Source organism: Urocitellus parryii, chromosome X (assembly GCF_045843805.1).
Source record: "Urocitellus parryii isolate mUroPar1 chromosome X, mUroPar1.hap1, whole genome shotgun sequence".
Classification (NCBI taxonomy): domain Eukaryota; kingdom Metazoa; phylum Chordata; class Mammalia; order Rodentia; family Sciuridae; genus Urocitellus; species Urocitellus parryii.
Window position 1 is genome coordinate 113,519,666 of NC_135547.1, and position 60,948 is coordinate 113,580,613.

Sequence of the window (60,948 nt, forward strand, 5' to 3'; positions counted from 1 at the left end):
GCTGAGGCTGGCCTCAAATTTGTGATCCTCCTACTTCAGCCTCCCAACTAGCTGGAATTACAGGTGTAGGTCACAGAACCCAATAGTTATACATATTTTACAATTGAAAATAGAAAAGATTTGCCTTGGGGCTGGGTTTGTGGCTCAGCAATAAAGCGCTTGCCTCACATGTGTGAGGTACTGGGTTCGATACTCAACACCACATAAAAATAAATAAAATAAAGATATTGTGTCTATATATAACTAAAAAATATAAAATAATAATAATAATAAAAGATTTGCCCTAACTGTTGAGAGAACCAATATACCTTTCTTTCTTTTTTAATATTTATTTTTTAGTTTTAGGTGGACACAATATCTTTATTTAATTTTTATGTTGTGCTGAGGCTCAAACCCAGTGCCTCATGCATGCTAGGTGAACATTCTACTACTGAGCCACAATCCCAGCCCCAAGACCTTTCTTTCTTATTTCTTATTGCTAACCTGTAATTTTCCATCATATACAGTACCACGAATTATTTATCCATTCACTTATTGAAGGACATCTTGGTTGTTGCTAGTTTGTTTTTTTTTTTTTTTTTTTTTTTTTTTTTTAGTACCAAGGATTGAACTCAGGGGCACTCGACCACTGAGCCACATCCCCAGCCCTATTTTGTGTTTTATTTAGAGACAGGGTCTCACTGAGTTGCTTAGTGCCTCACCCTTGCTGAGGCTGGCTTTGAACTCTTGATCCTCCTATTTCAGCCTCTGGAGCCACTGGGATTACAGGAACGCATCACCGTGGCCAGCCTTATTGCTAGTTTTTGATGAATAAGGCTGCTACAAACATTTGCATACAAGTTTTTGTGAGCACATAAATTTTCAATTCACTTGGCTACTAAAGAAAACTCATACGCATTCATAGCTTTTAGAATATAGAGACATCCCTAGGTGCAGAGGTACACACCTGTCATTCCAGCTACTCAGGAGGATCACAAGTTCAAGGCTGGGGCCAGCCTTGGCCGATTTATGAGGCCCTGACTCAAAATAAAAAAATTTAAAAGGCTGGGAACAGCCGGGTGTGATGGCACATGCCTGTAATCCCAGCAGCTCGGGAGGCTGAGGCAGGAGGATTGAGAGTTCAAAGCCAGCCTCAGCAAAGGTGAGGCCCTAAGCAACTCAGTGAGATCCAGTCTTTAAATAAAATACAAAATAGGGCTGGGAATGTGGCTCAGTGGCTGAGTGCCCCTGAGTTCAATCCCTAGTACAAAAAAAAAAAAAGATACTCAGTGATGCCTCCGCTAGTGAGTTTTGCCTGAACAAAGGTGGGGAAAAACGTCACTCAAACAAAAAATTGGCAAAAATTTTCCCTAAAGGATAAAAACTACAGAGGAAAAATTAAGAATTGCACCCTTCAGTGAGAAATCATGTACAAGTCACATAATGTCTAAAGGCTTGCAAAATCAATTGTGAAGTTTATAATGATTATTTTGGGGGGTCTGGGATTTCCCTCTACTTACAAGTTAGCCTTTATGGATCTATTTATTTCATGGATTGTAGCAGCATAGCAAGCCAGCCTGAGTTATCATTGTATTTTCCTCATTTCCCTAACTCCAAGTTCCACAGGGCCATGCCAACAGGCTCAGTTGTACATGCTATGAGCTTAGTGCACATTTTCATCACAGACAAGGAATATTTGGCCTTGAGGAATTCACATCATTTTTAGCAAATTTGCTTTTTGTCCTAAAAGTAGTTATAGCCTCACCCCTCAAGGAAGCTCCTTTGAATGCAACCCTGAGAAATGGCCCGGTAAAAAGTAGTTAGGGACTTGTGTTCTTGGCATATTCAACAAAAACAAGCAGGGACACTCCAGACCATGGGGATTCCATCCCCCAACAATATTATGCCCAGAGACAAAATAGATCTTTTTTTTTTTTCCACATAAAGTGAACAAGATACACTGTCTAAAGTTTTACCCCTATGAGTATTTTCCTTCACTACTGCCTTTCAGAGGCTAGAAAGCAGCTACCATGAAATTTTACATTGTTTTTCTTTTTCTCTAAGCTATATCCCCAGCCCTTTTTGTGTGTGTGTGAATAAAAGGAATTAGTGTGTATGTGTGTGTGTGGGGGGGTAATCGAACCCAGGGCCTTGTGCATACAAGGCAAGCACTCTACCAACTGAGCTATATCCCCACCCCCAGCCCTTTTTATTTTTATTTTGAGACGCGGTCTCACTAAGTTGCTTAGGGCCTCACTAAATTGCTGAGGCTGGCATTGAATTTGTGATCCTCCTGCTTCAGCCTCTAGAGTTGCTGGTATAACTGGTATAAGCCATCATGCCTGGCTACCATGCACTTTCAGATGGTATCAAAAAACTGCATAAACCAGGCCTGTACCTTTTCTCCATTGCCCAGTCAAAGAGAGCTCTCCAGGAAGCCATAATGTGAGTTAAAGAAGTAAACCAATATGAGCAAGTATAATGAGAATCTGAACCACATTTTCACAGTTTACTTGTGCCTTCCAACCAGCTTACACCCAAATTTATCTGTCTTATTCTTATTTTCTTTTAAAAATATTTTATGTTGTATGGGCTAGGGATGTGGCTCAAGCAGCAGCGCACTCGCCTGGCATGCGTGGGGCTCTGGGTTCGATCCTCAGCACCACAAAAAAAAAAAAAATTTAAAAATAAAGATGTTGTGTCCACCGAAAACTAAAAAATGAATATTAAAAAATATTTTCAGTTGTGTATGGGCACAATAACTTTATTTTATTAAATATTTTTTAGTCGTCAATGGACTTTTATTTATTTATATGTGGTGCTGATAATCGAACCCAGCGCCTCACGTATGATAGGCAAATGCTCTACCACTGAGCTATAACCCCAGCCCTTGTTTTTGTTTTTGTTTTTTTGTTTGTTTGTTTGTTTTGTTTTAAGTGGTGCTGAGGATCAAACCCAGTGCCTCACTGTGTGCTAGGCAAGCACTCTACCACTGAGCTTCAACCCCAGCCCTTCATTATTATTTTCTAATCGAATACTGCCATGCACATTCAGCCTAGCTCCTGATGGTCATTTCAAGTGGCATACCTTACTCTCCTATATTCCAAATCTCCTGCCCAGGCTTCTCATTGAGGGGGCCCCTCTCAAAAGCTGAGGGCAAGGAAACTTGCTGATACAGCCCCTCCCTGGGGCACACAGCAGGTAAAGAAGGGTAGAGAGAGTCTGGAAGGGCGAATGGAAGATATCCAATATAACCCATAAATGGCATGGACGTCATTGGTGTGGTTTTCTAAAACATTAAGCCATTCTTGGGAGGGTTCCAAATAAAACATACACTCCTTTCGATTTACATAGTAGTTCTGTTCCTGGAAAATTCCATGTATATTAAAACCATGCAAAAAATATTTTAAGTTATGCTTGCTTCAGCAGCAATATACTAAAACTGGAATTATCCAAAAAGCTAAGTGTGGCCCCTACACTAGAATGGCATGAAATTTGTGAAAACACTCCAAATTAATTAATTTGTTTGTTTACTTTTTTATTGGTACCAGGGATTGAACTCAGGAGTGCTTAGCCACATCCCCAGCCCACTGTATCTTTTTTATTTTGAGACAGGGTCTCACTAAGTTGCTAAGGCTGGCTTTGAACTCAGGATCCTCTTGATTTAGCCTCCCAAACCACTGGGATTATAGGCGAGTGCCACCCCATCCAGCAACACTCCATATTTTAAAAAATACATTTTATATAAAGAAAACAAGGACTTTGGGTTTACATGTAAAATGAGGTTAGGTTTAAGTTCAGATAATCACAAATAGATTTTTCATATATATATAAATGTCTAGGGATATTTGAAAATTATGTAAAATGTAGGGAAAGTTTTCCTTGCAGGAATGTCGTGTGCATTGAAGGACACACGACATTCTTGGCTTCTGCCTTGTAAATGCCAGGAGATCCCTGCTAGGAGATCTGTAATGACCAAAATAGCTCCCATGTTCTCAAAGCACACCCCTGGCTGGTGCTGCCCCCCAGTGACAACCACTCTCCTAAGGTAAAACATTGAAATTTGCATGATTTGAATATGATATTTCATCTAGTGTCTGGGACAATGCTGAATAAAAGGAATTAGTTCTCAACTTATGGGTCCCCATTTGATCAAACTTACAGAAGTCTCTGACCAAAAAGTTGTGACCATTTCTGGCAAGATATATAAGGTGAAATAGAATTTCTGATTTAGTATAACAAAAAGGTAAGAAAATAAGTGACAGGATATGATACTTAAGCTGCACATTAATCTAGATAAAAGTTATGTCACTTGATATTAAACTTTAATATTCCCTATCTTTTTTTTCCTTTTTTTCTGAGACGGAGTCTAGCTAAATTGCCCAGAGTAGAATAAAGCTTGTGATCCTCCTGCCTTAGCCTCCTGAATCGCTGGAATCATAGAGTATGCCACTATGCCCAGTTTAATATTCTCTATATTTAACTTACACATTTCAAGCAATTCATGTACATTACATAAAATTAGAAAATGCAGATAGAAAATAAAAAGTAAAATCACATTTTGTGGTAGACAGAATAATAGTCCCCTAAAGACGTCTACAACCTAATCCTTGGAATCTTTTACATGACAAAAGGTACTTCGCAGATATGACTAAATTAAGTTTCTCAAAATGAGGAGATTATTTTGGATTATCCAGGTGGCCCCAGTGTAATCACAAAGATCCTTACTAAAGGGAAGGAGAAAGGTCAGAAAGCAAAGATGATGTGATAATAGAAGCAAAGAACACAGGAAGCCCCCTAGGAAGCTGGAAGAGACAAGGAATATATTTTCCCCTGGAGCCTCCAAAGGGAACCAGACCTGCAGATACCTTGATTTTAGACCCATAAAACTCATTTCAGACTCCTGACTTCCAGAATTGTAAGAAAATAAAATTGTGTTTCTTCCACTATATTGGTGGTCATTTGCTGCAGTAGCAATCCCACCCCCAGAGAGTCACCATTGCTAACATTTAAGTACCTGCACTTCTAGATCTCTGCCTACATTCTTGTGTGCATGTGTGTATTTTTTGTAAAAATGGATTGCAATGTGCATACTATCTTATAACCTACTATTTTTAGTCAAGAAACTCCATCTGTTCATTTGATTAAATATTTAAGACTATAAAACATTTTCCAGATGAAACAAAACTGCCCTTCACACTAATTTGGCCCAAACTTGGATCTGTTCAAGTACCACAATAGCATCTGATAATTTAGGTCCCTTTTGTTGTGATGTTGATTGACCATGGAAGAGATTGTCTACAATTGTTCTGAGAAATGTGCCACATTTTGGGTTTGTTGAGTTGCTACCTCTTGGATATAAGTTGACTCCTCTATGCTTAGTATTTTCTGTAACATTTTTTTTTCAGTACTAGGGTTTGAACTCAGGGGTTCTGTATCACTGTGCTACATTCCCAGCACTCTTTATGTCTTATTTTGAAACAGGGTCTTGCTAAGTTGCTGAGGGTCTCACTAAGTTGCTGAGGCTGGCCTTGACCTTGCCAAGGCTGGCCTCAAACTTGCAATCCTCCTGCTTTTGCCTCCCAAATCACTGGGATTATAGGTATGTGCTATTATGCTCAGCATCCTGTAGCATTTTTTTATTAAACATATTTTTTGCTAGAATGTTCTAGAAGTGATGGGTACTCATGTATAATCACATCAGAAGAGAGGAATATAGTTTAATCCATTAATGATTTTAAGATTGAGTGCTAGATTAAGAAGATGACTGCCTAAGGAGAATTCCAAGCTCAAAGCCAGCCTCAGCAATTTAGCAAGGCCCTACGCAACTTATTCAAACCCTATCTCAAATTAAAATATAAAAAAAGAAGGGCTGGAGTTGTGGCTCAGTGGCTAGCATGTGTGAGGCCTTGGGTTCGATATTCAGCACCACATATAAATAAATGAATAAAATAAAAGTCCATCAACATCTAAAAAAATATTTTAAAAAAGAAGGACTGGAAATGCAGCTCTGTGGTTAAGCCCCAGGGTTCCATCCCCAGTACCAAAAAAAAAAAAAAAAAAAAAGAAGATGACTGCTTAATCTCTCCATTTACAGTTATATTTTGTCCTAAAACTAAGTAACACATTCATTATTACCTTTGCATTTAAAAAATATCCAGTCTTGGGCTGGGGTTATGGCTCAGTGGCAGAGCACTTGCCTCCCACATGTGAGGCAATGGGTTCAATCCTCAGCACCACATAAAAATAGATATTGTGTTCATGTATAACTAAAAAAATATTTTTAAAAATATCCAGGGTTAGGGATATAGCTCAGTTAGTAGAGTGCTTGCCTTACATGCAGGAGGCCCTGGGTTCTAATCCCCAGCACAAAAAAAAAAAAAAAAAAATCCAGTCCTTGCTGGGCGTGGTGGCATATGCCTGTAATCCCAGTAATTTGGGAGGCTGAGGCAAGAGGATTGCAAGTTTGAGGACAGTCTCAGTGATTTAGCAAGGCCATTAGCAATTAAGTAAGACCCTGTCTCAAAGTAAAAAAAAATTTAAAAAGAACTGAGGATGTGATTTGGTGGTAAATCACTTCTGGGTTCAATCCCTAGGACCAAAATAATAATAATAATAATAATAATTTGTCAAACCCAGTTCTAATCAACTATTTTATTTTTTTTAAGAGAGAGTGAGAGAGAGGGAGAGAGAGAGAGAGAGAGAGAGAGAGAGAGAGAGAGAGAATTTTAATATTTATTTTTTAGTATTTGGCAGACACAACATCTTTGTTTGTATGTGGTGCTGAGGATCGAACCCAGGCCGCACGCATGCCAGAGGAGTGCGCTACCACTTGAGCCACATCCCCAGCCCTCTAATCAACCATTTTAATATCAGTATATAATCATGCTTTGATATGATAATGATGATTAGCATGAAAATCTGAAAATAATTATCATGATTTTTTTTTAGAAAGAGAGAGAATTTTAATATTTATTTATTTTTTTTTTAGTTTTCAGCAGACACAACATCTTTGTTTGTATGTGGTGCTGAGGATCAAACCGGCCGCAAGCATGCCAGGTGAGCGGGCTACCACTTGAGCCACATCCCCAACCCTTATCATGATTTTTTAAATGACAAAAGGGACTTTGCAGATGTGATTAAATTAAGGATCTTGGATTGTCCAGGTGGGCCCAGTGGGATCACAAGGATTCTATCATTATCATGGTAATTTCACTAAAGTCATCCCTTTTGCATTTATTAATTGTATTTGTCTGTAAAATACAACTTTCCTTCATCTATTGAGGATATTTGGTTACTTGAAATACAGATTTTACTGGAAATACTAAATAAAATGCTTACTTTTTTACTACTACCACTATTCATGATAAGTAGTTGATTTAATATCTTTGTCAAATAGTGACAAAAATTTTCAGACCTTCCCTATTTTGAGCATCATTATTAAATCATGCATTTTCATAAATTCCATCTGTTTCACTTCACTGCTATTATTAGCATTTGTAATGTTCTAAATGTCATGACTATATCCGATGGAACATGACTGTATTGATCCTTGAGAAATTTACTGACTTCTAGCACAATAAGATATCTCTGGCTCTCCTTGTACTTTCCCTGACCCAGACCTGAAACAAACCACTCCTTCAGAAAGCCCCTGTTCTCTTTTATGAGAATTGGTTTTTAGAGACAACAACCTGGCCACTAGTGGTGTTAATTATTATGAAGTAATGTTGCTTTTAGGGCACTTCAATAGACAGAGCTAGGAAAAAAACATACATGTTTGTAGCAGATAGATTCTAAGGTGGCCTCCTCGTGATCACTGCCTCTTGGTGTATCATGTTCCTCTGTGAGCCTCTCCTCTAGAACTTGGGAAGAACTGTGACTTCCTTCTAATCAATAGTATATGGCAAAGGTGACAGATGTACATGATTACATGTACATGATTATATCATATACATAATGACTATATTATGATTGTAATACCCCTCTTACAAGGAGACTCTCTCCCTTGCTGACTTTGCAGAAGCCAGCTGCCTATGGAGAAGGTCACATGGCAAGGAACTGAGAGCAGCCTCTGGCTGACAGCCTGCTAGAAACGGAGGCCCTCAGTGTAGCAGGCTGCAAGGAATTAAAGGTTGCCAGCAGCCACATGGTCTTGGAAGCAGATGAAACTGCAGGCTGGGCCAAGGTACTGCGGATGGAGCCCAGGGTCTCGCCCATGCTAGGCAAGAGCTCTGCTACTGTTACAACTCTCAGTCCCTGACCGGCGCTTTGATTAAAACTTTGTGAGACCTAAAAGCAGAGCATCTAGTTAAACCATGCTCAGACTCCTGACCCACAGAAAGTGTGAGACAATAACATGTCTTGTTTTAAACCCCTAAGTTCGTAGTAATAGCATTATGTAGGAATAGATAGCAAATGTAATTTTTTAGTTATGGGCTTATATAAAAATTTCAAATCAATTTTAATATTATGGTCTTTTACTTAGTTTATTGGATTTTGTCTAATATTTTTTATAAATAATGGAACTACTGGGACTCTCCCCTGGAAGACCATATACCAAATTATAAACAAGAACAATAAAACCCTGAAAATGAGTGATCTCCTCCCCTTGTATTTTTCCATTCTTCCCCCTTTGAATGAGAACATTTATTCATTTATATTTATCTTATAGCCTTGTTCATTTAAATAAACTATATCTATGAAAGCACTCCATAATTTTAGCCTTAGAATTCCTCTAAATTGTTATTGAAAATTGTAATATTCCCTGTTAATATAGTACTGTATGGGGGCTAGAGCTGTATCTCAGTGGTAGAGTACTTGCCTAGCATGTGTGAGGCACTGGGTTCGATTCTCAGTACCACATATAAATAAATAAAATAAAGATCAATTGACAACTAAAAAATATTTTTAAAAATATAGTACTATATGGTTTAAAAAGATGTTTTTTTTTCATGTGTAAGTTTTTCTAATAAATTTTAGAATAGCATTTAATTCACAGAACTGTGATTTAGGCAAAATTATAGATTATTTGCTTTACACTAACAGTATCTATTCCTCCAAATGAGCTTCCTCTATGTTCTTTAAATGTTCTTTGTTTATTTATCTTTTTTGTGTTATTGAGGACTGTACCTAGGAGGCTTTATCCTCAGCATTTTTTTTTTTTTTTTTTTTGGTACCAGGGATTGAACTCAGGGGCACTTGACCACTTTTTGTATTTTATTTAGAGACAAGGTCTTAGTTGATTAGCACCTTGCTGTTGCAGAGGCTGGCTTTGCATTTGTGATCCTCCTGTCTGAGCCTCCCGGAGCCGCTGGGATTATAGGCATGCGCCACCATGCTGTCTCTTCAGCCCTTTTTTGTGTATGTGGTGCTGGGGATTGAACCCAGGGCCTTGTGCATGTGAGGCAAGCACTCTATCAACTGAGCTATATCCCCAGCCTCCCTCTTCACCTGTTTTTGGGGCAGAGTCTCACTTGGTTGCTAAGAATGGCCTTGAACTTGTGATCCTTTTGCCTCAGTTTCCTGAGTCCCTGGGATTACAGGTGTGTGCCACTTTTGTTCACCACTTATGGTGAACAAAAATGTCTGTAATCTAAAGCAATCATTTCTTTTTTTTTCCTTATTTAAACACCTATTAAAAGTAATACATGATGACATCACTTTAGTAAATAAACCAACCACTTATTTTAAAAAATATTTCAGGATTTAAAAAATTATATAAATTTATAATTTTAGTCTTCCTGCCCCCAAAAAAGGTGTTTTTAAATATTCACTTGAAATAATTTTTTTAAATACTTATAAAAGAAAATTTACTCAAAGCTTATCATGGTGGCTCAAACCTGTAATTCCAGCTACTTGGGAGGCTGAGGGAGGAGGATCTCAAGTTTGAGACTAGCCTCAGAAACTTAGCAAGACCCATCATAGAGAAGAGAAAAATTTCTCAGATTCATTTTGAATACCCTTTTATTACTTTCAGGTACATCATTAACATAATATATTAGAGAAAAATATTTCAGCCTGACAAAAATAGCATTTCCCAAAAGTAATATTTCCAGTAACAACTTCTCTGGTGAATACTTGACAGCAAATATAGTGAAATATCTCACACCCACCCTACACAGTTAATAAATATTCCTGTAATGCATCATATAGAAAGAGACTGGACTGGTTTTATAGAAGCTTAAGGAATAATGGGTTAGTTCTCTGAACAAATACAAATTATGTAAGAGATTAATTTAAATCAAATATTTTTCCAGCACAGTTTCCCATGTTCCTTAAAACTCTGTTCTATATCATGAAACTGCTTATCCTAGATTAATAATGCATTGAAGCCAGGTGTGAGTGCACACCTGTAATCCCAATGACTTGGGAGGCTGAGACAGGAAGATCACAAATTCAAAGCCAGGGGCTGGGGGTGTGGCTCAAGTGGTAGCGCACTCCTCTGGCATGCGTGCGGCCTGGGTTCGATCCTCAGCACCACATACAAACAAAGATGTTGTGTCCGCCAAAAATTAAAAAATATATATTAAAATTCTCTCTCTCTCTCTCTTTTTTAAAAAAATTCAAAGCCAGCCTCAGCAATTTAGCAAGACCCTGTCTCAGAATAAAAAATAAAACAGGGTTGGGGATGTTGCTCAGTGGTTAAGTACCCCTGGGTTCAGTCTTTGGTACCAAACAAACATACAGATATATATGACAAAGGAAATCTCAACAAATTTCAAAGAAGGAAGTTAAACAGACTTCACTCTCTAATAGAAAGGAACAATAAAAGTTTTTTAAAATAACTATTTAGAACACTAAAATGCTACCAAGTAATTCATGGGTTCAAGAGTAAATCATGATTTGGCAAAGGAATCTTATATATGACAAAACCACAGGCAATAAAAGAAAGCTTAGATAAACTGGTCTCCATTAAAATTAAATTTTTTTCTGTTTTAAAGAACACTAACAAGAAGATGCTCAGAAGCAGGGTGTGTTGCACCCCTGTAATCTCAATGACTCAGGAGTCTGAAGCAGGAGAATCTCAAGTTCAAGTTCAGCGTTGATGACTTAGGGAGACCCTATCTCAAAATAAAATCTAAAAAGGGCTGGAAATGTAATTCAGTTGTAAAGTGCCACTGGATTCAATCCCCTCCCCCACTCTCCCAAAAAAGGTGGACAGAAAACCCACAGAATGGAACGTCATGTTTGCAAATCATAAATCTGACAAGAAATTTGTACTTAGAATAAATATAAATAAATATAATATAATAAATATAATAATTTTTTAAAAAGTAAAAAACGGCAAAGGAACTGAATTTCTCCAAAGAACATACAAATGGCCAATAAGCATATGAAAAGACGCTCAACATCATTAGGTATTAGAAGAATGAAAATCAAATGACAGTGAGATACAACTTCATAGTCAGTAGGATGTCATGATAATCAGTAGGATATTTTGATGTCAGTAGAACGTCATAATAACCGATAGGAACTCTCATTTTTTTTGTGTGTGTGGGCGATAATGCAAAATGATACAGCCACTCTGGAAGCCAGTTTGGCAATTTCTTACAAAATTAAACAGACTCTTCACATATGATCCAGCAATCCCACTCCTTGGTATTTACCTAGAATTAAAAACTTATGTCAACATATAAACCTGCATGTGAATGTTTATAGCAGCTTCATTCATAATTGCCAAACTATGGAAACAACCAAGATGACTGAAAATTGGTGAATGAATAAACAAACTGTGGTACATTCATACAAAGGACTGTTATTCAGTGATAAAAAGAAATAAGCTATCAAGTAAGAAAAAAAATACATGGAGGAAAGAAACTTCAATGCATATTGTTAAATTTTAAAAAAGCCAATTTGAAAGGCTACATACTATTTGATTCCAACTATATTACATTCTGGGAAAGCCAAACTATGAAGACAGTAAAAAGATCAGTGGTTGCCAGGTACTTGAAGGGAGGAAGGGATAAGAGGTAGAGCACAGGTGATTTTTAGGACAGGGAATCTATTCATTAGACATTCGTCAAAACTCCTTAGAATGGGAGCTGGGTTGTAGTTTAGTGGCAGAGTGCTTGCATGCAGAGACCCTAACACTGAAAAAAAGAAAAGAAACCCTAGAATACACAACCCACAAAGAATGAACCTTAATGTAAACTGTGGACTTCAAAGGAAAAAGAATCTGCTGAAGGATAAACAATGCAAAATAAAAAGAATGCAGCCATAGAAGTCATAATAACAGGGGCTGGGATGTAGCTCAGTGGTACAGCTCTTGCCTGGCATGCATGAAGCCCTGGATTCAATCCCCAGTACTGCCTCCCCCCCAAAAAAAGGAAAAGAAAGTCTTAATAACAAGTGTTGGTAAGAATGCAGAGAAACTGTCACCCTCATATACTGTTGGTGTGAATATAAAATAGTGCGGCTGCTTTGAAACACAGTGTAGCAGTTCCTCAAAATGATTAAGTACAGAATTATATAACCCAGCCATTTCACTCTTTGATATACTCTGAACAGAAATGAAACATAGAAGTTCTGCTAAGGCTGGGTTGATCTTGAAAAGGGGCAGCTTTTCTGGCATAAAGTAGTCTCAGTGGGTGATGTAAATGCATAGCAGCACTATCAGAGGAAGTGACAATTTGAGAGAGAAGGATAAGCATCTCTCCTAACCTGAGGCCACCATAGTGGTTGGGGCAAGCACATTCCTGACTGAGGTTGTATCAGACAAAAGAGATTTTAAGACAAAAAATATTACTAAAGACAAAGAGGTACATTTCATGATGACACTAGCATCAGTACATTAAGAAGACATAGCTGCACACACCTATAATCCCAGTGGCTCAGGAGGCTGAGACAGGAGGATCGTGAATTCAAAGCCAAACTCAGCAAAAGTGAGGTGCTAAGCAACTCAGTGAGACCCTGTCTCTAAATTAAAAAAAAAAAATACAAAATAGGATTGGGGATATGGCTCAGTGGTTGAATGCCTCTGAGTTAAAAAAAAAGATATAACAAAATGATAAATTACATATATACTTAATAAGAGCCTCAAAACATATGAAGAAAAACATGAAAGAAGTCAAAAGGGAAATAATTCAGCAATAATAGGCAAATTTTTCTTTTTATTTTTCCCTCCCCCCCTTTTTCCCCTTCCTTCTTTCCTTCCTTCCTTCCTTCCTTTCTCTTTCTCTTTTCTTTCTTCATTTTTTTTTTTCTGATACTGGGGATTGAACCGGGGGCTGCTTTGCCACTAAGCCACATCCCCATACCTTTTTTTAAAGTTTGAGACAAAGTCTTGCTAAATTGTTGAGGCCGGTCTTGAACTCATGATCCTCCTGCCTCAACCTCCCTAGTCACTAGGATTACAGGTTTACACCATCACACCTGGTTCCCAGCCCCTTTTCATTTTTTTTTTTTAATTTTTGAGGCAAGTTCTCACTAAATTGCCCAGTCTGGCCTTAAACTTGAAAACCTCCTGTCTCAGCCTTTTGAGTAGCTGGGATTACAGGTATGGGTCACTTCACCTTGATGTAGGCAAAGGTCCCCTAATCTCAAGAATTGACAGACCAACTAGAGAAAAGACTTGAACTACACTATTGTAGTGTTGGCAAAATAATGCCCCCAATGATGTCCACATCTTAATCTCCAGCACTGGATGTAAGGGCCATCTAGCTGTGACATCTGTCACCCCACCACTGATGGCCAGGGTTGAATCAGTTGATCTGGCTGGTTAGGCAGGTATGGACTTCCTCCTTTACCACTTCATGTGCAATGTGCATCCCTCCTAAAGCTGAACCCTCAGTGGAAGAGGATGACCTTGCCTGACAGAGAAAGATTGTTCTTTGGTCAAGGGTGTATGAGCAGCTGCACTCCCCTGCTAGAAACTCCAAACAAACTCTTAATCCCCAATACCTAGAAATATGTTACTTAACATGACACATGAGATTCAGTAGCCATGATTAAATTAAATATCTTAAGATCTGGAAAATATCCTGGATTATCTGGGTGGGCTCAATGTAATTACAAGGGTCCTCATAAGTGAAAAGGAGGCAGGAGAGTATGAGAGTGATACATGCAAGAAAGACACCACCAGCTCATTGCTGAGGATTTTTTTGGGGGTGGAGGGTACTAGGGATTTGACCCAGAGTTGCTCTACCACTTAGCTATATCTCCAGCCTTTCTAATTTTTTTTTTTTTGAGACAGGTTCTTGCTCAATTGCCAAGGATGGCCTGTAACTTGTGATTCTCCTGTCTTAGCTTCTGTAGTAGCTGAGATTACAGTGTGCACCACCACACCTGACTTATTTGCTGACTTTGAAGACAAAGGAGGGCCATGAGCAAACGGAATGAAACCGAAAAGACAACATATCAATATTTACAAGACATAGATAAAACAGTGCTGAAAGGAAAAATCTCACAACATTAAATTTCCAATAGAAGAACTTAGAAAAAGAAGACCAAGAGCCAGGTGTGATGGTGCATGCCTGTTATGCCAGCTACTAAGGAGGCTGAGTCAGGAGGATTGCAATTCAGAGCCAGCCTCAGCAATTTAGTGACACCCTGTCTCAACATAAAAATAAAAAGGGCTGGGAGTGTAGTTCAATGGTAGAGCATGCTTGGGTTCAATCTCCAGTACAAGAATGAAAAGAAAAGAAAGAAAAAAAGAAGAGTAAAATAAACCCAAAGACAGCAAGCAGAGGAGGGAAATGACAAAGATCAGAAATCAATGTGAAAACAGAAGAACAACAGAGAAAAAAATCAAAGAAACAAAAGTTGGTTCTTTGAATAACACCAATAAAATTGACAACCCTCTAGCAAGATGAGAGGGGGGAGGAATGTAGACACAAATTATGAATATTGAGAATGAAACAGAGTGCTGGGCGTGATAGTGCACACATGTAATTCCAGCAACTGGGAAGGCTGAGGCAGGAGGATAGCAAGTTCAAGTCCAGTCTCAACAATTTAACAAGGTCTTAAGCAATTTAGCCAGACCCTCTCTAAAAAATAAAAAGAGCTGGAGATGTGGCTCAGTAGTAAAGCATCCCTGGGTTCAGTCCCTGTACAAAAATAAATAAATAAAAAAGAAACAAGGGATATCATCACAGTCCCTGTGGACTTCAAAGGACAATAAGGAATACCATAAACCATTTTACATGAAAACTTACCAACTAAGATGAAATGCACCAATACTTCTAGAAATACAAACTACTACGAGATGCATGCAATATAAAAATACAAAACTTAAATAGTCCTATATTTCTTAAAGAAATTGAGTTCTTAATCTTCAAAATCCCACGTAAAATGATGTAGCCACTTTGGAAAATAGTTTGGCAGTTTCTCAAGAAGTTAAAACATATAATTACTATGACCCATCAATTCCACTTCTAGGTACGTTCACAAAAGAATTGAAAACAGGTGTTTAGATGAAAACTTGTATTCGAATATTGCACCACTATTCATAATAGCCCAAACATGGAAACAACCCAAATGTCCATCAACAGATGAATAGATAAACAAAATATGGCATATTATTCTGTTATAAAAAGAAATGAAGTACTGACATATGCTGCAACATGGATGAACTTTGAAAACATTATACTAAGTGAAAGAAACCAGATACAAAAGACCATATATTATACGATTCCATTTATATGAATTATCCAGAGTTGGCAAATCCATATAAACAGAAAGTATATTAGTGGTTGCCAAGGGCTGGGGAGAATGGGAATGGGGAACAACTGCTTAATGGATTTCAACTGCTTAGGGTTTCACTTTTGGGGTGATGAAAATATTCTGGAATTAGATAGTGGTAATGATTGCACAACATCATGAAATTACTTAATGTCAATTGTACACTTTAAAATGGCTAAATGGGAAAATTGATGCTATGTGTATTTTACTACAATAAAGAAACAACTTTTTCAAAAGAATCATACACCATGATCATGTTCCATGGATGCAAATCTGGCTCAATATTCAAAATCAATCAATGTAATCCATCACATTAAAAAGTTAAAAAAAGAAGAATCACAGAATCATATCAATTGATATAGAAAAAGATTTGACAAAATTCAACAATCAATCCTGATAAACATTTATAGAAAACTAGGAATAGAAGGTAATTTCTTTAATTTGATTTTAAAAAACCTACAAAAATCTTATAGCTAACATTATACTTACTGGTGAAACACTAAACGTTCTCTCCTTAAAAACAGGAACAAGGCAGAGATGACTCTTCTCGTTATATTCAACATAATGTTGGATGTTTGGGCTGGGGTTGTAGCTCAGTGAGCTGGGGTTATATCTCAGTGGTGGAGAGCTTGCCTAGCATATGAGGCACTGGGTTTGATTTTCAGCACCACATAAAAATAAATAAATAAATAAAAGGTATTGTGTCCATCTATGACTAAAACAATTTTTTTAAATACTGGGTGTATTTATAGCCAGTGCATCAAGGAAATAAAAGATATCTTGATTGGAAAGAAATGAAAGTGTTCTTATTTTCAGATGACATGGTTGTCTATATAGAAAATCTATAAAAGAATTCCTAGAATTAACAAGTGAGTTCAATAAAGTCACAGCAAAAAATCCAATTACAATGGAATCTTCAGGATAAACATAATAAATACTAAATCAATTGTGTTTTCTTGTATCAGCAATTAACACATGGATACCAGACTTTAAAATATAATGTGGTGGATTACATTGAATTATTTTGAATATTGAACCAGATTTTCATCCATGGAACAAACCTCACTTCATCATGGTGCATGATTCTTTTTAAAGGGTTGGTTTTTGTTTTGTTTTTGTTTTAATTTTTTTTAGATGTTGATGAACCTTTATTTTGTTCATTTATTTATATGCAGTGCTGAGAATCAAACCCAGTGCCTCACACATGCTAGGCAAGCGCTCTACTACTGAGCCACAATCCCAGCCCAAGAGTTTTTTTTAATATTTATTTTTTGGTTGAAGTTGAACACAATACCTTTATTTTATTTATTTATCTTTATGTGGTGCTAAGGATCGAACTCAGGGCCTCACACTTGCTAGGTGAGCACTCTACCACTGAGCCACAATCCCAGCCCAAAGGATTGTTTTTGATTGTACTAAAATACACATAGGATTTACAATTGCTCAGAAAAAAAATGAAATAAGTAGGTGTAAATCTGGCAGAACATACATAGGACTTTTATGTCGAACATTATCAAACATTGATAAAAAATTTAAAAGATTTAGGGCTGGGGATGTGGCTCAAGCGGTAGCACGCTCGCCTGGCATGCGTGCGGCCCGGGTTTGATCCTCAGCACCACATACCAACAAAGATGTTGTGTCCGCCGAGAACTAAAAAATAAATATTAAAAAAAAAAAATTCAAAAAAAAAATTTAAAAGATTTAAATAAATGGAGAGACAGTCTGTGACCATTGATTGAAAGACTTAACACAGAAAAAGGTGCCAATTCTCTACAAATTGACATATAGGCTTAGTACAATTCCTATCAAAATCCTGGAGATACACACACACACACACACACACACACACACACATTTTTTTGTTGTTGTTGGTAAGGGGGTAACAGGGTTGAACCCAGGTATGCTAAATTTGCTGAGGCGACTTTGAACTTATGATCCTCCTGCCTCAGCTTCCTGTGGTGTCACCACACCAGGCGGCAATATTTTTTTTCTATTGAAACAGACAAGCTTATTCTAAAACGTACATGCAAGAAAAAGTGGCAAGGAAAAGTGATTAATTTAACTAATGTAATTTATCTAAAATAATCTTGAAGAACAAGAATAAAGTGTAAGGACTCAGGCAACTGATTTCATGATTTATTATAGTAGTAATCCAGATTGTGTGACACTGGTACAGAGATAGACATAAATCAATGAAACAGATGGAGAACCTAGGAAACAGATCCACATACATATGCTCAACTGCCTGGCATGGTGGCACATGCCTATAATTCCAGTGACTTGGGAGGCTGAGTCAGGAGGATCTCAGGTTCAAGGCCAGCCTCTGCAATTTTGCAAGACCTTATCTTGAACTAAAGATGCTAATAATAAAAAGGGATGGAGAGGCTGGATGCAGTGGCACGTGCCTGTAATCCCAGCGGCTAGGGAGGCTGAGGCACGAGGACCACGAGTTCAAAGCCAGTTTCTGCAAAAAGCCAGGCACTAAGCAACTCAGTGAGAACCTGTCTCTAAATAAAATACAAAATAGAGCTGGGGAGTGTCTCTGGGCTCAATTCCCAGTACCACAAGAATAAGCCCAGCTGATTTTTTAACAAAGGTGCAAAAGTAATTCAATGGAGGAAGGATAGCCTTTTCGATAAATGGTGCTGTAGCGATTATACATTTATAGGCAAAATAATGAAACTCAATTTAAACTCACACCTGATAAAAATTAACTCAAAATGGATCTTGGTCTTAAGACATAAAACTATAAAACTTTTAGGGAAAAAAATGAGAAATATCTCAGAATCTAGAGCCAGGCAAAGTGTTAATACCCCAAAATGGGTAAGTTGAATTTCACCAAAATGTAAAAATTTGCTGTGAAAGAACCTATTTAGACTATGAAAAAACTCAGGCTAAAGACTGGGAGAAAATATTTGCAAACCACATATTTGACAAAGGATTACTGTCTCAAAACTCAACAGGAAAAAAAGCAAATAATTCAATTAGAAAAGGAGGAAAGATTGAACAATCATTTTACCAAAGAGGATATACAGAAGATAAATAAGCCCATGAAAAGATACTCAATACCATTAGCTACTAGAGAGGCAAATTAAAACTATAAAAAGATATTACTACATGCCTATCAGAGTAGCTACAATAAAAAATAGTCACACCAAGTCCTGATAAGGATGTGGAAAAACGGGATACAATTTTGGTGGGAACGTAAATGGTATAACCACTCAGAAAAAGTTTGACAGGTTTTATTTTATTTTGGTGTGTGTGGTCCTGAGGATTGAACCCAGGGGTGTGCTCTACCACTGAGTTATACCTCTGCCCCTTTTGTAAATTTTTCATTTTGAGACAGGGTTTCACTAAATTGCCAATGCTGGCTTCAAACTTGTAATCCTCCTACCTCAGCCTCCCAAGTAGCTGGGATTACAGGCATGAACCATCACATTTGGCAATTTTTTTGTGTGTGGGGTACCAGGCATTGAACCCAGGGCTGCTTAACCAATAAGCCACTTCCCCAGCCTTTTTTTTTTTTTTTTTTTTGAGACAGGGTCTCACTAAGTTGTTTAGGGCCTCACTAAATTGCTGAGGCTGCCTTTGAACTTGCAATCCTTCTGCTTCAGTCTCCCAAATTGCTGGGATTATAGGCATGAGCCACCACATTGGGTCACCTGACAATTGTGACCGTTTTGAAAACTAAACATAGCCTCCCAGTGGCTTGAGAGGCTGACAGGAGGATCAGGAGTTCAAAGCCAGCCTCAGCAAAAGCAAGGTGCTAGGCAACTCAGTGAGACCCTGTCTCTAAATAAAATACAAAATAGAGATGGGGATGTGGCTCAGTGGTCAAGTGCCCCTGAATTCAATTAAAAACTAAACATGTAACTTTTATAGGAAATTATCATGCAACACAGCAATTATACTCCTAAGCATTTATCCTGGAGGACTGAAAACTTATTTGCAGGGGAGTACTAGGGATTGAACTCAGGGGCACTCAATCTCTGAGCCACATTTCCAGCCCTATTTTGTATTTTATTTAGAGACAGGGTCTCACCAATTTGCTTAGTGTCTTGCTTTTTGCTGAGATTGGCTTTGACTTTGTGACCCTCCTGCCTCAGCTTCCCAAGCTGCTGAGATTATAAGCATGTGCCACCGGCTGAAAACCAAATTTAAATTCACACAAAGACCAATACAGGGGCTGGTAATAGTGGTACAGTACATGCTTTATATGCATGAGGCCCTGGGTTATATCCCCAGCATCATCCAGATGAACAAAATAAAAAAGACCTGTGCATGAATGTTTCTAGCAGCTATAATTATAACAGGTAATAACTGGAAACAACAGAGATGTCCTTCAATAGGTGACAAGTTAAAACAAACTATGATATATCCATTAAACAGAATACTATTTGGTAACAAAAAGGAACTATTTTTTAAGAATTTTTTTAGGGCTGGGGATGTGGCTCAGCGGTAGCGCGCTCGCCTGGCATGCATGCGGCCCGGGTTCGATCCTCAGCACCACATACCAACAAAGATGTTGTGTCCGCCGAGAACTAAAAAAAAAAATAAACATTAAAAAAAATTCTCTCTCTAAAAAAAAAAAAAAAAAAAAAAAAAGAATTTTTTTAGGAGGCTGGGGATATAGCTCAGTTGGTAGAGTGCTTACCTCGCATGCACAAGGCCCTGGGCTCAATCTCCAGCACCATAAAAAAGTTTTTTGGTTTTTTTTTTTTTAAGTTGTAGATGGACACAATACCTTTATTTATTTATTTTTATGTGGTGCTGAGGATGGAACCCAGTGCCTCACACATGCTAGGCAAGCACTCTACCACTGAGCTACAACCCCGCCTGGAACTAACTATTGATATACACAACAACTTGGGTAAATCTTCAAAGAATTATGCTAAGTGCAAAAAAATAAAATAAATAAATAAAGCAAATCTTAAAATGTATGATTCCATTTATATAACATTATTTTGTTTTTGCACCAGAGATTGAACCCAGGGGCACTCAACCACTAAGCCAAGATCCCCAGCCTCATACATACATACATACATATATATTTTTAATTTAGAGACAGGGTCTTGCTAAGTTGCTAAGGCTGGCTTTGAACTTGCGATTCTAACTTCAGCCACTGGGATTTCAGGCATGCACCATTGTGCCCAGCTTTATATAACATTCTTGAGATAACAAAATTATTGAAATGGACACCAGATTAGTATTTACCAAAAGTTAAGGATGGAGGGTAGGAGCAAAGCAGATGTGCCTGCATGAGAGTAATATGAGGCATCCTTGTGGATGAAAAAAATCATGTACGACTGCTGAGAGCCACAGCCGAGTCTGTATGGCCCCTGGCATTTTGCCAACAGTATTGATTGACAGGCAAGGCGTTAATATCCGCCTCTGCCGCTACTTTTGAGTTCTAGCGCTAATTTTGAGTTCTCGCGCTATTTTTAGTTCTCACGGGGATTCCCCGGGAGTTCCCATTGGTTGTCGAAGTGCAGGAGGAGGGTTTTCCCGGATAGTTATTTCCGGCTGGGGCTTGCTGGAGGAGCCTCGTGGCTTTTCGGGAGGATTCCCCGGGAGCGTGTGTGAGGTTTGTTTCTTGCAGTAAAAAAATAAAGTCTGTTCTTGCTTCGGTGGCTTGATTTGTGCCCAGCCAGACTGCGGCATTTGGCGGCCCGGACGGGAACGTCTGAAGCTTCGGGGTAAGTGAAATTGCTTACCCCTAAGGGAAGGCAAGAGAATGGGTGACCATTTTAAAAAACAATATGTTCTTGCTTTGATTTGTTTTGGTTTTGTTTCAAGCTGCCTATCCCTAGAATTTCCTCAGGCAGACTGGGAAAAATGGTTGGCTCAAGGTTTGAAGTTGTTTGCCCCTGAGGAAGAGATAGAAATAGACCACAAATGCACATGTCCAGAAAATAGGAAAATTGATACAACGATTTTTTGTTCCATTTTTGTTTCATTCTGTTTCGGTCTTGTTTTGTGTTATCTTTTTGGGTTGCGTTATCTTTGTAACAGATTAGAAATTAGTAAAAAACAAACTGAAAGAGTGTTAAATAAATTGTTAGAGGTTCAAACCATGGAGAAAGACAATTTAGATCAAGCAAAAGAGAAGGTCTCTCAAGCTAGTCAGACAGAGGAAGAAAATTTAAAGGAAGAAAGCTTAGAGGAGAAACAGCTATCAGGGGGGAAGCAACAACAGGAGGCTGCTACTAACACCGATCTATCACCAGAGGGCGTAATTCAGCCAACAGCTCCACCTATGGAGATAGCTGAGTGGCCCTCAACCCCCTCAACCCCCGTAGTTGATAGATGGGATCCTGAGACAGGACCTCAAAGATTAGCATGCCCTGTACTTGAGCAGGCAGGAGGGCAGCGAATTCACCGTGAGTTAGAGTTCAAAACAGTGAAGCAATTAAAGGAGGCTGTAACAACCTATGGTCCTCATGCACCCTTCACTGTAAGCATGGTCGAATCCATTACTAACTTGGACATGACTCCAGCAGATTGGGCTAGCATGTGTAGATCTGTGCTAAATGGAGGACAATATTTGTTATGGAAGGTTGCCAATGAGGAATTTTGCAGGGAGACAGCTAGACGAAATGCAGCAGCCGGTTACCCTCAAAGAAGTCTAGAGATGTTGCTAGGAAAAGGACCTTATGAGGGTCAGCGGCAACAAATTCAATATGATCCTGCTGTATATGCACAGATTGCTGCAGACGCAGTTAGGGCATGGAAGACTTTACAAGGACAGGGAGATTTACAAGGTCAGCTATCTAAGGTAATACAGAGACCTAATGAACCTTACGCTGACTTTGTAGATAGGCTTATTCAAACAGCCTCCAAAATTTTTGGTGACACAGAACAAGCAATGCCATTTATAAAACAACTGGCTTATGACCAAGCAAATCGTTGCTGCAGAGAGGTCATTAGACCATGGAAACATGAAGATTTAAACACATATATTAAATTATGTAGAGACATTAATGAACAAGGACAAGTCTTGGCAGCAGTACAACAGGCTTTAGATGCCAGGCCAAAAACATGCTACAATTGTGAACAAACAGGACATTTTAAAAGGAGTTGCCCCATAGGAGGAAGGTATAACAAAGTTAGGTATCAAAGGAATAGAACACCAGATATTTGCCCACGATGCCGTAGAGGGAGACACTGGGCTAATGAATGCCGTTCTCAAACCACCATAGAGGGTACTCCATTATCAAAAAATGGACAAGGACCAGGTGGTTACCCACGATATCGTGGAGAAAGGCATCAGGCTCCATTGCCAAAAAACGGACAGGGGGGCCCAATGCTCCGGGGCCCACGACCACAAATGTACGGGGCACTGGAGGAACCCAGAAAAACCATGGAGGAACCCAGCAACCCCATCAGGGTAGTACCCAGGACACATTATCCATCCGATCTCTCATCAGACGAACCAGAGGGAGCGCAGGGTTGGACATCTGCGCCTCCGCCAGAGCAGTACTAACTCCAGAGATGGGAGTTCAAATCATTCCCACAGGAGTAAAAGGACCTCTTCCCAAAGGAACAGTAGGCTTATTGTTAGGACGTAGTTCTTCTACGCTAAAAGGACTTATGATAAGTCCCGGGGTAATTGATCCCGATTATGAAGGTGAAATAAAAATTATAGCTAGTTCTCCAAAGGGTATATCAGTAATTTCACCAGGAGATAGAATAGCACAGTTATTAATAATATCCAGCCTACATGATAAATTTTCCAGTACTACTATGGAAAGAGGTTCCAGGGGTTTAGGCTCCACAGGTGTAGATTGGGCTATGCTGTCTTTGAATTTAGATTCTCGCCCAATGCTAAAACTAAATATTCAAGGACATGAATTTAATGGGCTACTGGATACAGGTGCAGACCTTAGCATCATATCTCGTCAAGAATGGCCAAAACATTGGCCATTACAACAAGCCACTCAAACGCTTCGAGGCCTAGGAGTGGCAACTAATCCCCATAGAAGTGCAATGGTCTTAGATTGGAAGGATCCTGAAGGATGTGAAGGAACTATACAGCCATATGTATTGGATCATCTTCCCGTAAATTTATGGGGACGAGATGTCTTAGATCAATTAGGTTTGACATTAACAAATAATATCAATCAAAATGCACCCACTATTATGGCTAGACAAGGTTTTAGGAAAGGAAAAAGATTAGAAAAACAAGAACAAGGTATAGCAGCACCAATACAAATAGATCAAAGAATAAATAGACATGGACTGGGTTTTCAGAAGGGGTCACTGAGGCAATAAAAATCACTTGGAAATCAGATAGACCAGTATGGGTTTCTCAGTGGCCCCTGACTAAAGAAAAGATACAAGCAGCCCATGACCTGGTCAAACAACAATTAGCGGAGGGACATATACAACCTTCTGTATCTCCCTATAATACTCCCATTTTTGTCATTAAAAAGAAATCTGGTAAATGGAGATTATTACAAGATTTAAGAGCCATTAATAATGAGATGGTTATTATGGGACCTGCTCAATCAGGGATTCCTCAATTGTCTGCTTTACCAAAAACCTGGTATGTTTTAGCTATAGATATTAAAGATTGTTTCTTTTCAATTCCAATTCATCCTGAGGATAGTCCACATTTTGCATTTACTATCCCTGCACTGAATCATGAAGGTCCTGATCAGAGATATGAATGGAAAGTGCTCCCTCAAGGGATGGCTAACAGCCCAACTATGTGTCAAATTTATGTTAATAAAGCAATCCAGCCACTTAGAAATCAAAATCCTGAACTACAAATATTTCACTATATGGATGATGTATTGTTAGCACACAAAGATAAAAACACATTGTTGGAATGTTATGCCACACTTACAAATTTGTTAAAAAATTATAATCTAGAGATAGCAATAGATAAAGTACAATTAAATTTTCCAATTAATTATTTAGGAGTTCTATTATCCTCAACCATGGTCCGTCCACCTAAAATTCAAATACGAGTAGATCAACTCAAATCACTTAATGACTTTCAAAAGTTGTTGGGAGATATAAATTGGATAAGGCCTTATCTAGGCATACCAACAGGAGAGTTGGGACCTTTATTTGATATCCTAAAAGGTCCATCAGATCCAAATTCACCCCGCATATTAACTCCTGAAGCAAGAAAGGCATTAAAAATTATTGAAACATATATGGAAAATATGCATTTGGACAGAATTGATATAAGTTTGCCTTTATTATTTATTGTAATACCAACAAAAAATATTCCTACAGGAGTATTTTGGCAAGAAGGTCCATTATTGTGGATACATTTATCTTACTCTCCTAACACTATTCTTACTAGGTATCCTGAGGCTGTAGGACAATTAATACTGAAAGGAATAAAAGCAGCAAAGGGAGTGTTTGGAATTTCTCCCAATAAAATTATTACTCCATATACTATGGAGCAAATTGATGAGTTAGCTAATGAGTTAAATACATGGGCAATAATCATGTGTAAATCAAATGTTTCATTTGATAATCATTTACCATCTAATCCTTTGTTGTCTTTTTGGTCTAAGCATCCTGTAGTTTTTCCTAAAATGACAAGAAAAACACCTATCGTGAATGCTCCAAATATATTCACTGATGGGTCTAATAATGGTACAGCAGCAGTAGTTACCCCTGATCAAACTTTTACATTTTTAGTTCCCAAACAATCAGCTCAAAAGGTAGAGCTCAATGCAGTTTTACAAGCTTTTGTAATGTTCAAAGATTCTGTATTTAATTTATTTTCTGATAGTCAGTATATAGTTAATGCTATAATATCCCTTGAAGATGCTGGTAGGATTTCCCCTTCCTCTACTGTTTTCTCTTTGTTTTCCACTATACAAAGTCTAATCTGGGATAGAAAAGATCCATTCTTTATAGGACATATCAGGGCACATACAGGATTGCCTGGAGCCCTTAGTTTGGGCAATGATTTAGCAGATAAAACTACACATGATATACATATTTTTTCTACTGTAGAAGAAGCTACAAATTTTCATAAAAGGTTTCATGTTAATGCTAATACTTTACAAAAGCGTTTTAAATTAACTAAGGAACAAGCCAGGCATATAATAAAACAATGTCAAAATTGTGTGACCTTTTTACCACAAGTTAATCTTGGAGTCAATCCTAGAGGACTGATACCTAACCATATTTGGCAGATGGACGTCACACACTTGCCAGAATTTGGAAAATTAAAATATTTACATGTTACAGTTGATACTTCTTCCGGATTTTTGATGGGCTCCCTTCATGCCGGAGAAAAAACTAAAGATGTTATAGCTCATTGCTTACAAAATTTTGCCACTCTGGGTGTTCCTAAACAGTTAAAAACTGATAATGGTCCTGGTTACACTTCTAACTCTTTTAAACAATTTTGCTCATCTTTTGGTATTACTCATATAACAGGAATCCCATACAATCCACAGGGACAAGGCATAGTTGAAAGAGCTCATCAAACTATTAAAACGTACTTATTAAAGCAAAAAGAGGGAATTGGAAAGGGGTATATATCCCCCAAAGATAAACTTAAAATAACCCTTTTTACTCTAAACTTTCTAAATTTGGATTCATCAGGACTTAGTGCTGCGGAAAGACATATGTATCCGAAAAATGTACATAAGCCTAAGGTACTTTGGAAAGATATTCTAACAGGACAATGGAAAGGTCCCGACCCAGTTATTGTCTGGAGTCGGGGTTCCGTTTGTGTGTTCCCACAGGGAGAACAGCAGCCGATTTGGATTCCAGAGAGGTTAACCAAAACAATTTCTACAGAAAAAGAAGATGATTTGACTGAAATCCATAACAGCTGATATCCAGAGCTCCAGCTTGGCTATTCTTACATCTGCGACAGTGATTAACCACGGTGCCTTTTTTCAATATCTATTTTATTATTGCATTTTTCCCACATCATAAAGTTCTATTTTATTTTTTGAGCTCATACAAACCTAGGTTAATGTTTTTCTGATCAGTTTTGTTTTTTGACTGTGTTTTATTTTTTGACTGTGGAGTTTTTAAACATTGCAATGGAGATTTCACCTAGGTAAAGCTACAAGGCCTTTATTATTGTCTTATATGTTGTATGTTATGTGCGCACACTTCTGTTTTGTGTTGTATGTCTGTATGTGTGTATGTCCATATATCTTATATGAGGAGCGCTCATGAATAAATGGATCCGAATTTTTTTTTATTCACGTGATTTTAATGGTTTAATTTAGATTGGGTAAACAGCTGTTGAAAATTGTTTTAATATGTGAACAAATAAGGAGGTTAACAGATCTGTTTGTTTGCTTTCACCTTTCCTTCTCATTATATTTAATAATTCTGTTCAGGATAATGTAAATTGTTCAAAAAATTATTTTCTTAATGCCTGTTGGAATGTTACATAATTTTTTTCCTAGCATCATTGCCAGAATTCCTATCTTCATCCCAGTGCCGGTGAAGACAAAGATAAAACCAAACTACAGCTTCTTCGGTAGCTATCAACAAACTGTATAAACTGATGCATCAGTGAATAATAACTCAACAAGTAATGCTCAATCAAGGAGTAGATTTACTTTGGGAAGAAATGGACATATTGACAGATTCCTCTACTTTGAACTGCTTGCAGAACTTGCCTGGACTATGTATCACTTGTATGCATTGTGAACTATCTGTTGGTGCAGCGAATTGTGGTAATGCTGACATCTTTGCTGATGGTGTCACCGGTGGTACAATTTTTCAAAGGAGCCCTCAATTGGCTTGGTGTCATGGCATTTTTCATCCTCCTCCCTTCTACTAGTGATGGTCTAAAATTTGGGGGCCAACAGAGGTGAGGCAAAGAACCTCACCCCCCCATTGGCACCAAGGACAAGTTTGGGGGCCAACAGAGGTGAGGCAAAGAACCTCACCCCCCCACTGGTGCAAAGGCCTATCCACAAGTATGGCTGTATGCTGGACCGGTAGTCAGTGACGGGTATGATCCGATTGCAGTGGTACCAACCTAAGACAGGAGGCTGACGCCTAGAGGTCAGTTCATCCGATGACGGGTAAGGACCATATGTTGAATTGGACTACCTAACAGGCACGGTCCCTAAGCCACATTACTTGTTGTTTATTTAAACAGAAGGGGGGAGATGCTGAGAGCCACAGCCGAGTCTGTATGGCCCCTGGCATTTTGCCAACAGTATTGATTGACAGGCAAGGCGTTAATATCCGCCTCTGCCGCTACTTTTGAGTTCTAGCGCTAATTTTGAGTTCTCGCGCTATTTTTAGTTCTCACGGGGATTCCCCGGGAGTTCCCATTGGTTGTCGAAGTGCAGGAGGAGGGTTTTCCCGGATAGTTATTTCCGGCTGGGGCTTGCTGGAGGAGCCTCGTGGCTTTTCGGGAGGATTCCCCGGGAGCGTGTGTGAGGTTTGTTTCTTGCAGTAAAAAAATAAAGTCTGTTCTTGCTTCGGTGGCTTGATTTGTGCCCAGCCAGACTGCGGCATACGACTATCAATGTCAGTATCCTGGTTGTGATATGGTACTACAGTTTTGTAAGATGTTACCATTAGGGAATACTGGGTAAACTGTACAGTGGATCTCTCTGATTTCTTAGGACTGCATGTGAATCCATAGTTAACTCATAATAAAAAGTTTAATTTGTAAAATAGGATGGGATACAGAGAAAGTGATGCTTAGAGGGAAATTCACAGCTTTAAATGTCTGTATCAGAAAAGGAGGGATCTAGCCAATAACCTATGCTTCTGTCTTAAGAAACCAGAAAAATAAGGGCAAACACTCAAAGCAAATGTAAGAAAGAGTAAACACGAGAATGGAAATCAATGAAACAGAAAAAAAATAGGCAAAATCAAAGGAATTAAAAGTGGGTTCTTTGAAAAGATCTATAAAATTGACAAAATTTAGCCGGGTGTGGTGGCACACACCTGTAATCCCAGCAGTTTGGGAGGCTGAGGCAGGAGGATCATGAGTTCAAAGCCAGCATTAGGAACAGCGAGGCACTAAACAACTCAGTGAGACCTTGTCTCTAAAATTAAAAAAAATTGACAAAACTTTAGCTAGATTGACCACATCAAAAAAAAAAAAAGAGAGAGAAGACATAAAATTACCAAAATCAGGCTGGGCACAGTGGTGCACACCTGTGTTTCTGGTAGAAATTGGGATCTGGTCCGTGTTCTACAGAGTGGAGGAATGAACACTGGGAACACTGAGATAAGAAAGTGAGCAGAAATTTATTATTATTATTATTATTATTATTATTATTATTATTATTATTTGGTACTGGGGATTGAGCCCAGGGACGTTTGACCACTAAGCCACATCCCTACCACATCCCTACCCCTTTTTTATATTTTATTTAGAGACAGGGTCTCGCTGAGTCACTTAGGACCTCACTAAATTGCTGAGGCTATCCTTGAACTTGTAATCCTCCTGCCTCAGCCTCCTGAGCCGCTGGGATTACAAGCTTGCATAATCACGTCCAGCTGCAAGCAGAAATTTATTAGGGAAAGTTAAGGTTCAAAAGTTTAAGAAAGCTCCCAAGGGAGAGTATGGAAGGGGCAAGAGTGCTGCTGTGGTTTCTTGCATTCCCTCTCCTAAAGGCACATGAGCGGAAGTTGACTGACCCCCTTATAACCCGTCCTTGAGATTTTAAATGTTGCAAGCACAGGCTCTGGCGAAATTGTATAATTGTCTTTTTGTGAGGAGTCTTGTCCCTTTTGGGAAACAGATGTTGTTTGACATGTTGGAGCATATCAAACGGCAGAGCATACCTCAAAGGATGATCCTCACATCCGTCCTCCTTATCAACCCCATCATTCTTTCCTGCTCTGACTGCCTATTTCCACTACCTCACCTGCAATCCCAGCTACTTGTGAGGCTGAAGCAGGAGGGTCACAGGTTCAAGGCCAGCCTGAGAAACTTAATGAGACCCTGTCTCAAAATAAAATAAAAAGGACTGGGGATGCCGCTCAGCAGTAGAGCCCTGCTGGGTTCAGTCCCTAGCACCAAGAAGAATAAAAGAAAGAAAAAAGAAACCCCCAAATCAGGAATGGAAGGCCACATGACTACCTACTCTACAGAAAATTAGGGATTATATCGACAATTTTATGCCCACACATTAGAAAACTTAGATGAAAGGGATAAATTTCTAAAAAGATACAGATTATCAAAATTAACCCAATAAGCAGTGAAAATATAAATATTCCTATAATGTAAAGTTGAATTAGTAATTTAAAATAGCCCCCAAAAGAACAGCTCAGTTCCAATAGCATTGTTGAATTTTTTTTCCTTTTTTTGTTTTCTTTTTTCCTTTCCTTTTTTTTTTTTTAAATCATACTAGGAATTGAACCCAAGGCTTCAAGCATGTTAGACAAGTACTCTACCATTAAGGTACATCTCCAGCCCTTTTAACTTTTTATTTTGAGATAAAGTCTCACTAAATTGCCCAAACTGACCTTGAATTTGAGATCCTTCTACCCCAACCTCTTGAGTGTCTGGGATTACAGGAATATGCCACCACACTCAGATTCCATCAAACATTAAATGAAATATTACTAGCCAGGCATGGTGGCACCTGCCTGTAATCTCAGTGGCTTGGGAGGCTGAGGCAAGAGGATTGCAAGTTCAAAGCCAGTCTCATCAATTTAGCAAGGCACTTAGCAACTCAGGAAGACTCTGTCTCTAATAAAATATTAAAAAAAAAAAAGGTCTGGGGGTGTGTCTCAGTGGTTAAGCACCCCTGGGTTCAATCCCCAGTACCAAAACAAAAGAAATATTACCAATCCTTCAAAAACTTTCAGAAAGAAGAGGGGGAATTGGGTCCAGTGGCACACGGCTATAATTCCAGCAACTCGGGAGGCTAAAGCAGAAGAATTTCAAGTTTGAGGCCAGCCTCAGCAACTTGGTGAGATCTTGTCTAAAAAAATAAAAAATAAAAAGGACTGGGATATAGGAGGTAAAGCACCCTTGAGATCAATCCCTAGTGAAAGAGAAAGAGAGGAAGTGAGGAAGGAAGGAAGGAAGGAAGGAATGGAGGGAGGGATGGAGGGAGGGAAAAGGAGGGGACGGGATGGGAGGGGATGGGAGGGGAGGGAGGGAAATAAGGAAAATAGAGGGAGATAGAATATTTCCCAATTAATTCTGAGATCAGTATAACTCCATACCATACCAATATCAGAAAAAAATCACAAGAAAACTGAAGATTGATATTCTTATTAACATAGATAACAAGAATCCTTAACAAAATATTAACCAATTGAATTGATAAACAATTATACAGCTGGGCACAGTGGTGCACACCTGAAATCCTAGTGGCTCAAGAGGCTGAGATAGAAGGATCGAGAGTTCAAAGCCAGCCTTAACAACAGTGAGGTGCTAAACAACTCAGTAAGACCCAGTCTCTAAATAAAATACAAAATAAGGCTGGAAAGATGGTTCAGTAATCGAGTGCCCTTGAGTTCAATCCCTGGTATACTCCCCCCCCCCAAAAAAAAAAAACAATTATACACTATGTTTAAGTGGGATTTATCTTTGGTATACAAGACTGATATAAAATCAATATGTGGCCGGGCATGGTGGTGCATGTCTGTAATTCCAGCGGCTCTCTAGGCTGAGACAGGAGGATCGTGAGTTCAAAACCAGCCTCAGCAAAAAGTGAGGCACTAAGCAATTCAGTGATACCCTATCTCTAAATAAATAAAATACAAAATAGGGCTGAGAATGTAGCTCAGTGGTCGAGTGCCTCTGAGTTCAATCCCTGGTATCAAAATATATATATGATCTACATATGACCAATATATGAAAATTAACTTTTTTTTTTTAACCCAGGGCCTCCATACTAGGCAAACAGACAACCACTGCATTATACCCTCAGCCCTTTTTTTTTGGGGGGGGGGTACTGGGGATTGAACTCAGGGGCTCTTGACCACTGACTCACATCCCCAGCCTTATTTTGTATTTTTTTTTTTTAATTTAGAGACAGGGTCTCACTGAGTTGCTTAGCACCTCACTTTTGCTGAGGCTGGCTTTTGAACATATGATACTCCTGCCTCAGCCTCCTAAGCTGCTGGGATTACAGGTGGGTGCCACTGTGCCTAGCCTTTTTTTTTTTTTTTTGAGACAGGATCTCCCTAGATGGCCCAGGTTGTCCTGAAATCTTTGAATTTGTGATCTTCCTCTATCTCAGCTTCCAGAGAGGCCAGGATTACAGGCGTGTGCCACTGCACCCAGCTTCAACTGAATGTTTATATACAATCAATAACCCAGAACTGAAATTTTAAAAACTAGCCAGGTGTGGTGGCACATGTCTGTAAGCCTGAATACTTGGGAGGCTGAAACAGGAGGATTGAAAGTTTGAGGCCAGACTTGGCAATTTATTTAAAACCTTAAATTAAAAAAATGTAACCTCGGGCTGGAGATGTGGCTCAGCGGTAGCGCGCTCGCCTGGCATGCGTGCGGCCCGGGTTCGGTCCTCAGCACCACATACCAACAAAGATGTTGTGTCCACCGAGAACTAAAAAATAAATATTAAAAATTCTCTCTCTCTCTCTCTCTCTCTCCTCTCTCACTCTCTCTTTAAAAAAAAAAAATGTAACCTCGTTGTACTTGATTGCTCAGCTATCTTCACAGCCCCACATGCTTGGGGGAAGGGGGAGGAACTTCTCTACAGTAAGATTTTTTTTTAAAATAAGAAAAAATAATAAACTTAGTTTCTGTACAAGAAAAAAAAATTTAAATAAAAATTTAAAATTAGAGATTTTGAGGCTAGAATTGTGGCTCAGAGGTACAGCACTTGCCTAGCACGGGCGGGACCCAGGTTCCATCCTCAGCACCACATAAAAATAAAGGCATTGTGTTGTGTCCATCTACACCTAAAAAATAAATATTTTTTAAAAAGTAGAGATTTCATGAAGTTGAAAATTGACCTTGTGAAAAAAGATTAATATATCCTTGGAAAAGTAGGCCATGAATCATAATAGTATTTGATAGGAAACTGAGATAAGATTATGGGATTAGTGTTTTTTTTTTAATATTTACTGTTTAGTTGTAAGTGGACACAATACCTTTATTTTATTTTTAGGTGATGCTAAGGATTGAACCCAATGCCTCACACGTGTTAGGCAAGAGCTCTTCCTCTGAGTCACAACCCCAGCCCTGGGATTAGTGTTTTTGAGAATACAAACCACTGGACTAATGGGTTTTGTTGTATTTTTATACCCTTTGGAGAAGGTTGAATATGATTATTAATCATGAGGTCTCTAAGATTTAAGAGAATTCACAAGAGAAAGAAGTCTTGTTTGAGGTATTCATATTATGTTACTATCACTAAAATGCGTTTCTAGTTAGTTGAAGTTCCTACTGTGACATTCTTTTGGGGGCTGGTACTGGAGATTGAACTCAGGGGCACTCGACCACTGAGCGACATCCCTAGTCCTAATTTGTATTTTATTTAAAAACAGGTTCTCATGGAACTGCTTAGCGCCTTGCTGTTGCTGAGGCTGGCTTTGAACTTTCGATTCTCCCAAGCCACTGAGATTACAGGCATGCGCCACGGTGCCTGGCTACTGTGACATTCATGATATACATATCTTTTTTTTTTTTTTTTTTGTAGCACAGAGGATTAAATCCTGGGGTGCTTTACCACTGAGCTACATCCCCAGTTCTTTTATTTATTTATTTTTTGAGACAGGGTCACACTAAGTTGCTTAGGGCCTCACTAAATTGCCAAGGTGGGCTTCATACTTCGTCAGCCTTCCAAGTCCCTGGGGTTACAGGTCTGTGCCACCGTGTCCAGTTTACGCAATATCATTTTAAACAGATTTATTGTTACCTCTTTGTAGTACAGTACTTACCGTTATGACTTCTATTGTCTTTTTATATGTTTATTGTGGAGAATATATTATTCACTATAAAGTTGTCACAAGAAATTATGTTTGGTAGAAAGTATTTGTTATAGGAAAATAGATTGTAAATCAGCTCAACAGAGGCTTTTTTTGGTTGTTTTTTTTTTTAAATTTTTTTTTAGTTGTAGATGGGCCTTTATTTTATTTATTTATTTTTCTGTGATGCTGGGGATCGAACCCAGTGCCTCACATGTGCTAGGCAAATGCTTTACCACTGAGCTACAGCCCCAGCCCCATCAATAGAGGCTAATACACAAGTGGCATGAATTCACTTGTTAGTTTTGGCTTTCTTCCTATGAAGCTGTTAGAGAAAATAAACTTGATTCCAACAGATTCTATGCTAACATTGATGTGGCACTTATTTCCTTGACACACCTCTTTTTTTTTTCTTTTGTAATACTGTGAATTAAACCCAGGGGCACTCCACCACTGAGCTTACATCCCTGGCCCTTTCTTTTTGTCATACTGGGAACTGAACCCAGGGTATTGTGCACGCTAGGCAAATGCGTTAAAACTGAGCTACATCCCCAGCCCTTCTTCGTATTTTTTATTGTGAGACAGAGTCTTGGTTAAATTGCTGATGCTGGCCTCTAACTTGCGATTCTCCTGCCTCAGACTCCTGAGTTGCTAGGATTATAGGTATGCACCAGTGTCTAGCTCAGCTTTTTTATTTTATTTTACTTTTTTTAGTTCTTGAAGGGATTTAATTTACTTATATGTGGTGCTGAAAATCGAACCCTGTGCCTCACACATACTAGGCAAGCACTCTACCGCTGAGCCACAACCCCAGCCACTAAACTTTTTTTCTTAAGGGTCTTAAGTTTCTTGTTTTGCCTTCTTCACTTCAATTACTAAAATAATCCATATTTTCTTTGTTCATAATCTTGTCTCAATAAAAATTAAATCCTAAATGACTTTTTTTGGGGGGGGGGGCGGGGAGTACTGAACCCAGGAGCACTTTACCACAGAACTACATTCTAAGCCCTTTTTTATTTTGAAATAGGGTCTTGTTAAGTTGCTTAGAGCTTTGCCAAATTGCTGAGGCTGGCCTCAAATTTTTGATCCTCCTGCTTTAACCTCCCATGTTGCTAGGTGTGGACAACACCACACCTAGCATGACTAGCTATTTTGATTACAAAAAGTCTTATTGCAGAGATTAATATTCCCATGCCTTAGAAATGTAGTAAATTTTGTTCTTTTCCCTATTAAAAAAAAAAGTATACCCTTTCCCTGACATGGATGCTGCCTATAGCATTTATTTCTGTAATTTCACATTTGGTTGTAAAGCTTGTTTCAATGACTGCCCTATCCCTGCATCAATACCACACTTATAAATATATTTATAAATGCAAATGTTGTAGTTTTATATATTCTAAAATATGGTTATCAACGCTCCAATCATAATTGTTTTAAAAATTTATTATTCTTGTGAATTTACTTTTCCAAATCTTTCAATTCAGCTGGGTAAGTTCTTTTAAAAAACCATAGTAAGCTGAGTGTGGTACACACACCTGTAATCCCAGTGACTTGGGAGGCTGAGACAGGAGGATTGCAAGCTTGAGGCCAACCTCAGCAATTTAGCAAGGCCCTAATTCAATAAGACCCTGTGTCAAAATTAAAAAGGGCTGAGGATGTAGCTCAGTGGTAAAGTGCCCCTGGGTTCAATCCCCAGCACCCCCACCCCACCCAAAAAAGCCCTACTGAGAATTTTAGTAGAAAAATATAGGAGGCACAGTCATCTGTACAATATTCAGTATTCCCAATCCAATACTGTTTACTTTATCAGTCATATCCTCCTCTTTTTTTTTTTATACTTTTTTTTTTTTAAAGAGAGAGTGAGAGAGGAGAGAGAGAGGAGAGAGAGAGAATTTTCAACATTTATTTTTTAGTTCTCGGCGGACACAACATCTTTGTTGGTATGTGGTGCTGAGGATCGAACCCGGGCCGCACGCATGCCAGGCGAGCGCGCTACCGCTGAGCCACATCTCCAGCCCTCCTCCTCTTTTATATATAAAAAAAAATCAGTACTGAGGATTGAACCCAGGGCCTTGTACAAGCTAAGTAAGCCTCTACCACTTAGTTATTTCCCATCTTTTTTTTTCCTATTTATATAACAGTGGAATGCATTACAATTCTTATTACACATATAGAGCACAATTTTTCATCTCTGGTTGTATACAAAGTATATTCACACCAATTCGTGTCTTCATACATGTACTTTGGATAGTGATGTCCATCACATTCCACCATGATTTATAACCCCATGTCCCCTCCCTTCCCCTCCAACCCCTCTGCCCTATCTGGAGTCCATCTATTCCTCTCATGCTCCCTCTCCCTATCCCACTATGAATCAGAGAAAAAATTCAGCATTTTTTTGGGGGGGGGGGATAGGCTAACTTCATTTAGCATTATCTTCTCCAACACCATCCATTTACCTGCAAATGCCATGATTTTATTCTATTTTATTGCTGAGTAATATCCCATTGTGTATATATGGCACATTTTTTTATCCATTCATCTACTGAAGGGCATCTAGGTTGGTTCCACAGTTTAGCTATTTTGAATTGTGCTGCTATAAACATTGATGTGGCTGTGTCCCTGTAGTATGCTCTTTTTAAGTCCTTTGGGTATAGACCCAGGAGAGGGATAGCTGGGTCAAATGGTGGTTTTATTCCCAATTTTCCAAGAAATCTCCATACTGCTTTCCATACTGGCTGCACCAATTTGCAGTTACACCAGCAATGTATGAGTGTGCCTTTTTCCCCACATCCTCACCAACACTTATTGTTGTTTGTCTTCATAATAACTTCCATTCTCACTGGAGTGAGATGAAATCTTAGAGTGGTTTTGATTTGCATTTCTCTAATTGCTAGTGATGATAAACATTTTTTCATATTTTGTCGATTGTATATCATCTTCTGAGAAGTGTCTATTCAGGTCCTTGGCCCACTTATTAATTGGATTATTTGTGTGTGTGTGTGTGTGGAGGGGTTTTTTTTGGTGTTTTAACTTTTTGAGTTCTTTATATACCCTAGAGATTAGTGCTTTATCTGATGTGTGAGGGGTAAAGATTTGCTCCCAAGATGTAGGCTCTCTATTCACCTCACAGATTGTTTCTTTTGCTAAGAAACTTTTTAGTTTGATTCCGTCCCATTTATTGATTCTTGAGTTTAATTCTTGCACCAAAGGAGTCTTGTTAAGGAAGTTGGGGCCTAATCCCACATGATGGAGATTAGGGCCTACTTTTTCTTCTATTAGACACAAGGTCTCTGGTTTTATTCCTAAGTCTTTGATCCATTTTGAGTTTTGTGCATGGTGAGAGGTAGGGGTTTAATTTCATTTTGTTGCATATGGATTTCCAGTTTTCCCTGCACCATTTGTTGAAAAGGCCATCTTTTCTCCAATTCATGTTTTTGGCACCTTTGTCTAATACAAAATAATTGTAATTTTGTGGGTTAGTCTCTGTGTCCTGTATTCTGTACCATTGGTCTACCAGTCTGTTTTGGTGCCAACCCCATGCTGTTTTTGTTACTATTGCTCTGTACTATAGTTTAAGGTCTGGTATAGTGATGCCACCTGCTTCACTCTTCTTGCTAAGCATTGCTTTAGCTATTCTGGGACTCATTTTTTCCAGATGAATTTCATGATTGCTTTTTCTATTTCTATGAGGAACATCATTGGGATTTTGATCAGAATTGCATTAAATCTGTATAGTGCTTTTGGATGTATGGTCATTACAGAACCCTAAAGAAGTCAAAGATGGAAAGATCTACCTTGCCCTTGGATAGGCATAATTAATATTATCAAAATGACTATTTCCCATCTTTTAAAAAATTGTTTTTAGACAAGGCCTTGCTAGCTGAGGCCGACCTTAAATTTATGATTCTCCTGCCTCAGCCTCCAGAATTGCTCGGATTACAGAAGGGCACCACCATGCCCAGTAGAGTGGTCATTTTAAAATAACCTGTCTTATGAGTACCAATCTGTTAAGGATATCTGCTTTATCTTTGGTAATTTAAAAAAAAATATAACAGGGCATGTAGTTCAATGAAAAACACCTGCCTACCATGCATGAAGCCATGAGCTCCATTCCCAGCACCATACACAAATATGTATTCTAGAAAAGCATCCATTTAATTGGAAGCATCATCATTTCAATCTTTTCTAGAAAAGACTTCATAAATTTTGAGTAGTTATTTGCACACTTATTAGAAATTTTTTCCTCTGCAAAAAACAAGTGTGCACACATATACTATCTCTGGAGGTTACATAGGAGTAAAATAAGAGTTTTCCAGGTCAGCCTGGGAGTCATATGGATAATATCACAGGCTAAACTGTTTTTACAGCCCTTATTTCTGTTAGGCTAACTGTACAATTTATTTTTAGAGTCGTACATAGCACTCTTACAAAAAGGATGACTGACTACTGTGTTGAGCACAGACTGCAGTGGGACAAGCACAGAAACAGGGAGGAGTCAGGGTAGTTCAGGTGAAAGTCACTGGTGGTTTTGACTATGGTGGTAAACAATGGAAGTGATGAGAACTGGTCAGATTTGAAAATATACTGATGGTAGAGCCAAGAGGATTTACATATGCAACACACCTTCATCAGGAACACTGCCTTTCAGGTAGATTTTTGACCAGGTACATCTTTTGCTGAGAATCACTGTACTGACTTCAAATTCTGTGACAATAAGGTCCATTGTTTTCCTATCTGTATATACTTATTAAGCTAAGCCCAGTGTTTTGCAAAGTCGTTAAAATTCATGTGGAGGTTTGAAATTAATTACAAGAGATTTCTGGTTTCAGTCTGACACAAGATTAATTATAATAAATTAGTCAATATTTTGGGTCTTATCTTATTCCAGAATTTCTGATATACAGTGTTTACAAAATTCAAGAGGACCCAACACAGTGGTGCATGCCTGTAATCCCAGCTACTTAGGAGGCTAAGGCAGGAACATAACAAGTTCAAGGCCAGCCTCAGCAACTCAGTGAGACCTTGTCTCAAAATAAAAAGGGGTGGAGATGTAGCTCAGAGGTGGAGCACTTACCCAACATGCATGAGGCCCTGGGTTCAATTCCCAGTACTGTAAAACCAATGCTACCCCCCAATCTCCTCCCCCCAAAAAACACATGAGGACATTAGATATAAAATTGCTAAATTTAAAACCTTGTTTTATTTAAATGTGTTCCTTTGATACAGCACAACCCTTCAAAGTCAATCAAGCATTGTAACATTAATAATATGTTTCTTCAAAACTCATTAACAAATCACAGCCTACTACCCCACAGCTTCAAAAATTCTTCAATGCAACTTCAATGTCCAAAAGAGCATAATATGACAGACTGTGGCATGAAATCTCATCTCAATGTAGATTTAAGAAAAGCAAACTAAAGCATATTATCAGACTACCAAAAATTTTTTTTTTGGGGTGGTGCTAGGGATTGAACCAAGGACCCTGCACATGCTAGGCAAACACTCTTACCACTGAACCACATCCCCAGCTCGAGGTACTTTTATTTAATATGCCTACTTCTCAACACTGGGGAGTTTTAAAAAAACAGAATCTCTTATGAAGCAAAATCATAAATAAATAAAAATTTAAAAGCACAGTACCAGGAAGAATACAGGGACGTGGAAAATGTGTTAAAAATTAAAAGGACTCACCTTTTGCTTTTTTACCTTTTAATCTCTTGCAAAGTCCAAAGATTACTAAGATTAGAATCTATTTCATAATCATACCAACTAAGTAGTTAAGAAACTAACAGGGCAGGGGGTACAGCTCAGTGGTAGAGCACTTGCCTCATGAGACCCTAGGTTAGATCCCCAGCAGTGCAACCTATCAACCAACAAACCCCCTCCAAATGTAAAGACTGGAAAGATCTTTGTTAGTTATCTAGAATAATTTGGTCTAACATTATTTCCAATGAGTGACTGTTAGGTTTTAGGCATAAACAAACATAGAAATAATATCAGGGCACCATGGTGAGAGGGCGAGAACTTCTGATTCTGGTTTCCTATGTTTTAGGCCAGGAAAATAATAAGAGGAAACGTTTGTCATGGGAATGAGCACGTGTGCTCAAAAAGGCAATTTTATCTGAACTTATTGATTTCATTTTCTCTCAAAATTTCAAAGATAAAACATAAAATATGGGGCCAAAGGGAGGCGGTGTCTTCCAGTTTTTACTGGTGTAACAGTCCTTCAGCCTGGTGCTACAGAAAAGAATCATAAAAAAGAAAAGGAAAAATTTTATTTCAAACAGATTCCATGGCATGCATGTTACAGCAAAGGCTGGATGTGTGGCAAACAGTTTCATTTTAAACCTGCATGGATGTATAAATTATACATTTCTTAGGAATGTTTAACTTCTGTTAAAATGTAGATTCAATCCAACATCATACCAATTTTCACATTTATTGTAGATACTATATTAGTGCTACAGGTTAAATTTTCATCATCAAAAAATGAGAATAACCTTACAGCTACCTACTAAGGTAATGAGCTGTGAAATTAATTCCATAGTATTGCTCTGAAAATATACCCCTAGGTTGTTAAGAGAAATTCCAGCTCCATCCAAATGTATTATTTAACTGGGATTCTTTAGTCATCATCTACGGTTGGCTTGATTGTCACTCCTCTTCTTATTTGACCCCAACCAATTAAACTGAAAAATGAAAATAGAAAAAATCAAGAATATTACATCCATTTCATTAGCATCACCACACAATTATATGATAGAACTGGTTGGACCTGCCTATCTTCTAAATTCAAATTTGTTCCCACAGCCTGCTCCTCCATAAAGAAAGGGCACACTAATTTCTTATATTCTTAGAATCAGGTACGATCTGGCTAGCATGATAGGAAAAGCAAACAAAAATTGCTACCATGAATATACTTGTCTTCACTCTATCAAAATATACCTAACCCTTCAGATCCAACTAAGAGCTCTTTATTCCACTGAAGGAATCAAGCCAATACCTAAATCACATCAGTCTGATTATTTTTTACAACCTCATTCTATGCTGTTCCCTTTGAAAAATGCTTTTCTATCACTCAGCACCTCAACAGATCATAATGCATTTAGTGTGACCCTACATGGTAAAGGAAATTTAAGAGAACAAGAGGAACTCAGTCTATAAGCAGATTTGTTTTGTCTTGTTTTTTTTTTTTTTTTTTTTTTTGGGGGGGGCGCAGTACTGGGAATTAAACCTAGAGGTGTTTTACCAACCACCGAGCCCTTTTTATTTTCATTTTGAGACAGGGTCTCATTCAGTTGATTAGGGCCTCACTAAGTTGCTAAGGTTAGCCTTAAATTTGTGATCCTCCTGCCTCAACCTTTGGAGACACTGGTAAACTGATTACTCTTGATAGCAAAGGGACTTCTACATCCTCTTTCAATGTCTGTCCTAGTCAATGACCAGGCTGGTTGTCACCTCAATTGCAGCTTCTTGAACAAAGTCCACCTAAACATGGATAAACCCACAATTCTTAAAAATAAAAGGATTAGCCTGGAGTGCTGACACATGCTTGTAATACCAGTGACTTATAAGCTGAAGCAGGAGGATCGAAGTTCAAAGCCAGCCTTGATGACTTTGAGACCCTGTCTCAAAAAAAGGACTGGGATGTAGTTCAGTGTTAAAGCATCTCTGGGTTCAATCCTCAGTACCAAAATAAATAAAGGATCATTCAGATGCTCTTTTTTCTTATTGGGATTTTAATATACTTGCCAATTTTATTTGGATAGAATCCTCTTGTAATATTAGTGGAAAGTCCCAAATATACTCTTTATTTAAAAATATGTTCAAGTTTATGAAATGAAACATTCAACAAGTGATAATAACATAGTTCCATGTTGAGTTTTTTGTGGTACTAGGGATTAAACCCAGGACTTTGGGCTTGCCAGGCAAGCACTCTATCACTTAGCTACAACTGCAGCCCTTTTTATTTTATGTAGGTTTTTTGTTTGATTAGTATAACCACACAAAAGAATAAAATCAAATAGACACAAAATATGACAAAGCAGAATTATTTTCTTAAAATACAACAAAAACTTTAACTCGTCAAACTTCTGAACAGTAAGTAATAAGAGACCATCAAGGGCCTACTATCAAGCCTTAATTAAAGGAGGTAGATGGGCTGAGGATATAGCTCAGTGGCACAGTGTGTGCCTAGTATGTGCAAGAACCTGGATTCAATCCCCAGTAACCCCCTGCCCTCCTGCACACACACAGAGGAGGTAGGCGGTGAGGACAGAAAAGAGTCAAGGGTGATTAGAATAATTATGGGGAGAGCTGAGGTTGTGGCTCAGTGGTAGAACGCTTGCCTAGCATGTATAAGGCACTGGGTTCCATTCTCAATACTCATATAATAAAAGGTCCATGGATAACTAAAAAAAATATGAGCAACAAAATTATGGGGACAGAGCTGAGCATGTTGGTCCACACCTGTAATCCCAGAGGCTTGGGAGATTAAGGACAGGAGGATCATGAGCTCAAAGCCAGCCTCAGCAACTCAATGAGGCCCTAGACAACTTAGTGAGACCCTGTCTCTAAATGAAATATAAAAAGGGCTGGGGATGTGTCTCAGCGGTTAAGTGGCCTGGTTTTAAAAAGAGAGAGAGATAAAGAAAGGCTGAAGAAGTTCTAGATCAGAGATCAAAGACACACAAAACCTAAATGTAACCCAAGATTCTAGACTGGAGGTCTATAAAGGTTATTATTGGAACAAGTGATAAAACTGGAATATGGGGTATAGATTTTAGTATTTTGTCAATGTTAAATTTCTTAAAGTGGTTATGAAAGAGAATATCTTTGTTTTTTGGAAATAGAAATGAAGTTTAATATAATAGATCAAGGAGAATGACACACACAACGTACTTCCCCAATATGTACATTTTTGTATCTTTGTTGTTGTTTGGTGGTGTTTGTTTGGGTATCAGGGATTGAAATCAGGGGCACTCAACCACTGAACCACATCCCCAGCCCTATTTTGTATTTTTATTTAGAGACAGGGTCTCACTGGGTTGCTTAGCACCTCGTTTTTGCTGAGGCTAGCTTTGAATGCATGATCCTCCAGCCGCAGCTTCTGGAGCTGCTAGGATTACAGATGTGCACTGCCATGCCCAGCTTTGTTTTGTTTTGTTTTTGATACCAGGGATCAAACCCAGTGCCTTTCACATGTTAGGCAAGTACTCTACCACCAAGCTACCCACAGCTCTAAAAAGTTATACATATACTGTGGCTGGGATTGTGGCTCAGTGATAGAGCACTTGCCTACCATGTGAGACACTGGGTTTGATTCTCAGCACCGCATATAAATAAATAAAAAAAAAAAGAAAATTAATTGACAACTATTATACAAACACACACATACATATACATACACATGTGTGTGTGTGTGTGTGTATATATATATATATATATATATATATGTAAATGTGTATGTGCTTGTGTCTGAGAAAGGAGTATATAGGAATTTTCTGTACAATTCTTGTGATTTCCCTGTTTAGTTTTTAAAAAGGCAAAGACAGGCCATGCACAGTGGTACATGCCTGAAATTCCAGTGGCTCAGGAGGCTGAGGCAAGAGGATCACAGATCACGCGTTTAAAGCCAGCTTCAGCAATTAGTGAGATCCTAAGAAACTCAAAGAGACCCTATCTCTAAATAAAAATATAGAAAAGGGCTGGGGATGTGGCTCAGTGGTAAAGTGCTCCTGGGTTCAATCCCTGGTACCAATAAATAAATAAATAGCCACAGACTAGGGGTAAAACTCAGTAGAAGGCAGGCTTAATATGCACAAGTCCCTGGGTCCATTCTCTGGCACCAAAAATAAATATAATAATAATAATAATAATAAAAAACAACAATGGAACTATTGACTCTAAATTCACTGGTGTTTGCCTAGGGAAACCACCTGTAGTATCTGGACTAAAATATGGGACTACAAATGGAGGCTACAAATAGTTTTCAAAGTCATCAAAACAAATAGTTGAGAGCTAAAGCTACACTAACTATTGTGTTCAAAGAATGTGCATCTGTGTTTATACCACCATGAACTTAAGGAAATTGATCCTTACATTGGCAAAGGCTAATAAACTTACCGCCAGTGTTTCTCAACTCTTCGACTAAGGGCAATCTTTTCTCCTACTTCTGTGCATACAGGATTAGTCAAAACAATTTTGCCCAAATCAGCCTTGACAGCACTAACTCTCCCTCCTGTTGACAGTGATCCTATGTTCACCATGAGCACTTCATTCTTAGACAGTTTTTGGACCTATGGAAACAAATTAGGGAAGAACAAATCCCAAAATCAAAAACATGCTTTCCAAGAATGAGTGGGGATTTACCAAATATTTTTGGAATTAAGATAATTATAACCCCACAATTATGTATGACTACAGTGTACCAGGAAAACATGTGGGGCAAGACAATTATAAAAGAAAAAAAATTCTACAGAAATTTCATTATAATGAAATGTGAACTATAATATACTCTAAAGATAACAAACTAGTTGATTTAGCACATGCTGATTTCACACAAAATCTACTTTAAAAAAATAAGCTAGTAGCTACAGCATAAAACCTCCTAAAATTCTGAAGAACTTCTATACAGAATGAAATTGTGTACCCTTTACTGGGAATGCCTAGAAATACAAGCGTTCTGGATGATGTTTTGGGAGTCTAAAATATTTGCCTACACATAATAAGCTTATCTTGGGGATGGGACACAAGTCTAAATACAAAATTCAATTGTTTTATATAAACCTTATACACATAGCTTAAAAGAAATTTTATACAATATTTTTAGTGCACCTGTATTCTGACTATGACTTATCACATAAGGTTAGGTGTGGAATTTTCCACTTGTGGCATCTTCCACTTATGGTATCATGTTGGTGCCTAAAAAAGTTTTGGACTTTGGACCTCAGATTTTTAAATTAAGGATAAACAACCTATAGTAGAGATGAGATACAAAATTTCCTAAGTGGGGCAAGGCAGGAAAATGGCTATGTAAGAGTTAATATCATGTGCATGTATGAGTATGTAACAAACCCAATTATTATGTACAACTATAATGCACCAATAAAAAATTATTTCAGAAGAAGAGTTAATAAGATGATTCTGGAGATCCAATTCAACTCATGTGTCTAAGCCAGCAACTGAACTCTCTGAGCCTCTTTAAAATTTGCTACCACCTACCACACATGGTTGTTTCCCCAGTACCTCCCCTTTCCTGCCCCTTCTCCCTCCCCCATCTCTTTCCTGTATTCTACTAATCTCCTTTTGATTTTCATGCGATCTCCCCTCAACCTTTCTTTTCCTTTTTCTACAGATTCTTACTGAAACACAAGGATATTAGGAATATAATGTCTATGTCATACATGACACAAATTCTTTTCCCTTTCTCTTTTTTTTAACCTTAGGCTGATTGCCACATAGTTGTTCAAGAAATCAAAATAATTTGTTTTCAAGAAATCAAAAATAATTTACCTTATTTCTATGTTAACTAAAAACTGGGTTTAACATCATGGCCACTTTTTTGGAGAAAGAAATTACAAAGAGCACTTGCCTTTGCTGCTTTCTTGTCTCCTTCAGTGCGTACACCTAGAAGTCGTCTAAGCAGGAAATAGGAAATTTCCAATTCTGTGAAAATCTCAGGTAAAGCTCCAACAGCACCAAGTACCTGCCCCACCATTCTGTCAGCACGGCACAAAGTGGGGTCGATTTTTGTTCCAACTCCTAATGTAAAATAATATGGACATAACCCTGAAACACTTATAAAGTAAATTATTTGCCCAAAACTTAGTCAAACAAGCGTAGTATATTTCTTTTTTTTTTTTTTTTGGGGGGGGGGTAACAGGGACTGAACTCAGGGGCACTCGACTACTGAGCCACATCCCCAGCCCTATTTTGTATTTTATTTAGAGACAGGGTCTGATTAAGTTGCTTTGCACCTCCCTGTTGCTGAGGTTGGCTTTGAACTTGCAATACTCCTGTCTCAGCCTCACAAGCCACTGGGATTACAGGCACGCGTCACCGCGCCCAGCTAAGCATGGTGTACTTCTACACATATTAATACACACTTGTATTTTCATGCCCATATAACAGCTACATAGGAATAACAAAATACCTGCTTCATCTGAGGACAAAGAATTGTAAACTCACAGGTCCTTTGGGCAACTGAGAACAGAAAAATTCTATTTGTTAAATTCTAAACAAAAGGCAAATAGAGATAATAACCTGATACAAATTGAGTTTGAATATCCTTAATGAAATTTGAAAAGATATAAATTGAGCCAGGCACAGCGACACGCCTGATATTCCAGTTAACTCAGGAGACTGAGGCAGAAAGATATTGAGTTTAAGGCCAGCCTCAGCTACTTAGTGAGACCCTGCCTCAAAATAAAAAATAAAAAGATATACATGGGGATATACCTCAGAGGTAGAATATACCCTTTGGTTCAATCCCCAGGATTAGGGAAAAAAAAAAAAAAAAAGAAAAAATTCAGTAATTTGCAGAATATTCGCATGCCAATTCCTGGAAGGTTGATCAAAAAGCTAGCTTAGTTAGGTGCTGTGGCCCAAGCCTGTAATCACAGAGGCTCAGGAGGCTGAGATAGGAGGATCGAAGGTTCAAAGACAGCTCCAGCAATTTAGTGAGGCCATAAGCTGAATGGCTGCTACATGAAGATTATCATTACAATATTCTACTTTCTATTGTTAAGTTTGAAGAGTTCCATAAATTACATTCTTTTTTTTTTTTAAACCAGGGACTGAAACACAGGGGCACTTTACCACTGAGGTACATTTTCAGTCTTTTATTTTGAGACAAGGTCTCACTAAATTGCTGAGACTGGTTGAACTTAAGATCCTCTTGCTTCAGCCTCCCTAATATCTGAGATTACAGGCATATGCCACCACACCATAAATTACATTATAAAAAAATGTTTCCAAGCTGGGTGCCGCGGCACATGCCTATAATCTCAGCATCTTGGGAGGCTGAAGCAGGAGAATTTCAAGTTCAAAGCCAGCCTCAGCAATTTGGCAAGGTCCTAAGCAACTCAGTGAGACCATGTCTGAAAAAAGTTTCCAGAATTTCCTTCTCCACAAAAGGTAAAACTTTATGCAATAATCTCAATAACAGGATATAATAGAAAAATGAACTATATAGTAAAAAACCAGAGCATCAATTTGTTTGGTGAAAATTAAACTGCTTTTTCACCCAACATTTTCTTCTTTAATCCAAAGATATGATAATAGCCCTAATATTTGCTGAATCTTCACTTTTTTCCCTGGCACTGGGGAGGGAACCCAGGGGCACTCTACCATTGAGCTACCAGACCTTTGCCAGCCTCATCAACCTAGCAAACTTAGTAAGAAGTGAGACCCTATCTCAAAAAACAAGGGGCTGTAGTTGTGGATCAGCGGTAGAGTGCTCACTTAGCACATTTGAGGCCCTGGGTTCTATCTTCAGCAATACATAAAAATAAATAAAGATACTGTATTTAACAACTAAAAAATATTTTTTAAAAAAGGACAGAATGTAGTTCAGTGGTAAAGCTCCCCTGAGATCAATCCCCATTATCCCCCCACTAAACAAACAAACAAACAAAAAACCCCTCCAAAACCCCCACAACTTTGAGTAATTTCCTACACAGGGAAAGTTACTTTTTTTTTTTTTTTAAAAAAGACATGGTCTCACTACATTGCCCACCCTGGCCTTGAACCCCTTGCTCAAGTGATCATTCAACTTCAGTCACCTAAGTACCTAGGACTACAGGTGCACGCAGTCACACCCACTTAGAGGTTACCTTCTTTTATTCCCACATCAATGTAAATATTATTATTATTTTTTGGTAGCTGGACAAAATACCTTTATTATTTTATTTATTTATTTTTATGTGGTGTTGAGAATAGAATCCAGAGCTTCACATGTGCCAGGTGAGCACTCTACTACTGAGCCACAACCCCAGCCCAGTGTAAACATTATTTGACTGACATTTTTGAGTAACTTTCCATTTGCAAAACACACACAAAAAGTAACCACTCTCCCACTCTGAAGTTGGGCATGGGCATGTTTATAATTCCAGCTATTCAGGAGACTAAGGCAGGAGGATCATAAGTTCAAGGCCAGTCTCAACAACAAAATATGAAGAGGGCTGGGCATGTAGTTCAGTGGGAGAGCACTTACCTAGCATATGCAAAGCGCTGAACTCAAACCCAAATAGGTGTGCACACAGACATAAAACCACCAAAAACAAAAAATAAAACCCAAACACTCTCTCACCATGCCCCTACAAAAAAAAGTATAAGCTAGGTACTGTTGTGGCATGTGCCTACAGTTCCAGCTACTCATGAGGCTAAGGCAGGAGGACTACTTGAATCCAGGAGTTCAAGGTTAACATGGGCAGTACAACAAGGTCCTGTGCTCAAAAAATTAAAAAATCAACAGGCCAGGGTATAGACAGTGAGTGATAAAATGCCCCTAGGTTCAATAAAAAAAAAAAAACACTACAATATAGCTTTATGAGTAATCTATTTCCCATGAAAAGTATCACGAATATCTACAAATTAAAAGAAAAGGGATGAGAGGTTGAAATCCTTACCAATAAGACCCCCTGGAGCAGCATATTGAAGATCATTATGTTCGGCAAAAAGTGATACAATTTTGGAAAAGATTGGTTTACACATGAGTTTTCCTTCACTGTCTTTGGAAACAATACCCGGTCTGACTTCTATCTCCTGGCCCACCTGTAAATATATAATCAGTAATGAAAATTACTATGAATTAACACAATTATCATTTATCTATCTAAAGTTCTAACAGTAAGACCATGAAACCAAAACGGCAAACCTTCCTCTATTTCAAAGATCACCATTTTAATAAAAGGAAAAATAAATGTGGAAGAGACCTTCAAAATCAGAACCACTCATGTTACTACCTACCAAACAAACCCATCACCACATAAAATGTGCTTCATACTTACAAGAAGCCTATAAATTTAGAGGTTAAGACACATTACAAAGACATAAAAGCAAACAAATTTATATCAAATAACGAACACCATAAACCATTTTATTCAACTTGGATTATTCATCCTTTTTCTTAAGACAGGGTGAAACAAAAACAATAACAACTCAAGCCTACCTTACCTTTAATACTCCTTTCAGAATACTTCCACCAGCAACACCTCCCTTAAGGTCATCAACTTCACAACCAGGCTTGTTGACATCAAATGACCTAATAACTAAAAGAAAACAAATTAAAGCTATTTCTATTAATTTAAACTTTATAAGAAATATTCTTTTCATGTTAACTTTTCAAAAATAGAATACCATTTAAGCTATTAAAAAAAAAATACAGGCTGTTGGCCTGTAGTCCCAACAGCTCCAGAGGATGAGGCAGGAGGATCCCAAGTTCAAAGCCCGCCTCAACAACTTAGCATGGTCCTGTCTCAAATAACAAAACAGGGGCTGAGGATGTGGTACAGTGGTTAGGCTCCCCTGGATTCAATCCCTGGTACTAAATAAATAAATAAGAATATTGGAGGCTGGTCATGGCGGCACATGCCTATAATTCCAGCAACTTGGGAGGCTGAGGCAGGAGGATATTAAATTCAAGGCCAGCCTCAGCAACTCAGCAAGACCCTGACTCAAAGTTTAAAAAAAAAAAAAAAAAAAAAAATCTAAGGATATCTCCAGTAATGTATTGGACTAAATGCATACTTTTAACTTGTGTCTACTTGCACTGAGAATATTTATTAGCTCTGAATTCCTCTATCTTCTATTCCAGGTGAAACTCAGCTGGCTAATTTTCAGGTGTGTTGCTCATGTTTTAATAACTGAATGAAAAAGGGTACTTCTGCTGAAGTACCTAAGTATTGGATGCTATTTTGTGGGGGCATCATCATCTATATTTTGTGTTATGTAAGAGGTAGATACACTAGTCTTCATTTCTAGGAAATTTCTAAGTGTAATTATAATATACCCTCATGCTATAATTTTTATGACTAGCAATGTGAATTTTGTATAATAGCCCATCATTATGATTTGTTCTCACAAAGGAAGACAGAAGCTAAGGCCAGTCTTTTAATTTCTCTTAGATCGAAATAAATTTTTTAAAAATTAAAGATCGGGGGGAAAAAAAGAAAAAAGAGGTATAAGTTGGCTCTTCATATCTGAGAGTTCCATGTCTGTGAATTTCAACCATCTACAGTTCAAAAAATGTTGTTTTATTTATTTACTGGGGTGGGGAGAGTATTGGGGATTGAACCTAGGGCCTTTACCACTGAGTTATATCCCAAGCCCTTTTTATTTTTTCCAAAGTAAACCTTGAACTTTTGATCCTCCTGCCTCAGCCTCCTGAGTTGCTGGGATTTCAGGTATATGCCACCATGCCTGGCAGATTAAAAAAAAAAAAAATCAAGAGTCTGTAATGAATACATACAGTTTTTTTTTGGGGGGAGGGTGTCTTATTCCCTGAACAATACTATTTATACCTCATTTATAATATATTAGATACTACAAGTAACCTAGAGATGCTTTTAAGTATCCAGGAGGGGTTAGGGTTACAGCTCAGTGGTACAATGATTGCCTAACATTTATGAAGCCCTAGGTTTGATCCCAGCACTACAAAAAATATAGAGGACAATGTGGGTGGATTATATGCAAATTCTATGCCATTTTATATAAGGAATTTCTGTATTATGTGACTTCTGCAAAACTACAAAACAACTCTAAGACTACATGACCTATACGGTCACTCAAGAGCACTTTTCCTGCCAAACAACACAGGAACCCAAAATGAAGACCTAAAGAGGCTCAAATGTCTATTTTGAAAAAGCTCCTATATTTTTTTGTAGGAACCACAAACTTAGATGATCAAATTACACCAAGATTAGTTTTTCATTAATGGTACAGTGACACCATTTGTATGGAAAATATAAAAACATTATAATTTCATGTTGGTCACATAACATACCATAAACTGAGTATCAAAAAGGTTAACAGCGTGGTTGGGTTGTGTCTCAGCAGTAGAGTGCTCATCTAGCATGTGCGAGGCCCTGGGTTCGATCCTCAGCACCACATAAAAATAAATAAATTATTGTGGAGGCTGGGGTTGTGGCTCAGCAGTAGAGCATGCGCCTAGCATAGGTAAGGCCCTGGGTTCAATCCTCAGCACTACATGAATGAATGAATGAAGAAAGAAAGAAAGAAAGAAAGAAAGAAAGAAAGAAAGAAAGAAAGAAAGAAAGAAAGGTAGGTATTGTATCCAACTACAACTGAAAAATAAATATTTAAAAATAAATAAAAAAAGGTTAACAGTTTCTATAGCACTCAGGATTCTGTTCCTCATACAGCAATACAATCTAACATTGCCAACACTATCTCAGAATTAATCAATTTCAAAAATTTTTTATGTCTTTATTATCCCTCTGTAGAAAGAGGAAATATTAATAAACACTTATAAAGGTGAATCACTAATGGAAAAGGCCAAAATAAGAGATAAAGATTGGTTGGACATAGTGGAACATGCCTGTTGTCTCAGCTACTTGGCAGGCTGAGGAAGGAGGATCACAAATTTGCAGCCAGCCTTGGAAACTTAGTGAGACTGTCTCAAAATAAAGGGCTGAGGATGTTGCTCAATAGTAGAGAGTTTACCTAGCATGCTCCAGGCCCTGAGTAGAATCCTCAGTGAGAGAGAAAGACAAACACACATATACACACAGTTAAAGATGACTCCTATCACGTACCAATAAGTCGGGGTTCTGAAGTAAAGTCTCTTGGGGGTACTGGTATTTTCTTTACTATGTACTCACAAACGACTTCAATATTGTATTTCAGCTGAGCAGAAATTGGAATAATGGGAGCTCCTTCTGCTACTGTACCTATATGGCAAAATTAAGAAAGATCAAAATTCTTCAGTTTTAATAAACTTGTTCTATGCATCTATTACATAAAACAAGATTACTAAAATAGAAGCCTAACAACCCCACACAAATGCCAGCAATAAGTAGAAAGCAATAATTCTGTTTGGAAAGATGATAATATTTCACCATTGTTTTAACTACTGAAAAGGAATACTATTTCCTTTACTAACACTCCTGGGAAAGAGTACTTGTTGAAAAGATTTCTAATAACATGTAATTAACTTCCTAATAAATGTTAAGATAAAATTACAGACTCTTTGCTAATCAAAGACTGCTGGCATATATAATATTTGCTCCTTATTAATTATACGTCTAAAAGACTGGTCAAAGAAATAGACCAAACATAATCAGATTTTAATCAAAATGACTTCTTTTTCATGGTGACAGAACTGGGTTGATAGGAAGCTAATCTTTCAAATAAGAAAAACAAGATTCTAAGAGAGAATCAAATGTGAACAATGAGATGCATCATGTCTTCCCTGAAATAAAAAACATGATGCTGCTAGAGAAAGGGACACTTTATTCATTCTACTATCATTAAGCCCCCGCCCATGCCAAGGATTAAATCCATGGCCTTATGCACGCTCTACCACTGAGGACTTTTTCTAAAATCTGATGAAAGATTCTAGAATATAACTTCATTTCTAACTTTCAGCCAACAAAAATATATTTTAGCATATCAAATTCAAAAACACATACATTGCTAGTTACATCAAGTTGCTAACAAATACTAGTACAGAAATTAAGGCTTCAGACCCTGAAATTTACCTTGTTTTAGGTAAGTGTCCTTTATTCAAAATTAATATCTAGTGGCTGGATTAAATGTCTCAAAATGATTCTTGGTTTTGTTAGATATTATGGCTTCTTACCTTGTACAAATGCAAGGATTTGTTCATACTGTTCTTTAGCCTGACTTTCTTTTACCAAATCAATTTTATTCTGTAGAATCAAAATATGCTTCAGTTTCATGATTTCTATAGCAGCTAGGTGTTCAGAAGTCTGAGGCTGGGGACAAGATTCATTACCAGCTAGTTGATGAAGAATAAAAAAGATGTATAAGTATAGTTAGAAACATCCAGACCAGGCAAATTCAGAGGTAGAATGCATATTATTGGTTGCTAGGGGCTGGGGAGAAAGGGGATTGGGAAGTGACTGCTTAATGAGCATGGAGTTTCCATTTGTGGAGAAAATGTTCTGGAACTAGATAATAGTACTGTTACAATCACTACATTATACAACACTGTAAAAGTACTTAATGCCATTTAATTTTATACTTTAAATGGCTAAAATGATAAATTTTGTTATGTGATTACTTCATCACCACCTATGGGGGAAAAAAAGCAGCACTGGCATCCAATAAAGGAAACGTTAGAATATTCTAGCCTTACTCAAGGCAAAAGTCCTGAATATTGTTGCCAAGTATCAATATACTTCTAACATAAATTTTAAGCTAAAATAATAAACCACCTTATGTGACCTAGATGGGGAAAACACACTATTGACCTTTATTCTTTTGGATACTATGATAAGAATTCACAGAAACTATTAGCCCCAGGTCTATCTTGATTAGTCTTTTGTAATAGCTTGCAAGGTAGGAATGTCATCCTGGATGATGTTAGTTCTCATTCATATTACCCTCAGGCAACGGCTATGGCCCTTAGAGGCCTTAGTTCCTCTTTAAATATTCCACCTTGGATTTGTTCCACACTGACTAGTTCAAACAAATTCTGATGTATTTACCTATCAAAAGAAGAGCTGCATCCATCACTGCTGCACCATTCAGCATAGTAGCCATCAAAATATCATGGCCAGGACAGTCAACAAAGGAAACATGTCTAACAATTGAGAAATGACAGTTTTCAGATCAATGAATACTTACAAATACAAATTGTAGATTTCTTTAAAGTTAAATCACTTAGAAAATATTTTTTGCTGTTGTTTTTGATGGTACTGGCAATTAAACCTGGAGTGCTCTACCACTGAACTACACACCCAGCTCTTTTTTGTTTTGTTTTAAGATAGGGTATCACTAAGTTGCTGAGGCTGGCTGCAAACCTGTAATCCTCCTACCTCAGCCTCTTAAACTTTGTGTCACCACACCTGACCTAGGAGAGAATTCTTTTTTTTTTCCTTACATATATGACAATAGTAAACAGAATTCTTATTGCTATAAAAAATGGTTAGAAAACTTGGTGTTTCTAGACTTTGGAAATAAGATTACTTGCTGAGAATAAAATCACTGCAGATCATTACAAAGCAAATAAAATTAGCTACATGTAGAAATAACTGAAGTGACAAAACAATCCCAAACCCAAAGTGAATATGATATAGAATACTGGTATAAAGTATACACTGGGAATGTCACTCACTGATTTGAAAGCCAAAACCTAATGATATATAAAAATGGTGTTAATAGAATAAAGACTATTATCTGAATAATTTGTGCTGGGCATGGTGGAACATGCCTGTAATCCCAGCTATTCAGAAGCTTGGGGGAGAAAGATCTTTTTGAGGACAGCTTCAGCAGTTTAGCCTCAAAATAAAAGGGTTAGGAATATAGCTCAGTGGTAAAGTGCCCCTAGGTTTAAAAACAAAAACAAAACAAAACACCACATTAAAGCATTTACACTGATTTCCATGATTTTTAGCCTACCCTCCACTTCTAAATCTTGGGCCCAGAGTGGCTTCATCCACCTCTCCCTAATCTTAGCCCTGCCCTGATCTAAAATCTCCTTGTCTGCATCCCCCATAGTCATTATCAAACAGACATCAGTGTCCTCTGATAAAGAATTGGAATATGCAATAACATTCAGAAAATAGATGAGGAATAAGTACATGTGTGGTAGAAAAGTACTAAGAATGGCTTTGTTCCTCTATCTTAAAAAGAAAATGTTTAAAAGAAATTTAGAAAGCCCAGAATTGTTTCTTTTTCTTCCATTCTGCTTATGTAATATTTTTAGTTTACAGAACCTTTAATTATTATTATTTTTATTTATTTTTTTGGCAGTACCAGCAATTGAATCCAGGGCTTCATGCATACTAGGCAAGCACTCTACCACTGGGCTACATCCCTAGTCTCTTTTAAAATATTGGTTCTTTTTAATTATGTATAACATTAGGATTCACTTGACATAATTATAAAAGCATGGAATACAATTTGTTCCAATTCAGTCTCTAGTACTTCTCCTTTTCTTCCCCTCCCTCCCCATTACCTTCCCTCTACTGATCTTTCTGCTATTTACTTAGTTGTTTTCATTTTCTGGTTTTAAATTAGTGCCTTGTGAATACCCAGCCCTTTTTAAAAATTTTTATATTTTAAGGTTGGGGATGTAGCTCAGTGGTACAGTGCTTGCCTAGCACAAATGAGGCCCTAGGTTCCATCCCTAGTACCACTTAAAAAAAATTATTTGGGACAAGATCTTAGTAAGTTTTCCAGGCTGGAATCAAACTTGTGATCCTCCTGCCTCTGCCTCCCAAGTAGTTGGGATTATAGGCATGTGCCACTGTGTGCCTGGCCAGAAATGATAAGGTTAGGGTTAGAGTTCAATCCCCGGTACCTCCTCCCCAGAAAAAAAGAAAAAGAAAACCATTCAGCAGTTAGGTTCATTATTTAATAACTCAAATGTTTTCTTAAAAAAAAAAAAAAAAGAAAGCACAACAGCAGAATAAAAGGTGTAAACTTTTTAACACAAAAGTGGTCACCTGACTAATTTGAAGTTCCCTTTGGTCCCTGGAATATCTGTAGGAAATTCATCCGGTGTGCCACTTCCACATGACCTATAACATTCTGGCCGAGGACAACTTGGGTCATCCAGTTTATAAATCTACAAGTTTCAAGAGTGGAAAAAGAAAATGATTTCAAGTTGTTATCTGAACAATAATTAAAAACAAATAGTGTCTAATTTCATAATATATAGCTCACCTTAGCATTAGCATATCCAAGCTTGATTGTAATGTTTCTTTCTAGTTCATTTTTGAACCTGACAGTGTGAACTCCAGAAATGGCTTTTACAACTGTGGACTTCCCATGAGCTACATGACCAATTGTACCTAGAGACAAAGAACAAAAATTATCTCAAATGAATTCAATTATACCAAGTATTTCTTTCAAATAGTGTTAAGAGGAGAAAACTCAAACCCACAATTCACTATTAATGTCAATGCAAAACCAACAACTTCAATTTTTCTTACTACATATCATTTCCTACTAAACACTTGTTCTGATATAGAACTGAAAACTTTCCATGTAACTAATAATCTTAGGGCTGGGGATGTAGCTCAGTGGTAGAATGCTTGCCTAGCACGTGTGAAGCCATGAGTTTAATCCCAGTACTGCAAAAAATAAAAAATAATAATCAATAAAAAATACTTAATATTTTATGAAGAAACAGTCCAGCATACTGATGAAGTAAATAAGTATAACAAGTCCAGACATCACAAAAAGGAATTCATGAAAATAAGGAAACAACCTAAGTTTAATTACAGCAGTGCTGTTAAGGACAGTACATTCTTTATAACTTTTCATAGCCTCATGGTAGAGTCTTAGGTTTTACTGTGCTGTTTGTACAGACTCTCAAAATATCCAAAATTTACACTGTCAGTGTAACTTCTCCTCTACAGTTCTAGGTGCCAATTAAGGGGGAAAAATAGTCTACTTAATAATAGCTTATGTATCAACTAAATATTTCATAAATTCTGTCCTTTCAATAACCCTGTGTGGCAAGAAGAGCTATATTTTCATCTCTTTAATTTCTGCCACATATGATTACATATTGCCTCATGCTATTAAACTTTCATATGTCTATATTTTTTCTTCTCAAGTAGTCTGTACACTCAACATGGGCATTTCTTTTCTCTTTGTATTTTATTTTTTCCTAGGACCAGGGAGTGAACCCAGGTTTACCCTATCACTGAGCTAAATTCCAAATTATTTTTAAATTTTGAGACAGAGTCTCACTGAATTGTCCAGGCTGGCCTCAAACTTGCCAAACTCTTGCCTCAGCCTCACAAGAAGAGCCCCTGGGATTACTGGCCTGTGCCACCAACCCCATCTTTACATGAGCAGCATTCTTTACCTGCACCATCCACACCAAAATCTAGCAAATGCTCAAATGGGGCTTCCCTCCCTCCCCCTTTTGGAGACAAGGTCTCACTAAGTTGCCCAGGCTGGCCTCAAACTCCTGAGTTCAAGCAATCCTCCTGCTTCAGCTTCTCAAGTAGCTGGAATTACAGGCGTGTACCACTACACCCAGCTCAATCTCTATTTTTTTTTATTTAAAAAAAATTGTTTAGTGGTTGTTGGACAAGATACCTTTATTTATTTATTTTTATGTGGTGCTGAGGATCGTACCCAGGGTCTCCCACGTGCTAGGTGAGCGCTCTACCCCAGCCCTCAATATCTATTCTTAAATATTTAAATCCTCATACTATTCACATAATTACATTAAAAGGAGATATCAAAATTACTTGAAGTCATTTTTATCTTACCTATATTAATTGTGGCTTGTCTGCTGATAACTTCATGTGATAGTGGCGTCAACTTGGTAACATCCTGCAATGAAATACATTTATTTTAAAACTTAGTACCTAAGACAAATCAGAATCATTCCTTTGACTTTACATTCGCTATGTACAGTACAGTTCACTACCATCTTTGGAACTCTCTTCTTTAAAGCGCCTTTCTTGTATAAGTGATATTGTATTCTAATAGTTGGGAAGCCCTAAGAGCCCTTCATTATTTCACAACACAAGCCTCCTAACCTCACTACAGGGGGTCTGAAGGCCGGAGGCCCCCAATCTTAGGGCCTTCGCTTGTCCTCAGCGTAGTGAGGGCAATATAGACACCCAGACCCATCATAGGTGAGAACCCTAGTGACATCCAATACCAAGACTTAGCCAAATTTTTAAGGAACTCGAGGTCCCACGATCGCACAGCCCCACTCCTAGCTCACATGGACCCACAGAGGACAGGCGGGAGCGCGGGTTAGGGAGCCCGGCTTCGGGATTGCCTCCTAAACTCTCGCTCCCGACACTCCGGCACTGCCTTGTTTCAACGCCTGCCGGGAGGATCAGTTATCCCCACACCCGAGTCATTCTCCATCTTCCTTAAGCGAAACCTCACCAAGGTGGCGAGATCCTGCCGAGAAAGGTGCGGCTGCCCCAGAGTCACTCCAGCCTCTCCCCCCGCCATCTTGCCCGGAGAGGAAGGAAGTTGCTCTGGCGGCCGCCTGACAGTACGCAGGTCCCCTTGGGCGGGGCGGGGCGGGGCAGGAAAGCGAAGGCGGGAAGACCGACTAGGGCCCCGACTTAGAAAAAAAGGATAACAGGTACAGGAGTGGCCTCACTGTCTAGACGTCTCTTGACTGTAATTGCACTTGGCCTACAGAAGGTTTATTTTTAAAACACGATGCAAAGATTTGGGACCTATTCCTTGCAGCAATGTTAGATATTCGTACAGGCAACACTTAGGACAGCTCCAAAAGAGGACCCCTGCGAGGCGGCAATGCAATGTGACATGCGCGCTGGCGTGGGAGAAGCCATTTCCGTTTCCCGTGGGTTGTACCGAAAGAGTTCCCAGAGCCTGGGAATCTTACGTGGGGCGTGTGAGCAGAAAGAAATAGCCCTTTAAATACGTATACATATATATACATATACATACATATATATCATGTTATATGTATATATGCTTGTTTATTTTAATCATTTCTATATTTTAATGAGGTGAAAACGGCTCCGGGTCCTCCCCCGCCCATGACGGGGCTCTTGGCAGGGAGGACGCCGCGTGCTGAGCTGGCCATGCTCACGTCGCCGCGCGGTCCGTGGCCTGCGTCTGCAAAGGCGCCCTCATGCGAAGATTTTGTGAAGGGCTCAGCAGCGAATAGCTTGTTCCCAGGCAGCAGTTTCAAGGGCCACGGAGGCGGTCCTTGGTGACGCCAGACTCTGTTCACAGTGAATTTAGCATCACATAGAAGCTAGGTGTCTTGAGATTGCCCAGATGGTGTGTGTCTTTTTAAAAACAGAGCCAAGAAAACCCACATCTCTAATGGAAAAATTATAGATAAATCGATATTTTTAAATTAAAAGATTTTTGAGACTTCCTTAAGCCCTTTTCCTTAGTGTGTGAAAAAGAAGTGATTTTTGGATCTCTCCTTATGTTTCTATATGAATTGTCTTATAAACAGTTGGTCGTTTCTAACTAGGAAAAAAAATGTGAGAAGAAGTGAATAAGAATTTAGGCTATCTACACTGAATATCCAAGTAAATATAAGATTAATATGTATTTTATATCTTTTTTGTTTGTTTGTTTTTTTTGTACTGGGGATTGAATCCAAAGGCATTTTATCACTGAGTCACATCCCCAGCCCTTTATATATATATATATATATATTTTTTTTTTTTTTTTTTTGAGACAGGGTCTCCCTAAATTATCTAGGGCCTCGCAAAGTTGCTGAGGCTGGCTTTGAACTTGTGATCCTCCTGCCTCAGCCTCCCAAGCCACTGGGATTACAGGCATGCACCACCCAGCCTGGATGGTGTTTTATATCACATAAATTTTAGGTACTGCAATTTACCTAATGTAGGAAGCTATGTGTCAGTAAATGCATTCACTGGATAAGTGATGATGAAAACTACAATATAATGTACTTGGGTGGAGGTGTTTATTTGGTTTTAATCTTACATTCTAAATAGTTATACCAGACAATTAAGAAAACCCATTGAGGGCTGGGGATGTGGCTCAAGCGGTAGCACGCTCGTCTGGCATGCGTGCAGCCCGGGTTCCATCCTCAGCACCACATACAAACAAAGATGTTGTGTCTGCCAAATACTAAAAAATAAATATTAAAATTCTCTCTCTCTCTCTCCCTCTCTCTCACTGTCTCTCACTCTCTCTTTAAAAAAAAAAGAAAAAGAAAGAAAACCCATTGAGGTGATGAAAATGCTCTGGAATCGGATTGTGGTGATAGTTGCACATTCTTTGTGAATATATTAAAAATTAGTGACTTGTACAGTTTAACATGGTGAATCTTAAGATATGTGAGTTATATCTCAAAAAATGCATTGATGCCATATGTGCTGGCCTATAACTATAATCCCATTGACTCCTGAGGCTGAGGCAGACCAGCCTGGGCTACTGTCTCAAAAAATATAAAGGGCTGGGGATGTAGCTTAGTGGTAAAGCTCCCATGGGTTCAATCCCCAGTTATGGGGTGGGGGGAGCATTGACAGTAAATAGAGCACATAATATGCTCTATCATCAAAAACTTATTGGGCCAGGTGCCCAGTAAGTGGCCCATGCTAGTAGTCCCAACTACATGGTAGACTGAAACAGTGGATCATTTGAGCCCAGAAGTTTCAGGCCATGTCTCAAAAAAAGTTAACAAATTATTGGCCCCAGTGAAGCATGTTAATTTTATATGAACCTCATGACAGTCCAATGAGGTTTCTAGTATTATTCCCATTTTGCAGGTGAGGAAATTGAGTCCTAGAAAGATTGAATAACACACTGGTAAATAGCAGAGCTGGGATTGTTGAGTACAATTTCATATTACATTTTGTTGATCTATTCACCAGTTAATAGATATTTCTACTTTTTGGTTATTGTGAATAATGTTGCTAATGAATATTTGTGTACAAGTTTTTATGATAATATGTTTTAATTTCCCTTGGTAAATATCTAGTTGAATAATTACTGAGTCATGTAGTAAATCTGTATTTGACATTTTGAGACACATTTAAACCATTCTTCAAAATGGCTGTATCATTTAACATTCCCACCAGCAACATATGAGGGCTCCAGTGTCATCATATCCTCAACACTACTTATAATTGTCACCAGGTATGGTGATACACGCCTGTAATTCCAGCAGTTTGGGAGGCTGAGGCAGGAGGATCACAAGTTCAAAGCCAGCCTCAGGGGTTGGGGAAATGGCTCAGTTGACAGAGCACTTACCTTGCATGTAAAAGGCCCTGGGTTCAATCCCAAGCACCACAAAAAAGAAAAAAAGAAAAGAAAACAGACTCATCATACTTATCAAGGCACTAAACAACTTGTCTCTAAATAAAATATGAAAAGGGCTGCAGATATGGCTCAGTAGTTAAGTTTCCCTAGATTCAATACCTGGTACAAAAAAAAAAAAAAAAAAAAACCTTGTAATTGTCTTTTTTTTTTTATGATAGCCATTCTAGTAGGTGTGGTTTTCAATTGCATTTCCCTAATGACTAATGAATGTTGAACATATTTTTTGTTTCTGTTTTTTGCACTGCTAAGAATGAACCCAGGGCTGAGCACATGCTAGGCAAATACTTTCCCACTGAACTGCACCCCCAGCCTGAGCATCTTTTCATAGATTTATTAACCATTCACCATTTATATCTCTTCTTTGGTAAAATGTCTATTCAAGTCTTCTGCCCATTAAAAAATTGAGTTGTTTATCTTTTTTTGTGTATGTGCTTAAGATTGTACCCAGTGCCT

The 60,948-nt window shown here is 38.2% G+C and overlaps 1 protein-coding gene across 1 annotated transcript; it reads right to left on the reverse strand.

Moving 5' to 3' along the window:
- Positions 1 to 38,694: 38,694 nt before the first annotated feature.
- On the reverse strand, positions 38,695 to 57,700 carry Eif2s3 (eukaryotic translation initiation factor 2 subunit gamma). Its single transcript, XM_026401374.2, has 12 exons — positions 57,598 to 57,700; positions 56,964 to 57,027; positions 55,399 to 55,526; positions 55,179 to 55,300; positions 53,217 to 53,311; positions 52,346 to 52,504; positions 51,300 to 51,434; positions 48,700 to 48,794; positions 48,153 to 48,297; positions 45,116 to 45,285; positions 43,648 to 43,820; positions 38,695 to 40,211 (listed from the first exon to the last, which is right to left on the reverse strand). The coding sequence occupies exons 1-12, from the start codon at positions 57,664 to 57,666 to the stop codon at positions 40,148 to 40,150; spliced, it is 1,419 nt and encodes a 472-aa protein (XP_026257159.1). The 5' UTR covers positions 57,667 to 57,700; the 3' UTR covers positions 38,695 to 40,147.
- Between the last annotated feature and the right edge of the window lie 3,248 nt (positions 57,701 to 60,948).

Excerpts from the sequence above, each read along its gene's own strand:
- Eif2s3 (XM_026401374.2), bottom strand. The coding sequence starts at position 57,666 with ATGGCGGGGGGAGAGGCTGGAGTGACTCTGGGGCAGCCGCACCTTTCT. Across the intron at positions 51,435-52,345 it reads AATCCTTGCATTTGTACAAG|GTACAGTAGCAGAAGGAGCT; the intron begins GTAAGAAGCCAT and ends TTTGCCATATAG. Across the intron at positions 40,212-43,647 it reads AGAGTTGAGAAACACTGGCG|TTTAATTGGTTGGGGTCAAA; the intron begins GTAAGTTTATTA and ends TTCATTTTTCAG.